The sequence below is a fragment of the Gigantopelta aegis genome, chromosome 9 (assembly GCF_016097555.1).
Source record: "Gigantopelta aegis isolate Gae_Host chromosome 9, Gae_host_genome, whole genome shotgun sequence".
Classification (NCBI taxonomy): domain Eukaryota; kingdom Metazoa; phylum Mollusca; class Gastropoda; order Neomphalida; family Peltospiridae; genus Gigantopelta; species Gigantopelta aegis.
In genome coordinates this window covers 62,144,281-62,216,369 of record NC_054707.1, presented here as the reverse complement: position 1 = coordinate 62,216,369, position 72,089 = coordinate 62,144,281, and the positions used below count along the sequence as shown (strand labels likewise).

General features: G+C 35.7%; 1 protein-coding gene across 2 annotated transcripts; it reads left to right on the top strand.

Annotated features, from left to right (window-relative positions):
• Positions 1–28,535: 28,535 nt before the first annotated feature.
• LOC121381953 (pituitary tumor-transforming gene 1 protein-interacting protein-like) lies at positions 28,536–56,863 on the top strand. 2 transcript variants are annotated; one of them, XM_041511385.1, is made up of 7 exons: positions 28,536–29,308; positions 30,942–30,997; positions 34,768–34,876; positions 35,799–35,910; positions 42,553–42,665; positions 50,900–50,914; positions 53,673–56,863. In XM_041511385.1, the coding sequence occupies exons 1-7, from the start codon at positions 29,134–29,136 to the stop codon at positions 53,714–53,716; spliced, it is 624 nt and encodes a 207-aa protein (XP_041367319.1). In that variant the 5' UTR covers positions 28,536–29,133; the 3' UTR covers positions 53,717–56,863. The 2 variants fall into 2 exon arrangements, with proteins under 2 accessions (XP_041367319.1, XP_041367320.1); XM_041511386.1 differs by lacking the exon at positions 50,900–50,914 and having other exon boundaries at positions 28,630–29,308.
• The last annotated feature ends 15,226 nt before the right edge of the window (positions 56,864–72,089 follow it).

The window sequence follows — 72,089 nt, the reverse complement described above, 5'->3', positions numbered from 1 at the left end:
CTTTGGCAGCTGTCAGCTGACCTCGGTGACCTGGGTTAATAGGTTTGGCAGCTGTCGAGCAGGGGGGTCAGAAAACGGAAATTGACCCCTGGCTTATGGAGGGGTGATTATGTAGCTGTCGGGGGTCCTTTGATGCACAGGAAACAGATGGGGCGGAAGTCGTTAATGACTCAAAGAAGGGATTAGACAGATTACTTGTATATATATACATGGGTTTCTCATGACGTCACGCGATTACCCATAATTCATCAGTCGGCCATGTTGTAGGGCATGCTATTGTTATTGACCGTTGTAGCGTATAATCTGAGGCTGATGGTAAAGAATCGAAATTTTATCACATTGTTATATACTAATTGCCTGCAATCATGGTTAATACATGTGTAGTGTTTGGCTGTACAAATCGTTCCAGTAGTGGAGATCCTAATCGACGTTATTATGACATACCAAAGATCATTAACCACCAAGGAAGTCAAACTGAGAAGCTTTCCAGCGAGAGGATTCTGTGGCTAGTAAGAATAAATCGAGCAGACTTTAACCCGGACCCCAAGAAACGTCATTTTAAAGTGTGTAAATAAATTTATTTGTTGATAAATAATTATCAGGGGCATGTACAGAAAGTTAGGAAGCGAGGTTGAGAAAATATTTTTAAAAATAATAAAATTATGACATTGGAAAAGGGGGGTGATGGTAGCCAGTTACACAAGAAGAAATTATGAAGTGAAAACAAATTGGTGAGCAGGGGTTAAACAAAACGTTTTCTATAGGTCTACTACATTAGTTTAATGTGTAATATAAAATAGCTGGGACAGTCATGCTTAATTATTAACACAGTAGCATAAATTAATACTTTAAAAAATTAACGGTGATATATTGAACTGGAATGGTCTTACCAGTTTCCATAAAATATACAGGTTTGGAATTTCATGACTGGACTACAGCAGTTGCTGTACTGCCTTCATTATTTTATGTAACATACTTAAGTTTCATCCCTTCAGAAATGGCGTTAACATACATTGTATGCATTCATTTAAAGTGGACCATTTTAATATTACCTGTTCGAAATGTAGTTTCTATACAACACGGCATACACAGCATACGTGTACATGTATATAGTAACGGGTAGTTTCGTACGTGTTACTTTCGTCTGGATATTTTGTACATTGTAAAAATAAAACTCTTAAAGTCACGGACCCTAGTTTTAACCAATGGAAATGGATAAGTTTAGTTAATCTACAAATCCATAATACATCTGTATAAAGTTTTGGTAAGAATGAATAAGAGTAAAATGAAAGTGTGTGACGTTGAAACGGGAAAATATGCTATAAAAATAGACTTCAGACAGTCTCTATAATTTTAGCTTCTCAGAGGTACGTACCTTTTTAAAAATTATAAAAAATAGACTTTGTTATTGTAAACACTGCGGTCAGTAGAAATACTTAAGACATTCTGAAATGAGTATGTAAACAATAGATTATAAGTGACGTTTCATTTCAACTATCGAAAACGTGTTGCAGTGTTTAAAAACTAGGGAATGTAACTTTAAAAGTGTAGCTTGTCTTGAAATGTTTGTGGTTATAATTATTTTAGAAAGTGTTTTGTATATACCAAATGATTTAGTAACATTTAAATCTTTTTATATCGTAATGAAATATTCGATTTTCGTATTTACATTTATATACATTATATACAATTTATTTACAGGAAAAAAAAATGCAGATCTCTTCGATGGGACCAATCCAGACTGGGCTCCTTCCCTGCATATGAGGCCAGTATCTGAAATCCCGGCTACTTCAGATCCAGATCAGAACTCTGCCAAAAAGCGATACGATCGAGTAAAAGGCCGAAAGGCGAAAGAAATGAAATACAAAGCTGCCAAAGCACTTTTGGATCTTCAAGAGGAAATTCCAAGTGTTGAGCCATTTCAGACAAGTGCAGAAACTGTAGAGGTTGACGTAGAAAATACCTGCAGCTTTACTGTCGAAGGGCCACTTGAGCCATATTCCAGTGTGTCTGTGGGAAACGAACCAGAAATCGTAGGAATGATGCGCATGGAGTTGCAGAGATTAACAACAGAAAATATAGAAATAAAAAAACCCCTAAAAGATGCTACATTTTCTCCGGATGCATTAAAAGATGAAGAAGAAAAAGTGAGACATTATACAGGACTGTGTTTTGAAACATTAATGGCTTTGTTTGAATATATTTCACCAAATATTTCTGAAACTTCAAAAACTGCTCTAACTAAATTTGAGAAACTGATGTTGGTTTTGATGAAATTGAGGCTAAATTTAAGTCATCAGGACTGGGTTATCGTTTCAAAATTTCAGAGAGTTGCGTTTCCAAGACATTTCGTGATGTCATACACATAATGTTTGTTCGGATGAAATGTTTCATATTTTGGCCAGATCGAGAAGAACTTCAACTATCGATGCCCATAGAATTTAGGAAGCATTTTGGTACCAAAGTGTCAGTAATTATAGACTGTTTTGAGGTATTTATAGAGAGGTCATCAAATATACTGGCTCGATCAGAGACGTGGTCCAACTACAAGCACCACAACACTGTCAAATATTTGATTGGAATCACCCAAGGAGCCATGTCATTTTTATCGAAAGGATGGGGTGGTAGAGTATCAGACAAACATGTAACCGAACACTGTGGACTTGTCAAAACTACTACCTGGTGACATTGTGTTGGCAGACCGTGGCTTCGATATCAAAGAAAGTGTTGGACTTAACTGCGCTGAAGTAAAAATTCCAGCTTTTACCAAGGCGAAGAAACAGTTATCACCACTAGAATTGGAAGCCACCAGAAAAATAGCACATACCAGAGTTCATGTGGAGACAGTCATTGGACTTGTTCATAACAAGTATGCAATTTTGCAACGTACCATTCCAATTGACTATTTGCATTCCAGTAATGAGGTAGTGCCAACAATTGACCAAATAACAACAGTTTGTTGCGCATTAACAAATCTGTGTGAATCGGTAGTTCCATTTGACTGAATGTAACAAAGAAGTGAAATCACAGCAACATAACTATTAATGTGCTCTCTCAAAAATTGTAATCTACACATAACAATGAATTGTGCTGCATTTTGAAATAGGTTACAAAAAAAAAAAAAAAAAAAAACACCGTTGTTGTCTGCCAGGCAACCTGATGAGTTCTCACAGGGCGAAACGGTTATTAATGCACATATGTTGACCTGACACACAGTTTAACATTAGTATTTAACATATGCCATATCAGAACAATCGGCATTAAAATAAATGTAACATTGATTCCATCACAGATTTTTAGTATCATTAAAAATGTTTTACGTTTTCTGCCAGTATTTTAGTTTTTACAGTTTTGTCTAAGCAGGTTGTATGCCTGGAAATAGGTGACAGTCAAGGACATTTTAATTTTGGAAGATTTGGCAAAAAAAATTAAAAAATTCAAGTAATTTTATTAATATGTGAAAATCAACATTTTTATTTAAAACTGATTACATGCATTGCATAACTGCAAACATTGGGCTGAATTTTATGATAAAAAAGCATATTTAAAAAAGTGTAACTAACATATTCTTTATTGTCTTGCATAAACTGACTTTTACATTTTGACCTGCAGAACAAAAATAATTATTTCCAGGCCCGAGCTTGTTGTGAGGCTCTTCTCTTTTTCTGACACACTGTGATGTAGCTCAGTGAAAGAGTATTCCACCTCACTAACTTTTCCTTTACAAATTGTGCACCATCAATGAAAGATTGTTATTATAATCAGGGACGTACTAGTGTTTTCCCTAGAAATTTACCAAAGCATGGTAGACTCGACAATTTTTGTCATTTTCACCATTTTCAGGGCACATATTTTTTCATTTTGAAAAAAAACAAAACGATAAATAACGAAAACTAAGTTTAATTATTGCTGTTTAGTAGTAAACTTGCAATTTTCTGGTTGCTTTATAAAGGTCACTGAAATTAATTATTGAAAAAGATATGTTTCATCTCAGGACAGCATGGCACTGACTGGGGGCAAAATGGTGCTTCAATATTAAGGCATGGTGGGGCGCCATGTTAAGGAAAACACTAGTACCCTTGGGGGGGGGGGGGGGGATTGCCCCTGAGAAACTCACTATTTTTTATTCCATGTAACTTGCATGTCATACACACTGGTAATAGTCTAGAGTCTATAATCATTTTTTGATCAGGGTACAGCCCTGATAATACACTGTTTCACCTTGCGAAGGCTCATAAGGCCGCCTAGCAGACGACGACAGTGGGGTTTTTGGTGGGGTAATGAGGTTTTCTTTCGCGGTAATGTTCAGTGTTCACGTGCAAGTCATACATGTATTATTAATAAACACCAGTCGTGATATTAATTTATTTTGCCTTCTTTTTTCTTGTTTGTACTTTTTTACATTCTTTACAAAACCATTTTTCCTTTGGTACTCGTTTAATTCCAGTACACTTGAAATGTAACCATACATACGAACAGTTGTCATTGTCACAGCCAATCACATCATCCATGTACACTGTTTGGCAAATACAAATTAAGTTGTCAGTGACTGTGTTGTCAGTAGATGCAGTGCTACTGTCAATCTGGGTGAGGCAGCTTCTTATGTCCAATGGCAAGGATGGTCTGGAAAATAATTTTAATTTAATTTCAACTACAATGTCTCCACAGCAGTCACAAGATGCAATACCATCTGGAGTGGCACCCATAAATGGATACTTGGGATTTATCACCAATCCACTGTCTTGCCATCTGAAATTCTCATGGTCACCTATCATATTCTTTACATATTGCTCTTTTGCATCCTTCTCATCGTCACATCCCCATTTTGTCTGGTTAGCCGAAAATGATTTTGAAGAAGGGTAGCAAATTTCCTTTAGCAAACTTTTTGACGAGTTATCAATCGGCGTCCTGCATACAGCTTTGATTTTTGAACCAGTAATCCTGCCAGTTTACTGTTGGACTGTAATTGGGTATCTGTTTGACAGTTGAGTGCGTCTTCTTCGCTGACAGTAATTTCTCCAAAAATATTTTTCACACAGTGTTCAACTAAATCTTCCTTTGAAACTGAGGCATATGAGTCGACAGCACTTTGGGGTACTTCTTGTCCAGTGCTTTCGGTGGATAATGTTGAGCAAATCCTGGAATAAGTGACAAAAGTACTGACTTTTTCCCTGTATTACTAGGATTATTGAACAGTTTCGACAGTTCTTCCTCTGTTGGCTCACTAACTGCTGGGAGTTTTCTTTGTTTGAGAACAGGAGTGGGTTTTGACGTAGCAATTGACTTATCCAACTGTTTCTGTTTTGTTTTGGTGGATATAAAGTCTATTTCTTGTATAGTCTTATAATGCACCTTCGATACTGCTGATGGTAGTAACCAGTATGCCTTTTCTTCTGTGACAGTTTTACCGTTCTAATCTTCACAGCTGCTTCAATAGCAAATAAAAGAGCTCCTACATGTGAACAAACCTCACCAATACCTCCATACAGGTACAGTGTCCAGAGATAACACATCCATCGCGTTCTATAATTAGCCACGGTCGTAAACAAGCGTCATTCATCCTTTGGGAATGTTTTACTTTTCCTGTTACAACACTGTTATTGTTCACAAGTGTGTGCACAATATCCAAAACAAATCCGCTGACAAAATAATTGTACCCTTGCAGAGACTTGTAGGCCTTTAGCTCAGCTAATGTATACACGCTCTGTGTGCAAACTAGGTAGTTAACGATGTCTGGGTAACAAACTCCCGGCCATGTTGAAACATCCGTCGACCAGTCACTTGGCTTCCATTCTTCCAACTCGTATGGATCTTTGCCGTTCATTTCTTTTAATTTCTCTAAATATTTAACTCTAGCATTCGTACTAACTTGCTTGGACGTCATACTGAATATTCGTCTGGAAATCGCATAAAAATACTTTCTTTTCTGGCGTTCGAAAATAATTAGCTTGCCCTACAAGATGGCGGACCGGAAATAGGAATTGTGGGTAAATAGTCATGATGGAAAGGTATGTATACCGTGTACTAACCCAAATCGTTTCCCATTGGCTAGCTAATATCTGCAATGCAGTAACAATACCTCAAACGATACGCACGTACAAGATATTCTTCCTGATCATCAGTACTCCCTTGCTTTAGTGAAATGTACATATTATTACACACAGTAAAATAAAGATAGACTTGCCTCTTGTCTAAACAAACACTTAACCATAAACATTAAAATATGTACTTGTCAACCTTGACTTGTGACAATGGCAAACACGACTGTTGGTAAAACATTTTCCCAGTTTTTTCCTTTGATCACGAACGGTGTGAGTCGTTCGGCTAGGGTACGATGAGATCTTTCACATGCCGCCCAAACAATGGTGAGTGAATGCTGGAATGAACTATTAAGAAATATCAAGTAATCGGCACACTTCAGTAGTGCATTTTCCCATAGATTCAGAACCTTGATCACTGATCAACAAGTCGCACAAACCAAACTGAGTAAACAATAAAAACAGGCAGTGTAATACAGTTAAAATGCTACAGTTAGAAATTGGTAAAACAAACAAGTATTTGCTAAACATATCAACTGCGGTGAACAAATATTTATTTCCTTTTGAGGAAACTGGCATTGGTCCAAATAGGTCAACTTGCCTCACATCAAATGGAGCTGATGGTGTTCAATAGCATGTAATACGAGATTTAGTGTGCAGTTTTGTCATTTTCCTAATCTGGCACTCATGACACGATTTAACATGTTCAGTGAATATAGTGGCAAGTTGTGGAAAATATTATTGAGATCGAACAAGATCAGTGGTGTTCTGAATCCCACCATGACCTCTCATAGGTGAATCGAATGAATCGAATGAATGAATGAATGTTTAACGACACCCCAGCACGAAAAATACATCGGCTATTGGGTGTCAAACTATGGTAATGCAAACAAATAAGGTGATGATCAGCATCAGTATAACAATTCAAGATTTAAATAAAAACAGTGTAAAGAACTGTGCAAAAATACAAATATCACAGATAGATACTGACTTTTACTCAAAATTTCAATGTGTGCTGTATTGGCCATTCTCAAAGAGAATGTTACACCCCTGCACCATGGTGGGGTTACAGCACGCGAAGGGGTAGGCGAATCGTGGCACATGCTTAAAATAGCTTTATCATACTTTGAGGCAATACGAGCTGATAATGACTTAATTGTTGAGATCGCTTTGATTTTTGAGTTTGTGAATGAAAAAGCACCCCATCCACAAATAATATGTAATTGCATGCTTCCAACAGTACTCGTCTAGCTTCCTTGTGAGATGACTGAAGTGTTATCCAGGTAATTATATAGAATATTGTATTGTGTATGAGAATTTTGTAATTCGATAAGAGTTGCTTCTAAATTTTAATGTATACTGATGGAAAGAAATAAAAGGATCACAGAGATAGCAACAAGAAATAATGAATGCATCAAAAATCAATTGATATTGTCAGAAGTTGACTGCGAACATATAGGCAACACTACAGACATTCAATCCCACATTACAACTTAGTATGAAATACAGACATTACTACGCTAGTAGTGAATTATATACGGTCTACAATTTGATGTGTTCCCTTATTTCTTTCCATCCGTATATGAAAAATATTTAGCTGCTGTAACTGGTCCAACATAGAATCATCTACCATATCACCAGATCCTGAAGAAACATCATTTCTGTCCAAATTACCCACTTTAGTATTAGACTGGTTCTCGGTATCACCTGAATAAACATCAACAACAATACCACAAACCTTTCAGGAATACCAACCATGTCCTGTTTGAAATATTGTTTTTAACATGTGAGGACAACTTATTGTCTTTTGCACTATTAACAGATTTGTATTTGTGAACCTTGATAGACTGCAACCTTGGTTGATGTGGTCCATAAACAGTATTAGCATCGTATCCATGAGCATCATCATTTGCCCATGATCCATACATTTTAATACACTGAACAGACAAACAAACAGTCTATATCACTAGTACTAGAGTTTCTAAGCAAATCCTGAATGTTCTTACCAGTTGGAAGACGTATGTCACCAGTCTTCTCTGCAACATATGGAAAGAAGGGGTCTTCCTCATTAGGACTGGAATAAGACGCCTTAATATTAGCAGGGTTTCTGCCAGAGGGTAAAATGGGTATGGTGCCATACCCTAATTTTTATTTTTTAAAGTTAACATTTTGACAAAATTAATGACTCTTATCATTATTGTATGATTTTCTTAAGCCTAACCATAAATGCAACCCATTTTCTTTGTGGAGGAGGCCCCCCATAGCCCCAGTTGACTGTGGTTGCATTCAATTCCATAGCGCCATACCAAAAAAAAAAGAATTTCTGGCAGAAACCCTGATTAGAGTGACATCAACTTAATGCATCTGCAACGACCATCTGCGAAGCTGGTTTGTGCTTTAAGTCAAATGTGAATTGCTGAAGTATTGCAAGCCAACGTTCATAAATTGCTCCTTTCATTTTCTTTTGGATAACTGTTTCAAAGCCTGGTGAACACTCAGCGAAAAAAAAAAAAAACGGTTTATATGTAAATAATCAGCACATTCCAGTATTGCGGAAACTATGCCTAATAGTTCCAGCTTGGTTGGTCCATATGATTACTGTTATTGAGAGATTTGGAGCCAAAGCAAATGATTTTAAGATTCTCGTGTTAAGTATAATTGTCATCTGAATATTCACTTGGGTGTAACTGATACAACATATATCCAGTTCCCTTGGATGAGGTATCTACAGAAAGATGAAAAGGAATGTCTTATTGTGGAAAAGGCAACACATTTGAATTTGCTAACAGTCGCTTCAGTTCACAAAAAGCAAATTCTTGATCATAGGTCCAAATTATTTTATGGTTTTGTTTCAACAATCGAATCAATCGTCAAATAACTGAACTAAAATTAGGAATAAATTTTCTAAACCATTTCAGCATCCCAATGACTCCTCGTAACACTAGTGTTTCACAGTGTTGAAAACTTCTGAATCACCTGTACACGATCCGGTGGGGGGATACCATTTTTAGATAATATTGACTTAAATAAATACAAGACTGTTTCGCAAATAAACATTTCTTTGGACCTAATTTCAACCTAGCTTTCCTTAGCCTAGCGAACACTTCTTCAAGATCAACTAAATGTTTCTGAAATGTATCAGAGTAAATTAATATGTCATTAAGGTAACATTAACATGATCGGAATTTTAATCCATGTAACACTTTATCCATTAAAAGCTTAAACGTATTTGGAGCTGTTGACAGTCCCATTGGCAACCGCAGAAATGTGTAGATTCCAAAACGTGTGTTGAAAGCAGTATGTCTGGATGATTCCGGGTGTATGCCCATCTGAAAAAACTTGAGCTTAAATCAATACATGTAATGAAGTTTGGTTCACATGCTCTGAATGACTCGGTTAAGTCTTGTAAATTAGGAATAGTATAGCGAAATTCTTGCGTCTATGAATTCAAATGTCTAAAATCACAAGAAAACTGATATTCTGCTAAACTAGTATCTGGTATGGGGCTGCTTACTAGGTTTGTCTTTTCAACGTTTTGACACCATAACTATTGGGCTAGTAATGGAATAGATTGAAACAATGACAAAGAAACAACATTAATAGAACTGCCAGTGTCAACAAGTGCAGCAACATCAAAAGAGCCAAATCGTATAGGAATATACATAAACTTGTGACTTTTGTCACCGGAATTAAAACTACTGGTATCATTTATATAACATTCACCCTCCCTGTCACTAAATGATTCACAAGAGTTTTGGGGTTGCACTTCTTGCATCGGTGAACACAATACATGTATGTTATTTTGAAGTGTGGCACCAAAATTCAATGTCCCGAGAATTGGTGCCTCCTGATTCCCGGGTTGCTCTAAATTCCCGAAAACGTAAAACACGACATGGCAGTGTGTCCATATTGCGAGTACAGTTGACATTGGACTGTAGGACAAGGTACGCCTTGCCTGTTCCACAAACAAGATGTTCTAAGGTGACCTGTACCACCACAGAAAAAACAGTGAAAGTTCACCACTGGATGGTGTGAAGTTGGTTTCAGGTCTGCCGAGTGAGAATGACTGTTTAGTCATTTTGGAAACTATCTCAGTTCGTCGACCGACTTGTTCTTCTAGTTTAGAAAAACGTCCAGGGCTTGGACAAGTTGGAGTAGAGGTCAGTGGGTACAAGGATAAAACTGACTGCGGATGCGGTCTATATCCATAAACCTCCTCCATTTTGGCAGATGACAAGGCGGTGTCATAGTCAGTCGGGTGGCTAGCACGAATAAAGAAAGTAAGTTGATCGGGTAATGAAGAAATAAACTTATATAAAACATCGGTATTGGATTTACCAATCAGGCGTCCCGTTTCTAAAAGTTTGCTATGAAAGTACTCAAGAGGCTCTGATAAAAAAAACAAAAAAAAGTTTCATTTTGTTAAATGTTTCTGTTTCTAAGATTTGCGTGGTTCTGGATATTTCTAAACTTATGTACTATAAATAAAATGCCTCACTTAACGACTTGCAAGAACTTTTAATTTGAGGTGTTTAGTTATAGATCCGTACCGACTCAGCGTGGGCCCTTGAAGAAAGAGGTGAAAAGCTGGCACACGGCGATCACTTAATTCATCAGACAATTACATGTAGTCATAAAGTGTAACATAAGATTCAAATTTTGAAATAAAACGTAAGGCATGTCCGTTTATAATCCAGAAAATTTTCTACAATTAATAATTTTCCCCACATCCATTGTGCGGCGATATGTCTTACCACTGAAGGAATGTTTTTTTTAAAAAGAAAAATTACCATCTCTGGAAAACCACCAGACACATCTCCATAATAAGAAACATCTAGGAATTCTTCGTCGACTGCTATCACCATCGGGTGTCGAATTCAACATTTAAAAAAACAATACTAAAGTCCGAACCAAATTGTTAACAACTACAATAAACTGCTCTCCTACCTTTATTTTTCGTTAGATTTTACTCACATTTTGACTAGACAAAAATCTTGAAAAAACATTACAATGACAGAGATTCCACATACTAGATGCATCATAACTATGTCACCTACATCGACTTCGCTGAGATCGCATTGGGCAAAAAGCATGTAATTTTGTACCAGCTGCCATTTTGACTTTTTATGGAATACTCTCTAAGAGGGGTGAAAGTATATGACTTACTTCATCTAACAATGTCATAACATGTTACGATATAAAAGCAAACGAGGTGACGTCATATTAATTTTTAAAAATTTGTTTCATTGAAAAATACCACTAGAGAACATTGATTTTATATTAATTATGCCACATACTTTGGAGGTTTTTACCCCTCTTGAAGAGTATTCCAAAAAAAAGAAAAATGGCAGACGGCCGAAAACTGTATGTATTTTGTCCTATGCGATCTCAGTGAAGTCGATACTGGTGACATCGTTACAGTCTCATATGTGGAATCTGTGTTACTGTAATGTTTTTTTCTCAACTTGTGTCTGGACAAAATTTGGGGGAAATGTAATTGTAATTAAAGGTAGGAGAGTAATTTATTGACATTGTATTTGTTAACAATTTGGTTCGGACTTTAAGGTCGTCAACAGTCACTTTTCGCACCCTTGTTTTAGCTTCGTACACAGTAAATAAAACATATCCAATGATACTTTTTTGATATGATATATTTGACAAAAAGTACTTTTTATTTCATTCATCTTTTGAAACTTAAAATTAATATTTTGTCCAGAATTATGAAAAATAACAAAATACCAACCTGTAAACAACGTTGTCCGCTTGTTATAGAAATTTGACAGGGGTCAAGGTTAGTAGACCAGTTTTTATTTTAATGTGGCGAAGCATTGTAACAATATAGCTAATTTTGAATTTGAATGACGTCAGTATTCCAATGACGTCATTTTGAATCGCCTTAGGTCTCACTACACAGATGTCATCTGCCATTGAAACCCATGTTAAATTGCTCAAATTCAAATGAAGATTGCCAATAGAACGGGTTCTCGTTGTCACTAACAACATACACCATTGCGAACATACATTATAAAAGCATTTATTTTCACTCCAAAATTGAGAACATTTCCGTCTCAGTTGTTTGCTATATGACCGCATATGGCTGTAGTACCGGTCTGAACAGGTGGTTCATTAACCGATTCACTCCGGCTGTCACTTGCGCTGTATACCCATGTCCCAAAAGGTCGATGCACAATATTACAAAATGACATGGGCAAAATACAGCCAGAAGGCTTACCATTAAACATACATATTGTTTTAATTCTTCACCATTTCCTAGAAGTGAATATGTTAACCATAACGTGTGTCACAACTAGGAACTATACTGGACCGTGATCAATGAACTCTCACCCGGAAGTCATCTGTGTAGTGAGACCTTACAATAACCACACGCTGGGTACATGACGTTTCCGTTTTAAGAATGCTGGAAAAATTCCAATGCAAACTTGCTATTGAAACTTTTTTGAACATTACTAATGGATCTGAATGTGTTTGAAGAAAATCTTGTTAAAAAATTGTACCTTTTACGAAATATGGATTTCAAGTGAAATTACGGTTAGATATGCTATATTTATTGTGTTCAAACCCAAAACAAGGGTGCGAAAAGTGACTGTCGTCGACCTTAGTTAAATATTATATATATTCTTCTCCAAGTTTTGCATCTCCACCATGTAAATTGTTATGTCACTCAAAATAAAAACAAAAGAACGGTGCTCTCCTTTTTTGGTTTAATCAATAGCACGTAGGCCTAATCATTGTTGCGAGTCCAGTTAATCACAGATTAAACAATTGCACAAATGTCATGTCACCCAAAACAAAAACAAATGTACGTAAGGGTTCCAAAAAAACACACGTTTTTCTCCTTGACGTCAAATTTCGGCAAAGTGGTTAAAAACTATGGTCGACGACAGTCACTCTTCGCACCCTTGTTTTGGCTTTGTACACAATAAATAGGCCTATAACATATCCAACGGTAATGTTTTGATATGATATATTTGACCAAATGTATTTTTTCTTTCTTTCATCTTTTTAAACTTAAACTTTTGTTTCTTTCATCTTTTTTAAAATTAAACTTAATATTTTGTCCAAAATTATGAAATATAAAAACATACTTACCTGTAAGTGTAACCAGCGACGTTGTCTGCTCGTTATTGAATTTCGACTGTATTGTATTAATAGTAATACAGCTAATTTTAAATTTGAATGACGTCAGTATTCCAATGACGTCACTTTGCATCTTACAATGAATGAATGAATGATTGAATCACTAAATGAATAATTTAAAGACACCCCAGCACAAAAATACACATCGGCTATTGGCTGTAAAATAATTATGTAAAAACCACAGTGTAAGGATCTCGGGGGGGGGGGGGGGGGGGGGGGTAAGTAAGTACATTTTAAAACTGTATAGAAGTCAGTGTTTTAAAAACTTTACAATTAATTCTGGATGGAATTTAAGATTCCAAAACATTTCTGTATACAAATTTGTCTGCTTGTTATAAAAAATTGACAGGGGTCAAGGTTAGTAGACCAGTTTTTATTTTAATGTGACGAAGCAATATAATAATATAGCTAATTTTTAATTCCAATGACGTCAGTATTCCAATGACGTCACTTTGCATCTTCTTACAGTAACCATAAGGTCTCACTACACAGATCACTTCCAGGTGAGAGTTCATTGATCACGGTCCACTATAGTTCCTAATTGTGACACAAGTTATGGTTCACATATTCACTTCTAGGAAATGGTGAAGAATTAAAACAATATGTATGTTTAATGGTTAGCCTTCTGGCTGTATTTTGCCCATGCTAATTTGTATTATTGTGCATGGACCTTTTGGGACATGGATGTATAGCGCAAGAGACAGCCGGAGTGAATCGGTTAATGAACCACCTATTCGGACCGGTACTACAGCCAGGTGCGGTTCTATAGCAAAAACCTGAGACGGAAATGTTCTCAATTTTGGAGTGAAAATAAATGCTTATATAATATCTGTTATATGTTCAGGTTTTTACATACCGTGCATGGGCGGATCCAGGAAATATTTTTAGGGGGGGGGGGACCAAAACAGAAGGGCACATTGACTCGTCAAAAGGGCACCTTACTACAAGTTTTGATATTTACAATTAATATGAATTCCTACAGTTCTACGTCATAATATACTAGCAATAATGAAGTAAATTGGCGTCACTCGCGTTAGAACCTCAATGGGGCCCCATTGAGACTCAATAACACAGACACATATCTGCAAGCTTGCGCATGTACACGAAAATCTTGATTTCATTCATCTACAAAATAATTATTGTTTACTTAAAAAAAAAAAAATTCTACAAACAAAAAGGGCACTTGGACATTTTGAGGGCACTTGAACAATTTTTGGGGGGGGGGGGGGGACGCGTCCCCCTGGTCCCCCCCCCCCCCTTGGATCCGCCCATGCCGTGGCGAAGTTGCATGCATCGCCATAGAACTGATATCTGTCCCATAGTAATTACTATATGATATTTGAAATATCTTTAAAATGAATACATAAACTACATAGAAAATAAGACAAATTTCATACATGGCTTCAGTTTACTCGATTGTCAAAAACATTTTCATTGGTCGGCTGGTCACAAGTACAGCCAATAGACAAACGTCTTAGTAATAGCACGAAACAGTCGATAATACAAAGTTCAGGTTGCAATGGAGAATGCAGAATTATAAACTCTGTTTAATAAACTAGGGATTTAAAAATATAGAACAGTTAAAATATTTAAAAGAAATGGTTGCTTCCAAAAAAAAAATGATAGCGAATTTGGAAAAAAAAATTCCGGATATTTGGCATTAATTCCGGAATTCCGGATATGGGTTAAAAATTCCGGATTTTTCAGAAAATTCCGGAAAGTTGGTCACCCTGCGCGTGGTAGGTCTAGGATCGATCCCAGTCGGTGCCTCATTGGGATATTTCTCATTTGCGTATGTGCACCACGACAGGAATAGCAAAGGTCGTGGTATGTGCTACTAATAAGAAAATGTAGTGGGTTTCCTCTCTAAGACTATATATCAAAATTACCAAACGTTTGACATTCAGTAGCCAATGTTTTTGTTCTGCTCTATATAAAGATAAAACAAAATATAACCTGCGCCACCCCAATAGAGGCTCTGCATACATCCCCAACCCTCCAGATATCGTGCCAATTCCACAGGCCCAATGGGCCATATATATTTATTTATCCCGCAATCACTGTATTCACTGGCAAGATATGATGACTAGATAAATCTCTATATTTTTGGTAGGTCACGTGACATAACCCCGACTCGACTCGAGTATTTCAGACTAGATTTTCAATAAACATACTATTTAAATCATTTGATTTAGTACAGTAAATTCAAATAACTTTAAGTTTTGAGATAACAATACCAAACTTGTATATATATTTATGAATTAGAGTTTAGAAACGCGTTTTCAATGTAACGAATGTAGCCAGTGTCTTACAAAGAATGACGTCATGTATCTTGTATGAAAGTAAAAAGGTTTGTTTTATTTAACGACGCCACTAGAGCACATTGATTTTTAATCTTATCATCGGCTATTGGACGTCAAACATATGGTCATTCTGACACTGTTTTTAGAGGAAACCCGCTGTCGCCACATAGGCTACTCTTTTTTACGACAGGCAGCAAGGGATCTTTTATTTGCGCTTCCCACAGGCAGGATAGCACAAACCATGGCCTTTGTTGAACCAGTTATGGATCACTGGTCGGTGCAAGTGGTTTACACCTACCCATTGAGCCTTGCGGAGCACTCACTCATGGTTTGGAGTCGGTATCTGGATTAAAAATCCCATGCCTCGACTGGGATCCGAACCAAGTACCTACCAGCCTGTAGACCGTTGGCCTAACCACGATGCCACCGAGGCTGGTAAACACAATAGAGTTCAATGGAAATATAGTAGATTTGTTGAGGCTTTTGAGGACGCTTAATTCAAAATTGCATACACATGTAGACCGATGGCCTGCCACGACGCCACCGAGGCCGGTATATCTTGTATGACGTCATACTGCAAAAGCCATGCTAGGTTGACGATACTCGATTTGCGTACACAAAAATGGATTAAATAATGATTTTCCGAAAATTCCTGTAGCATTGCAGCATAAAAGAAATAACTGGTTACTGTCTTTAAGATATCGGCTTTATCCTGCTCATGTCGAATGGCGAATGCAGCGAGGCTCTGCCGAGCTGCATTCGCCATTCTAACCTTCGCAGGATAAAGCCGATATCTTAAGACAGTAACCAGTTATTCCCTATTGCTATGTGCTACGGGTCTGTATCTTTAATCTCTTCCGACCTCGGTGGCGTCGTGGCAGGCCATCGGTCTACAGGCTGGTAGGTACTGGGTTCGGATCCCAGTCGAGGCATGGGATTTTTAATCCAGATACCGACTCCAAACCCTGAGTGAGTACTCCGCAAGGCTCAATGGGTAGGTGTAAACCACTTGCACCGACCAGTGATCCATAACTGGTTCAACAAAGGCCATGGTTTGTGCTATCCTGCCTGTGGGAAGCGCAAATAAAAGATCCCTTGCTGCCTGTCGTAAAAAGAGTAGCCTATGTGGCGACAGCGGGTTTACTTTATAGAAGAAAAACAATTTAGAAACAAAATAGCCATACTGGCAGTATTTATGAATACAAATGAGATAGTTGGGCTTTCGTGGGGGGGGGGGGGGGGCGTTAAGTACGTAACTCCCCTCCTCCTGACTTATATGCATGCTTTAAACTGAATACTGTTTATAATTGTTTTCGTATCCAACTCAAGATTATAGCCAGTCACCCAAAACAAAGACAAAGAAAAGATAATTATATGTTATTGTTCTCAAAACACTGGCGTGTGACTGTCTTTCAGACTTTCACAACTGGAAAAAAGCTCTTTCAGTTTCATAAATTCATTGCAACGTGATCCGAGACTTTTGTATGTTTCTCTGCTAGGGGCGGAGGGATGTATCATGTCGGTGCTAATATTATATCAGTAGACATAGCATCAATAAATTATAATTCCCCCGCTGAATATGTTTAAAATGAAATCTGTAAACTTTGATTGTTTTTACTAATAATGATTGTATATATGTGAAAAACAATATGTCATCCTCATCAACGCACCCACTTCAATAAAATGAACTCAACCACGTGACTTAGATTTTACAACATTATCTGATACGACAAGAACCGGCCTCGGTGGCGTCGTGGCAGGCCATCGGTCTACAGGCTGGTAGGTACTGGGTTCGGATCCCATGGGATTTTTAATCCAGATACCGACTCCAAACCCTGAGTGAGTGCTCCGCAAGGCTCAATGGGTAGGTGTAAACCACTTGCACCGACCAGTGATCCATAACTGGTTCAACAAAGGCCATGGTTTGTGCTATCCTGCCTGTGGGAAGCGCAAATAAAAGATCCCTTGCTGCCAATCGGAAGAGTAGCCCATGTAGTGGCGACAGCGGGTTTCCTCTCAAAATCTGTGTGGTCCTTAACCATGTCTGACGCCATATAACCGTAAATAAAATGTGTTGAGTGCGTCGTTAAATAAAACATTTCTTTCTTTCTTTCTGATACGACAAAACGCTAGAAACGTGACAAATAAACGGTACACCTTGTTGTAGCTAGTAATAAAACATTCACTGATTCAGTATCAACAATGCAACATATTTTTTTCTCCAAATCGAAAATTCTTTTGCCAATTTTTATTATTTTTCGTAATTTGCGACTTTGACGAACAACTGGGCGAACCCTGCAAATGTCCAATATCGCACGTGTGTTGCGAACAACAAACTCGTCATCTACCATGTTTTTGTTACTGGCAACGTTGTGATATTCTAGATAATTCCGTTAGTTTTTCAAAGATTTGTTAATCGAACACAAACAATCATTAACATTGGATGCGTTTTAAATAATATCTCGAAATTATGTATTTTGTTTCATGACACTGATAATTTATTTCTCGGAAATTTCCGTAAAGTTATCGTCCACGGAAAGTCTCGAAGTATACCGGTACAGTAAACAACGTACCGGTACCGAACCACGACAAAAAAAATACCGGTATACCGGTAATACCGCACACCTTTAGGAAAAATTCAGTTTGTCAAGAGTAGACAGTTCGTCACTCGTCTTTGCTAACACTTGATGTCAACACAGACAGGTAATACGTCCATACCAGTTAATACTCGATAGTTTGTAAAATATACATTTTGTAATAAACTGATTCTTATTTTTTTTTTAATTTACATTCGAAATTATTTACAATTGTTCTGAATGGACTACATTAGGGCACACAAATGTTGCATACCTTTCGTTTTTGTGCTAAACATTCATTCATTCAGGCATACCTTTTGGAAATCGAATATAATAATTGAAAAACATTTTAACAACAGGGGGCATAAAGTCTTACAAAAGAAATGATTGTGCATGTCTTTTTCAAAGGACTACCAAGAGCATAAATGAAACGCTGCTTGTTCTCTTTGTTTGATAAAAAAATAAAAAAAATAAATAAATAAATAATCTTTTGTAGATCAGCGAATCATATTGGGCACAAAATGAATAGCATTCCCTTTCCGTCCCTTGGCACGCCTTAAATGGGTCATGTCTTTTGTTGATGGTCCTGACATGTATCCGCCAGTTTTGGGATAGTGATAGGTAATAAATTGAACGCAGGAATCAATGCTGCTATTAAAGGTATTTTCTTGACTCCATGAAGTAAGGAGCTTCATTAATTACTAACTGTACGCCATTTGGTACTGACGGCTGGGAGAGTCACTAGTGGCAAGAACAAGTTTCCAAAGCTCATCTGCTAGTGCTGATTTGTTGTATGTCATCAGAGATGGTACTATTGGCTGCTGTTATGAAGATTTGACCTTCCCTGGCTTTGGGAATTTCAAGACCGACTGTATTTGCCATGTTAATGTTGACAGTTGATAGTCCGGTGACACTAGCAGCAATGTTTCTAAGTGTAGGATCATCAGCAAATGGATTTCTTTTCCACAGGTAGGAGGTAATCACGATCATAACTTCTGTGTCCTTTGTCGTTTGTGAATCCCAACTCTATGTTCTGATCGCTCGTAAGTCGCCGAGTTCCAGTGACTTCTTGTTTATATCAGCATATGCTGGCATGGAAAGCGCCAACTTTGCAAGTTGCGACTCGATTATCCCTGTCCCTCTAATAAGCCATGTGCTGTTTTCACACCTCGCATTAAGGTCTGCTCAATAGTAAAGTCTGATGAAATGCAAGCCCAGTATCTGTTGCTACGTCTCACAAATTGGTGTCCATCCATGAAGCTTTTGAAGACAACGGGGTTGGTTTTGTCAAATTTGTTCATCTGCTGCATGTATAGTTAGGCGATTTTTTTTATATAAGTTGTGTCCAGCTACAGCAAGGTATGGAAGCATCTTATGTACAGCTGACAGTTTAAGGAGCCAGTTTCCAGTTACCTCAGCCTTCAGAAAGCATTTCCTTATATCAACCATAGACACAGGGCGCAAAGCAGCACTTTATATTTACTCGCCAACTGGCTAGTGAATGAAAAAAAATACTAGCCAACTAGAGATTGTTACTCGCCAGACAACATATGAAGTAAATGTATTAGTATGGATAATTATAATAACATAATTAAAGAACTTTAAACACCAACCTCATCCTATTTTGTTTTACTTTTCTTTGTAAACCGTTTTTTAATTGGGTTACGCGATTCCGACAAGTATACCGACGGCTACAGTTACCGAAACTAGGACGTATTTTATTTATTTATTTATTTTTGTTCACGATATGCTATCGTTACCAACAACTTTCTCGGACGTTTTTTTTAAATTTATTTAGCATATTCCCGCCATGTAACATTTAGCTTAACTTTAGGTGCAAACAAATTGGCTGCGACGCAATTGGTCCAATGCTTTGTGAAAACTCATTTACAATAATAGTCTAAGCCGCATGCAATCTAATTAAAATTAGCTCCACTATTACATGTGGATCTAACAGCAGCGAGTCGTAGCTCATGTCGACCAATCAAAACCTTACTTGCAGAATCATGCTAGTAATTTAAGAATTGAACGTGAATTTTTTTTAGTTTCATGCTAGTATGAAACGCAAAACCGCTTTACACACTGTATGAATGACGTAACTCAAAAATGTTCACGTTCAATTCTTATAATTCCAAACACATAACCATGTCATTGCTGTAAAGCTCGGTGAAATAAAAAGTGAACTCTATTATCCATCTATTTACTATTTTATTAACACGAAATTCATACTCAACATTAGCGGAATCCCTATGGAAGTTCGGCTTTTTCCGTCAATAGCCGAATACGAGAATGACAATGTTACAATCATTAATACAATTCATATTAATTTTTTGCATTAAATGTCAGTACCAACTAGAAACATTTTGAATTCACTATAAACATATAACGCAAGTAATTTCAATAACTTTTAACCTGTAATACAAATGTCTGAAGCGACCTATTTTGTATGGTATAATTTATATGTGAAGCGGTTGGTGTATGAATATTTAACTACGAACTGTGTATGGGCGCCATTTTTTGATTACTGTCCAGATTTACCAATTACGACGTTGAAATTACAGTTATAAAATTTTGCGTGCGTGAAAATTCCATGTGTTGATATATTTGACATGGAGAAAGTGGTTTCAATGTTTCCGGAAATGGATGAAACAGGCGTGTCGCGAGTTTCTGTGTTTACTGGCCTTGTAATTGTGGAAGTGGCGACAACACAGGATGGTTTTGGCGTGTGTGTGACTTCAAGTGGCGCGACACAAATATTCGTGAGATTTAACGTGTTTAAATTAAAATCTCAAAAAAATTGTATAGGAACATCTGATATGTTACGATGTCTAACGCTGACACTTGGAAGTTTGACAGCAGACGATTACTGTTTGATGTCTAAAAATAGAATCTCAAGGAAATTCCTCGGGGATTCCTTTGTTGACATAATTCATAAAGTAGTTCCGGCTATAAGCCAAAAATAGCGCTAAACTGAGATTCATGGTGATATGAATGTCAGTTTTTATCATCACGTGATACGAATTTGACCAATCCAAGGGTTTATAACAAATGCATTTTTAGAGATTGGAATTATTTGAAAATAATTCGAAAATATTCCGAATTATTCTGAGGGTATACGATATTTTTCATGTGAATTACGAATGCCTTATTTAGACCAGTAGAACTAATTTTAATCAGATTGCTAACAACACTGCGGAGTCTCCAATGTCCAGGTAACATTTCGTCTGTAAATAATAATTTAAATATTGACCAATCACACTTCGCCTTTTATAACATTATTTGGGAGCATACAAATTCTAAAAATATCGGGCGAGTCTATTTTAGTGGCCGCAGTACAGCGACGGAACCATACCAATACGTACGGGATGGGTTATCAGTCTTCAATTTTACATTAAAAATTATTTATTTATTTATATTAAAAAAACCCCACCTAAATCAGTCTTCAGTTTTACATTACAAATTATTTATTTTATAAAATAAAACATGTTTTAAGGCATTCGTAATTCACACGAAACATGTAGTATACCCTCAGGATAATTCGGAATGTTTTCAAATTATTTTTAAGTCACTGGCATGATTCTGCAAGTAAGGTTTTGATTGGTGGACATGAGCTACAACTGGCTGCTGTTAGATCCACATGTAATAGTGAAGCTAATTTTAATTAGATTGAGCCGCATGACGCTTCCATTTTCACAATACTTGAGGTTTGTTTGATGGCTATGAATGCAACCGACTATGTTTTAAGAAAATATTGTAATGTATTTTTTTTTACAATTTACCAAAGATAGATCTGAAGTGAAACTACGATAATGTATATGATATTTATTGTGTAGTAAGCTAAAACGACAGTGCCGGAATGCCCCTTCCTCGACCTTAATAAATAATAATAAAATACATAATAATTATATATTTTGAAATCGTCTGCAGTGGGTGTACAATCCCAAAGACATGAAAACAAGTAAATCATGCAAAACATTACGAAATACGGAGCACTTACCAGTATTTTCACAAAAACTGCTCAAAATCAAAGAAGCCCGCTCTCAAATCTTCATTGGAATCAGGACAGCTTCCGGTAAAACAAACTGGAAATTGTATGGTGGTCGCATTGTGTCACATTTGCAAAATTTTTTTTTTAAAGGGACATACCCTAGTTTTAAAAAACTACAGCATATTTTTCACTGTTAGAACCGTTTATCATCACTGAAATCAAACATTACTTACTTATATGTTATTGTTTAGATTATCCATTTCCGTAGAACTGAGGTGCTTCTGGTCATCCTGTTGTTTTTTATATCACAAAATGCATTTATCATATTTTTAAAAGTATCTGTTATTGGTTCGAGTTGTAGTCTATTTTTGTACGATATTTTCTGGTTTTAACGTCACAGACTCTTCTTTCACTCTGTTGTAACTTTATCCAAATGTGTTGCAGGTTTGTACATTAACTAAACTTAGTGTCCATTTTTACGAGTTGAAATTAGGGTATGCGCCTTTAAATCAAAATTTTACGATTATGCAGAGGCTGTGATAATTCTAACTCATGATAGGCACTAATCAATGGTCAGTTTATCATATCCATACACATATGTTTGTGTACTTTTTACTTTTACCCTATTCAAGGGGTTCAACCTAAACCGTATGACACATGCTTGAACTTCGTATACCATTACCAAAATGGCGGATAAAGCTCGCTTCGCTACACGACGGTGAGTACATTTTGTCTTACAGCTACATGTTGGATGCCTTTCTGTTTAAAACAATATTGCGATACGGCTCTAGAATGATTACTCTATCCATCTATTTACGTAATTCTCAATTCTGTTCAACCGAAAAAAAGCTATTGAAGACAAACCTCGTTGTTTTGACGGTCAGAACAAACATGATCAAAAACAATTGTGTTATTTTACCGAAACAAGTTATATTTAAATACTTTGAAAGTGTCATGATGAAAGCTTGTACACCCTGGGAGCTAAATTAAGCAAATACGTTTTGGAAAGCCATTTTATAATTGTTCATCCAAGACATTTCTTATAGTTTAGACACATCTTCGTCTGCTCCCCCAGGTTTAAGCCAAGATTTCGTTTACTTCAAAAAATTATATTTGAATTTGTACCCCTAAAATATCGTGATTATATTTTGTTTCAGTAATGGGGAGATCCAAAAAGAGGCCAGTAAGTTAGACCTTTACCAATCACGAAAGAGGAAAGTTGTTTCCCGTCTTGACACCTAGGAGATCCAGTTCTGGCAAAAGGTTGTATAATCGTCGTACCTCAGACTTTACAAATTGCACAAATAAATGTGTTTCATCAGTGCATTTAAGAAAGCATCTTCCATATTAACACCCATTGATGTAAATCCTACATCCAATGAGGGATTTCCAATACCACCATAGCAGAGATCATTACAAAAGAAAGGAGATTTAAGAAGAGGTCATTCACATCTCAGAGTGTAAATGATGATAATCATACATTTCAAGTGTTAGATGAACCGTCCCTTGATGCAGACATGTATACTGATGATATAACAGAAACAATATCACTCTTCAGAATCAGTGTTCAAAATGGCCTTTTTCCACACAAAAACCCAACTCGCCCAAGTATTGTTCGAAACCTGTGAATGCTGATATATAATTGGTTTTGATTTGATTACATATATTGAAAGGCGGCCAGAATAGTCTATTTATCCTATAACTGACACTATGTGATACCACTGGCAGCAGTAATGAAACAGGTTATCACACTCCATGTGAGAAACATCTCAGAGGCTTGGGATTGGATAAAAACGCATTGTGATGCAGTATTTTTTAATGTGACGTCACCATTGTAATTCCTATTTTTTCTCTGATCAGCTTGGAAAATTAATTATTTTTTTAGTAGAATGGCAACAGAAATGTAATATAGGCCCTAAATCCCCTTATTTATGAAATAAGTTTCTCAGTTCATGAATGTTGACTATCTTACTTATATCACTCACGTTAGTTAATTTTCAAAACGTCACCTAAGACTAAAGCCCACGTCTTAATTAACGAGGGTGAAATAAATACAATAATCAACCGTCACTCGTTGTGGAGGTTTTATGTACACAATACAACTACGTCATATTGTCATTAAATTGTGTCCGAACACATCTGAAAACACCCAGATGTAGGTCAAGGGTCAGTCACGGTCACTTTGACCTATTCGAGATACACGGCATGTATCCACATACTAGGATTGCTGTTTCAGGTGTCCAGTGGAGAATTAATAACAAACTAATACTAAACTGCATTATAATGTCCATTTATTAAACAATATATAAAAACTAGATAATTCATTCCAATGAATCTGGAAACGCGGTGTCCTTGGAGATGACTCCCTAGTTGAAAACATTCGTCCACAGTCAGTGCACTGGTGCCCGCCTAGTCTGCCGTGATGGACAATCACGTCTGCGGTCAGCAGACCTTCCACAGTATTGTTGGCCGCAGTCTTCACAAACTGTTCTGAAAAACAAAATTTGGAACATACGATTAGGTGTCCTAAACCCGGGAGAGCAGACGAAGATATGCCTTAACTGTAAGAAAATTATTGGATGGAAAATTATAAAATGACTTTCCAAAACGTGTTTGCTTAATTTAGCTTTCAGGGTATACAAACTTTCATCATGACACTTTTTAAGTATAAAAATATAACTCGTTTCCTTAAAATAACACAAAAAACTTTTGGCCGACAAAACAACGAGGTTTTTCTTCAATAGCTTTTTTGTGGTTGAACAAAATCGAGAATTACATAAACATATGGATAGAGAAATCATTTTAGAGCCGTGTTGCAATATTATTTTAATCAGAAAGGCATCCATCATGTAGCTGTAAGACAAAATGTACTCACCGTCGTGTAGCGAAGCGAGCTTCATCCGCCATAAAAATGGTAATGGTATACTGAGCTCAAGCATGTGTCATACGGTTTAGGTTGGACCCCTTGCTATTGTTTCTGTAGTCTTGGCTAATAACAATAAACTGGTTACATATTTTCCTTTTAAAAACACTGGAACGCGATTTTGGATTTTTTGTAAAATTATTTATTGATTTTTTTTTTTTTTTAACATTACTAATACACTTGAATGTGCTTGAAAAAAATGTATAATTTACGAAATGTGGATTTCAAATGAAATTACGGTGAGAAATGCGAAAAGTGACTCGTCGACCTGGGCCCGTGCTTATAAAACTAGACTTTAATACGTAATGCTATTACTTTATTAAAGTCTAGACTTTAAGTTTATAACCACGGGCCCTGTGGACAAAAAATCTCCACTATTAATTTTGTTTATTTATTTATTACATTACGTTTTTCCTGAGGATCCGCGGAGTGATTGTGTGTGTGTAGGAGTGTGGGTGGGTGGAGGCTAATAGAATCTATCACCGTTGTGAGGTATAGATAAGGGTATTCCAGCCCGAGACACAAAAACATTTTGTCCCGAGAGTTGGAATTGCCGTATCTTACCTCACAACGGTGACTGATTCTCTTTTTTCGCCTATTTAATTACTGTAATGTTCAAAACATTAATTTTGTAAGCTCTACGTATGGTTTGTTTATTGTTGAACGATTCGTAAACTTTTCACCTACAAACAATGAATCGCATTTAATCATATGCTGGAAAATATAGTCCAACTTATGCAACGACATATAAAAATGCAACAACTTAACAATAAATATAAAGTTGAAAATATTAATTTGTTTAAATAAGAATTGTTTCTCATTTTTTTAGGAATTTATCGATGTATAAAAGATAAATTCCTAAAAAATGAGAAACAATCCTTATAATTACAAACAGTACAAGAAGTGTACCTTAAAACACTCAAAAATAATTTCTTTCGTTCTTACCGTCAACCATGTTCTGTAAATAAGCGTAGGAATACATGTATACATACTATTGGATGTTTTGGGGGGTTTTTTTAACAGAATAAAAACAAATAAAAAATATATTGTAAAAAAATTTTTTTATATATAACATGAATATCTCATCCAGTTTCCCTTATTTTTTTAATCGAGAAAACAGGTCACTTCCTTGTTCTATTTTTAAAACGATGACCGAACTGGGTCATTGGGCTTCTCGCCCATCCAGCTAAAAATAGTTCCAATCGATCTTGGTCTTCCGTGATGACGTATTTTTATGAGGTTTATGGAAGGATAACACTTGGGTTTTTAGTGACGTCAGCCAATCAGAATACAGTAAATCGTATAAATTCGGAAAGTTTGTAATTATATAAGAATTGTTTCTCATTTTTTCGGAATTTATCGATGTATAAAAGTCACAAATGGTATAAAATCGCGTAGCGTAGCGAAGCGATTTTATACTACATTTGTGACTTTTATACATCGATAAATTCCTAAAAAAAATGAGAAACAATTCTTATAATTACAAACTGTACAAGAAGTGTACCTTAAAACACTCAAAAATAATTTCTTTCGTTCTTACCGTCAACCATGTTCTGTAAATAAGCGTAGGAATACATGTATACATACTATTGGAAATTGTCCGCTAAAAATAAAAATAAATATTGAATCAACAAAAACAGTGTATATGTCGTACCGTCATACAATTTCGATCGACATATGTTTTCGATACTTTGTTTGTAACTGCATGTATCGCGAGATTATGCGAGATATTACGTCACTATCAGCCTAAACATAAACAACGAAGTGTCTTTTACCTCACAATATTAAAAATGCTTCAAGTCAAGCTGCCAACTTTATGTTTTAATTATAATACCATAAATAGTGTGCATGTTATCAGTTTTTCGTAATGCAATATTTTGGTACTAATGAAATGCCTCACATAGCGAAATCCAGGTATCACAAATCCCTGCAAAGTTATCGTCTGCAACACTGACATCTGACTTGCCAAAGTTCGAAGATATACCACGTGATCATTACACTGAACAATAAAATTTATGGAAGGCTGGTTGGGTTACCCCTTATGTTATTCACAGCAAAGATCTTTTCGGTAATTTCTGGTGGGGACATGTTTACATGTGCATTTACATTTACTACAAATAAAGGTGGTTTGGTGGAATTAGATTTTTTGAAAATATATAGTTCTGTATCTCTGTCAGAGTACTTACGGTGACAGTCTGATTTTAGGTGTCGTTGATACGTATAACAAGAGGAGTAGACATTAACCTATGACGAAAACATAATGTAAATATGTTTTAAATGAACACTATCTATTGGTCTGAAGATTATTCAATATTTTTTACAAGTTACAAACATATGATTTTATTTTCAAAAGACGATTTTGATGTAAATTATTGCACGGAGTATAGATCCTTCACTGCCATAAAAAGGACAAAAATAGACAGCCAATGAAACTATCGAAAACATGACGTTTGTGAAAATATAGCGGAAACACCTGTACAACTTAGCAGTTAGTGTTTTTGGAGGAAAATTTGGTGTTCATGGGAAATTATCACTGTTTTTTACAATAAACTAATGTGACTTGAGAAAGGTAAAGTAGTATTGTATGTACGAAGTATTGTTTTTATTATATTTTAATTTTTTGCTTAACGTATCGAAAACATGACGCCAGGATATCTTTATTATAACTTCTTTTTAAAAAATGAAACAATTTCATGTGCAGATTTGTCTTGTTTTTTTCTATCGCAAAGTGACCTTGATATTAACTTTTGTTTACGTGTAGTGACTGTTGGTTTTGTGCGGTTATTTCGATCGTGGTCTTCCGTGATGACGTATTTTTATGAGGTTTATGGAAGGATAACACTTGGTTTTTTAGTGACGTCAGCCAATCAGAATACAGTAAATCGTATAAATTCGGAAAATTTGTAATTATATATTTTTAAAACAATTATACAACGTGAAATGACACAGAATTTTGAAAACTGAGTTATGACGTCAATCGTCGTAAAAACATGAGTTATGACGTCACGCGTATGTAGAAATCGTCTAGCCCTCGTGTCAGACAGATTTGTATTACCCATATGGGCAGTGAGATGCGGGTGAATATATTTTCTATATTTTCCTAGCTTGGGAAAGATAGAACTTAGAAGCTATCTTTCCCCGCTGACGTCATGACGTTAGTTTGGTGACGTCATCGGTTTCCTGGACTGTCATCTCTCGATCGTTGATGACATTTTACAAAACATTTAGCTCAACCAGTGTTTAGTTTTTGTTGAAATCGTTTAAGCAATTTGTTCTTTTTAACAATTAAACATGCTCTAAACTAATTTCTTTGTAGTCCATTCACTTCCCACTAGAAACGTCAGTTCATTACAAATGTGATCTCTCTTGACAGTCTTGTTTACATTTGATTTGTGTACCTAAAGATAGCTTTTGACGTCATTGCTTTTTATTGGTGACGTCATCAGTTTCCTCAAACTTTCACGTCTTGTATATTATATAGTTTGTGTCATGTAAGAAGTTTAAACTTTACGTTTCTAAACTATTTACATTATGGGTAATAAATACAATAACCCACTCGATACTCGGAATTACGGATTATCTGTCTCTCGTGAAATTAATGTTAGTCACTCGCTATAAAGCTCGTGACTGACAACATTAATTTCACTCGGGACAGATAATTCGTAATTCCTCGTAACTCGTAAGTTATTGTCCTAGGGTCAGACATATTTTTCTAGCACTGTGCAAAAGCTGGATAACCCTGTCCAGTGGGCAAAGAAAGTGTTCTCTGACCCGAGGAATGAACATTTGAACGCTCGAAGGGTCTGAAGCTGTTGTGCACAGGTCGGGGTCGTACACACCCAAAAGGAAATTTGAATTTCAGATGTTCAAATACGGCATTTTTAGTATTCTAAACAAAATAACAGGTAAAAACGTGGTGTGGCATGGCCCCGCCTTCCCCCTCTTTCGCGACCCATGTTCGTCTTTTGTGTTTCTCAACGTTCTCGTTTTTTCTACGGATTATACCGAACATTTCCGAATGATAATAATCACATGATCGTGACGTTTTACTCAATATTTGTGAGGTTTATTACATAGATTTTCCATGAAAGAAAGTAGTCGGATTTTTTTAGTTTTTGTTAGTATTGGCTTTTAATATTTATTTAAAATGAGGGCTAATACTGTGTGTTTTTTCTTGATTTTGTGTCAACTGTATACCTTGTCAAAATCAACGGGAACGACTACTACGACTTCGTCGACTGTAACTTCCAAAAGTACAGCAACCAGAACTACACCCAGTCCCACCCCAATAACACGGTCTACAACTATTTCTCCGACTGAAGGTAACAAATATGTTTATAAGTTGCCATTATTAATTTATTTATCAATAATGTTTTATATACTTTTGTAATCGTCGGGAGCAGGGGAAGTGGAGGTTTTGACAGCTGAACTGAAATTTATTCTCGTTTACCGAAAAACGTAGGCTACTAGTACTACGAACATGAAATGGCTGTGCCTCTGTTACTCATCTTACTGTGCCTCAGATATGTTGTAGGGGAGGGCTAGAGAGGACTGTAATACTTCGGCAATCGTTGACGACCAAATGGTAGCCAGCTATTTTGCCGGTAAGACTTTCCTTTGGCACGGGCTGAACATAGCCCAGTGGTAAAGTGTTCACTCGATGCACAGTCAGTCTGGGATCGATCATCGTCGGTGGACCCATTGGGCTATTTCTCATTCCAGCCAGTGCACCATGACTGGCATATCAAAGGTCGTTGTATGTACTACCCTGTCTGGGATGATGCATATAAAAGATCCCTTGCTGTTAATCGAGGAAACCCGCTGTCGCCACTACATGGGCTACTCTTTCCGATTAGCAGCAAGGGATCTTTTATTTGCGCTTCCCACAGGCAGGATAGCACAAACCATGGCCTTTGTTGAACCAGTTATGGATCACTGGTCGGTGCAAGTGGTTTACGCCTACCCACTGAGCCTTGCGGAGCACTCACTCAGGGTTTGGAGTCGGTATCTGGATTAAAAATCCCATGCCTCAACTGGGATCCGAACCCAGTACCTACCAGCCTGTAGACCAATGGCCTAACCACGATGCCACTGAGGCTGGTAAACACAATAGAGTTCAATGGAAATATAGTAGATTTGTTGAGGCTTTTGAGGACGCTTAATTCAAAATTGCATACACATGTATGGATAATCATGTTAAATAAGGGACGGTCCATAAATGTCAATGGTTTTCATAATCCTAACAATGTTAGGATTGGGTTTGACCCCCTCCCCTAATCCTAACATAAAAACATTGATATACGGTGTACTACAAGATGACTTTTATTAACAGATTATATGTGTTGGCTTTACATATTTACTGGTAGATATAAAACATTAACCCTAAGGGACGGTCCATATTTTGAGGCTACTTGGGATGGCCTAGTTGACGTGTGACCAAGGAGTTTTCTGTGGACATCCAGCTTGTATTAAAACACCTTTCCACAAACAGTGCATTTATGCACTTTTAACATTGATGCAGTGCGCTGATTGGATATAGCGCTAGTTGTAGTATTATAGTATCGTTACCATTGGTTGTTGCAAAGTCCATTCAACAATTTGTGCGCGGGAATAGAACGTTGCGGTAATTTATGCGTATTCTATTTCAGACTCACCGTGGTCAACAATGTATTGATGCAGTAGATGACAATTGTAGAGAGTGCCGCCGCAAAAACTAGCCCCCAAAATACCGATGTTATGGCCTGAAAAGCAATCAGAACATGGCGTTTTCCCCTCCCCCTTGTTTCGAATTGTAAGAAACACTGACCTTCGATGGACTGATGTTTTACCTGAAAAGCAGTCCGAACATGGCTTTTACCCCCTCCCCCCCTTCCGAACATTGTTCGGATTGTGAAGCACATCGATATTTATGGACCGTCCCTAATTGCTTCAATTTGTTTTCTTTTGTTTTTTCAGAATGTTCAGCACATAACAAATCCTGTGATGACTGTCTTAATAAGGGTGGTGTTAAAGTAAGCTTTACCATTGTTTTTGTTTTACAATTTAATAATTGCAAAGGCAATTTTAGACTTAGGGCTTGTTTAAGCTCAGGGCAGAAGAGCGCTGATTAAGGCAAGATGGTGTTCGACTGTTGAGGCATGGTGACACACTGTATGCTAAAACAAGCTAGGGAAAACGCTGAACAGGGTGACTGACAGGTTAAATTACACTTAACGCATTTAAATATATAGTCTCAGTGACACATGTTGATTTAACTTTCAGTGGTGTAGGAAGGTGCCAGCAAAGGTGTGGAGGGGGGCACACTTTTATACTATTATAAAGCAAATATAAACCAAAATATCTGAAAAGTGAGGACACATACCGCCCTTACCCCCCCCCCCCCCCCCCCCCCCACTTCCTATGCCAGTGACATAATTTTTTTAAAACAAGTGGGAGCACATTACAATTTAAAATTTTCAACTTGAAGTTAATTGTGAAAAGATTATGTCATTTGTAATTATTTGTACAAATATAGGTCAAAATATGGCACTTGAAGCCATGTTTTTTAGTTATTTGTACAATTTCTGTTTCTTAGAAATGATAAAAGTACAAGATTCAGTGCTATATGTACATATGTACATGTAGGTAAGCAAGCTTACATGTAATTAATAGAGTAAAATTTGGTACGTTTAAGGGCTATACAAGAGTAATTTAAAAAACAAAACAAAAAAAACATTACCATACTAAGGCATTCTATTAAAAAAATTGTGTTGTCCCATAATGCAATACATTGGTTGATTCACTTGAAGATAGATGGATAGTACCTTTAAAGGGACATTCCTGAGTTTGATGCATTTTAAGATGTTTCTGACTAATAAAATATTTCTACAATTAAACTTACATATTAAACATATTTTCTTGTTTAGAATATCAGTGTCTATATATTCAATGTGTTTCTGGTCGTCTTAATATTTGTAAGAAGCCAAAACTGGATTTTGTCTTCAAATAATTTTGTACGTACGAAATAAAATGAAATTTAACCAAGTACAAATATTAGAACGATCAGAAACATGTTTAATATACAGCCACAAATATTTTATGCAGAAAAATATATTTGATATTCAATTACAATTGTTAAAAAGTCTCTGTTAGTCGATAACATCTTAAAAATTGCAGCAAACTCAGGAATGTCCCTTTTAATATGAATTGTTAACTACGAGCTATATGATTTAAATCTATTTTACTGAATATAATACATAGTATTCCTAGTAACAAATAGAAAATGATATTTCTATGTTTGCTTTTAAGTAAACATCACAGAGCATCTTATAAAATACAGGCTTTTGGAATTAGTTTTTTTTTAAATAGCTAGCCGGGCTAGTAAAGAAAAAAATCACTAACCTGCATGTATCGCTAGCCCGAGATATTTCCTCAAATCTTATTACCACTTTCATTTACCACGTATAAAAACCATTCGTCAGCACAATTTTACTTTTCAACTAAAACAAAAAGGAGGAAAATAACTGTAATTAGAAATAAAATGTTCTAGACATTAAGCCAAGTCATAGCCATCAGGGATTTCCGAACTTGACCTCATTTTCACAATGGGAGCGAGACGTAGCCCAGTGGTAAAGTGCTCGCTTGATGCGTGGTTGGTTTGGGATCGATCCCCATCAGTGGGCCCATTGGACTATTTCTCGCTGCAGCCAGTGCACCACGGCTGGTACATCAGTGGCCGTGGTATGTACTATCCTGTCTATGGGATGGTGCATATAAATGATCCCTTGCTGCTAATCAAAAAGAGGAGTCCATGAAGTGGCGACAGCGGGTTTCCTCCCTCAATATCTGTGTGGTCCTTAACCATATGTCTGACGCCATATAACTGTAAATAAAATGTGTTGAGTGCATCGTTAAATAAACCATTTCCTTCCTTCCTTCGTTTTCACAGTAATAGCAAAATTAAAATTGTGATGACTTTGCATTACAGATGACACCAAGTAGTGTACGAAATGTTTTATGAATTCAGAAGTCAATATCACAGAACTCAAAATTGTGAGTCGCCCAACAGGCTAGTGAGTTTCGATATGGATTCGCCCGGTAGGTGGGTTTTTTTACCGTTTCGGGCGAGTGATCCAGTGCAATTCTGCAGCCCTTAAAATACACTAAACAAGGATGATATTATGATTAGTCCACTACCCGTCCAGGCAGAGGGAAATACAGGTTTCAGCTCTCCATCCAATGATCCATCCTGCCTGACCCACATAGTTTCCCAGACATTTTTTTCCACAATGCCTCAAGATATTGATCTGACATTTTGTGTATATCTTTAATATATATTGCTACAGATCAAGTTTGACTTTCATGGTGATTTACAGATTTTTGATGGAGTTATGCTTTTTTTATTTTTTTTATGTATAATTCTTTTATTTTTTTTGCAAGGCCTCAAGATATTGAGCTAAAAAAATGTGTATAGCTTTATTATTTAAGCTGAGCATAGTTTATAATAACAGACAACATAGGATGTACAGTCATACATGTATGTATGTATCATGGTAGTCAAGTCATTTACATGTATTTGTGGGCATTTAGAATTACAGTATTGTATATAATATGTTGGTAGTAGCATTGTCATGATCATCATTGTAAGCAGGTATTATGTTTACCCCGTATTACAATGGTTTCATTTAAGTGGATCCACTTAAAACAAATAAATAACTTATAACATATTAATAACATTTAATAGGATAAGTACAGTTCTTAGACTAGCGGGAACTATTTCAGTGCATTTATACAAGTACATGATATGAGCATGCATAATTCGGTTCTAAAATGAAATACTTAAATATATATTTTTAAAACTACTTCTGTCTCTGTTGTTTGTCATTATAAATGTACTATTACAGATAAGTTTAAATTTCATGGTTATATACCTATTTTTGGCCCAGTTATGGCCCTTGAACTTAGATACAAAATACTTGGGGGCCCGGTAGGGGACGTATATTGTTTTAGGTAGCACTATACCAGTTAATTTCTGGCTGGGGCGAAGTTCGAGGTGCACCGAACTTTTGATAGAGAAGTTAACACCACAAGTCCTGTGATTGGTTATAAATGTTAGTGTGTTGGTTGTAAAAAAAAATTAGTTTCATCTGGGCTAAAAATGTATGCAATTTTATTTGATGTAGTACCACCATGTCAAGTAGCCTTGTGCTTGGAACATGTGTGGGGTACCTGTAAAAAAAAGTACTCAAATTTTGTGCGAAACTAGGGGTGTCGTAGAAACATCTGGTTATCCCAAAAATGAGCCATGAAAGGTACCATTTTCTGCAGTTAATACTTTGAGGTAGGGGTTGTAGTACTGATATTTATGGATCATAGTTTGGTTGATATATTGCATATAGTGTTTTTAAACACAAACGTAAACATGGTCGCCTATGGGATTTTATTTGGTATAGTCGTACCTTTAGTAGTACTTCTCAGAATACTTTCATTTCTTTCATATGTGACATCATTCTTGTACATTGTTTGTAAGTACACTACATAGCTGTACACTTGGGAATATGTGTTTTTTAAGAATCATGCAGTAAACATGATTTTATATAGATATTTTGAGATTCCGTTCCAACCCAAAATTATGCTAAATTCGCAGCCTGGTATTTGACAACATTGCAACTCGGATTTTTTTTATTTTTTTATCTGGTTTTACTTTATTTTGTTATAAAAGTTAACCTTTAATATTCATAAAGTTATTACCATAAAGCTTTGGGCATTATTTTGAATGTGATACTATTAATTTGTTTTACAGTGCTTCTACTGTGAAGGCGAAAAATCTTGCAAACCTTATCCCAAGGAACATTGGTTGCCGTGGACTTTGTCTTGTGACCTGGCTGATGTTCGATGGGCTGTTTGTTGGCGTAAGTAGTCCAACAAAAATAGAGCAATAAATTAAATTTTCAGTGTACGATAGTAGAATTTTACTAGTCAGCACAGATCATGATATTGTCTCCCCTTTATTACTTGGATAATGGCGACGGCATCAACTTTTGGGTTGAAGTTTAACATTAAAGTTTTGTGTTTAGATAATTAGATAAAAGTCCTGGGTGAATGAAAATTTGTCTGTAGTTGAACTGAAAATTGTATGGTAAGCAAGACATTTAATTCCACAGAATTCTGGTTTTACTTATTGTCCATCTGAATACGTTTCAGACTTTCAGTCTAAGATTGAACTGGAGTTTCCATCAGTTGATCTGACATTCCTGTATCAAGTGAAATATACAGGTCCTTACCTAGCTTAAGATAATTTGGAGGTGGGGAAGGCAAGGGATAGTGAAAAAGAATCAGGACGGTAATTATAGCGTTGTCTTCTTATAGACAAAAGGGGCACACTTTGTTTCTTTTTGTTTCCTTCTTGTGAGAGGAGGACAATTTATAAACCAAACCAAACCAAAGTGACTTTTATATACATGTCTGTAATGTTGTGGCGCAGCTTTATTTAAAATTGGAAAACACATATGTAACTTCCATCTGGCTGGCCATATTCTCAAGATGCTCGGGGGCACCTGCTTTTATCTGACTTATGCTGTTATGGTAGTAGTTTCTAAGTGAAAACATTTTCTATAATACCGCTATTGAATTTGACATGACCTACATTACAGTGTCTCAATGGGGATATATCTCTCTTACTAACGACCGTTAGCTGTTGGCACCTGTCTTGGACAGACAGCACAGATAGTTGAGGCTTGTGCCCATGACAGCATGCTTGAATGTCTGAACCATAAGTGGATACATACATGTACAGTGTATAACTTAAGATAATTAAATTAAATTAAATTGCAGTGAATTTCAAGGCGATGCTGATTTCTGTTGGAGTGATTGGTGGTTCTATTGTCTTGGCCATCACATTCTGCTGTATCTACTGCTGCTGTTGCCGTGGGCACAACAAAGCCAAGTAAGTATTGGGTGATTTGTTATCACTGCAGTAACCACCGTCAGACCTATTTTTCCTATATTTCCTATATATTTTTTATAGGATCCTATAAAACTCCTATATTGAGATTCATTTCCTATATTTTATTCGATTGTTTGCCAAAATGCTGATGAATAAAATATGTTACCGAGTTACATTAGCAGTGAAAGGCAGCCAGCCTGTCAGAAATTCAGAAGATGCTTTGAATGTGCACCAACTTTAAAATTATCCTGGATATCGGCATGGACTGCTGGCAAGCCTTGGTATATATTTGTTCAAGATTGAAAATTAACATGAAAATCATGGTCGCCAGCAGGGCCAGTTGAAGAAAAATGTGACTGGCCCTTCTCAAATTCAACTAGCCCTCCAATTTAACTGCACAGCCAGAATCAAAACTAGAATGTTCTTTGTTGAATAATAACCATGTATATAGTCTGTTTGCGTCAAAAGGAAACCGATGAATTGGCATGTAACTTCAGAATGAGTAAAGTTAAATTTCATATTAGAAACATATTAAATTAAGTTTTAAACAGACCTGTCAACCTTTAGGCAAGAGAAAGCAGAAGGTGTGTGTTGAAAAAGCAGGAGATTTTTTTAATTAACAGTTTAACCCAAAATCGCAAGATTTAAAAAAAATATATATTACAATAAGTTATATGAACACTACATAATGTCATATACTTGTTAACCTTAGATCTTGGCATTTAAAAAAAAAAAAAAATTAATTAAAAATATATATTATTATTAAAGGGACACGCCCTAGTTAACCATTACGCCATTGTTTTTCTCTATTAAACCCATTTTCTGACATATAAAATTGCACTTTACTTACATTTTATTATTTAGAATATACATTTCCATTCACCTGAAGTGTTTTTTGGTAATCCTGGTGTTTGTAATACCACAAAATGCATTTTTCATATTTCTTAAAAACGCATATGCATCTGAGAAAAAAACGTTGAGCAGACACGGTCTAATCTATTTTTAGAGGGGATCTTCCCGTTTCAACGTCACAGACGTTGGTATACCATGTGACCATTATCATTTTGGTTCGGTTTGTTTTCTCGTGAATGGTTCGCACAATCAACATCCGATTTATTGTCGTTTGCTTGTCGTTCATTTGTGAGGTTTTTCTTCGCAGTTCGTGAACATTTTCATTAACAATAAAGTTCAGACAAGTAAGTATCTCAATACAAAACGTTACAAACCCTTAAAACAAATAATTTTGCTACGTCTTACGATATCTGGAGAGGGGATACAACCTTGGGGGGTGGGAAGGGGGGGCACAAGCTATATTGTTACCTTTATTTACATAGAGTAGGACAAAAAAATCCTTACATTTTCGTCGTTGCTAATAACAATAGGTTAGCCACTAGTACCCGGTGCCAAATAGCAAATGTAGGCTAATTGCAGTTTATATATAAAATTTATTATTTCAAACACTGTAGTATAGTCAACATGGTCAGTGACAGACTATCATTGTCGCCTTATTCCGATTCAAATATCATGATTGCTGCAGTAGCCACTTCCTCAACAAAAGCACCCATGTTGGTAAAGTAACTTCCTGTTCCAAACTCATTCCTTTCGCTGTTCAAGACAGAACAGTTGGAACATGCCCAGGAGAGGTGAAAGGAATGCACCCCAAGTCTGTGTGCACTCTGGGAAATTTGTCGTGACATAGGTATTACTGTGGTATTACTGTGCTTCAAGCGACATGTATTAGTGACATCAGAATACTAAATTTCAAAATTATTTCAAGTAATTGGGTCTCGGGGATTCTCATGGTATTTATCGATATAAAACCTGCTTTTTCACTCTATTTTATAAAAACATGATCTAAGTGTGTTACAGTTTTGTAGATTAACCAAAATTAGAATTAATTTTCGCGGGCTAAAACTAGGGCGTGCGATATCCAAAAATGTTAAGAACACGAATAACAAATTTAAAAATTAATTAGTACATTTACGGTATTACACTTAAACAGCCTTATAGGTTATGTTACATCATCATTTGTGGTTAGTGTAGCTAAGTACCTAAGACAAATTAAATAAATCTTATAAATTAATATTCAGTTTTTACTATTATGAGGAACATTGTTAGTACAAGATAAAATTTGATTTTGTCCCAGCATAATATAAGCTAATTACATATGACTAATTTGTACCATAACATTGAATATTGTCAAAAAGTGGGTCTACTAAATAATTATGGCGTATCCAGTCTATTAAACCAACAACGTGTCTGCAATACGTTTTGAGCTATATTTTTTTAAAGCTTCAGGCCAAAATCGCAGAAGCTGAGGCCAAGTCTAGTCAGTCTTGCATTGTCAAAAGTGGGGTGTTTTGTCACATTCGATTCAGTTTCAGTGCACTTATTTTTCACCTGGAACCATACTCGCCAGACCCTAAAATCGATGGTCGCCCAACGGACTACCTTTGTAAAATTCATAGTCGCCCTTAACCAATAAAGGTCGCCATGGGCGACCGGGCAACTGCTAATTTTTAACCCTGTTTGTTTAGGTAGTAGGTGGTATCTTGTGTACATATGCAAGGTAAGAACATATTATTAGTAATGTAAATGTCTTTTGCAACCGTATAAAATGCCTATAATCGTGATAATCGGTCCAAATTTTCCTATAAAACTCCTATATTTGACCTCAAAATTCCTATAAAACTCCTATATTTTGGTATGCAAATTCCTATATTTCCTATATTTTAATGTGTAAAAGTGGCTGGGAGGCCTGCACCGTGTATCTTTGCTTGAAAGTCAATCTCTATTCTTAAGTCAACTTCCTAATTTTAAACCCAGAAATGTTTTTAAAAAGATTTATTGACCCATTCATATAATGTCAAGTATTTCTTATTTTCAGCAAATAATAATTATTATTATAGTAATAAATTCTTTATTTAGTGAGGGTAACTCAGTTTGCAAAAGTTAATCGTCCCTGAGGCCCTCTACAAACAATACAGACTTGCAATACGTATACCGGTATATAGCAACACATAGAAAATGATTTAAGTTTAACAAATATTGCTGGAGTCCATGTTTAAAAACAGCAGTATTTGGCGAAGATTGGATAGCTTTTGGTAATTTATTTCAAAGTACTGGTCAAGAGTAACTGAAAGCATTTTTAGATGAAGACACTTTAGGTCTTGGAATAAATAAATCTCCATCCTCTACATTTCTATGCTGTGCAGATTGCTGCAGTGTTTTGTTCTCTGCTCCATTTGTTTTGTTGTGGACTATTTTTCTTTTTTTTTTTCAAGATGTGTTTTTAACTTTATGTTAAAAATAAAATATACTTTGTGAACTGAAAACAGATTAAAAGTTAACATTAAAACAGTAACTGCACCGTTATTACTAAATATATGAATCTCATCGCCATTGGGCATGATCATATACATGTACATGTACATATAAATTACCAGCATTAAGCGAGTTCCAACTACATGTAGATCATTGAACTGTTGACTGTTCATAGCACAAGCATTGCAAGTGTGTGTGTGTGTGTGTGTGTGTGTGTGTGTGTGTATAAATATATATGTATGTGTGTGTGTGTGTGATCTATTATACCAGTATTAAAGGTGCTATCTCAATGACAGCTCAATGACAGCTATTGCAAATCATTTTTTAATTAAATTTTGCTTTAAAATTTAAAGACTACACCTTCAACTATATGCCACAAATGATTATAATGAAATAGTTTTATCTACTAGTAGAAAATGCTTTTTCATTGGAGAATCGCTATCATATAACTATGATATAGCACGTTTAAGTGGTTGCAAGATTGTGTAAATTTCTAATATACTTATATTGAATTTATATTCACTAAATATGCTGGTCATAATTACTCATTTATGCTACAGTTCAAAATACTCGGTTATCTTGCAGTTTTAAATTAAAAGTTTGTTTATGGGTAAATGAAATTAACACATGTCGATCAAAATTTGTTATAGTATGTTCCAATAAAGTTTGCAAAGCACATGTTTACTGACATCTTTCTTTGAATTTCAAGAGTAAACACCATCTTGTACATCAATGAGAGTCCAAACAAGTAAATATTAAATTAGGTAGAGTATCATTAACTAGATATTTATAAAATATTTACATGTCAGTTTAATATGAAAGAAATAATCAACAAAAATAATTTTTATTATATTTTCAACACTACTTTAGCCAGTGCCTAGTCTGCCTACTGTTTCATGCACGTAAGCGGGATCGACCGCGTAGATTGTAGGCCCCATGCATGTGGTTGGGTTAAAGAGCATCCTTTTTATGGATGCCTCAATACCTCGGAGCTCATCATGGTTAGTGTTTCAATTTGCGGGCAATTCGGTGCCACAGGTTCAAGTCCCAGCAACGGCATGGGACAATTTGTGAGGCCAGAAAGGATTTATTTATCCCCTGCGCCAATGTGTTAATATCTGTGTATGTAACAGTCAACCTTGACATACATACAATATATAGATATTCATACATCCAGGGCTCACCTTGGATCAAAAATACCTGTAGCCAAAATATTAGCCAAATGGAATTTTCATTAGCCATATTGAAAATGCTTTAGCCAAATTTGTTTTATGCAGTACTGTATAAGAGTATTTATATATGAATATGAAAATGTATCTTTTTCAGCTAATTGTGTACAAACTGGAATAAATAGGAATAACAAAACCTTAATGGGGGTAGGGGCAGTTAATATATTACTTCAAGTTTTTTCAGCAGCAGTGGGGTTGGGATGGGGTTAAGCAATATCTTCAGAGTCTGAAGCCAGTACCCCATACACCCACATTCACTTCTAAGGCCTATGACATTAAATTAACAAACATACAGAAATATGGGGTGGGTGGATGTTTATGGATGGTGGTGTTTTTTCTTTCTTCCTTTTTGTCCCAAATAAAAATTTGAGAGCTTTTTTTTTTTTTTATATATATATATATATAGAACTCATTATTTCTTTAAATAACAATCTTTGTTAGTAGTTTGAATAACGTTTTTTTTTTTTTTTTTTTTAAGTGACCCATCAATTCCCCACACCAAACGATTTCATAATTTGTGCCATGTTGTTGCTGTTGATTTCAGCGTCGTGTTAAATGCTTGTTGTGATTTCTGCTTACAAAATACCTCAGCTAAGAATGCCGACTTCACCACAGTATACTCCATTTATTCAAAAAAAAAAAAAAAAAAAAAAAAAAAAAATCCTTTAATAAAATAAAAATGTACAGTCTTTTTAAAATCCAGCTAACTTATTAAATGTCACCTCACAGTCTTACAAATTTATATCTAAAATGATCTAACAAATATGATTACTGTAAACTTATTTTATTCAGTGTCCATTTAACTGCAATTTGTATAATTTAAATACTGCATGTTCATTTCCGACGATCGCGATCTGCATGCGTGCTCTCGACCATGGGTACGAACTAACAAAGACAAAGGAATAAACAAAAACTGCGAATAACTATTGTTTTTCTACAAATTTACATCAAGATTTATTTTTGCGTAATCGTATTGTTTAATGTCCGCAACGATGTCTCTTGACACGCGGGTGTCAGCTGACTCTGAAGTGTGACGTATATTCGCACTGAGAGCTGTCCTCAGTTCAGCCAACGAACGTTCTTCCTAACGTTCGCGAACTATTTGATTGGTGTTCGTCGTGTCCATTTGGTTTAACGTGAAGCACACAAACCAGTCTAACGAACGTTTTGTTTTTGCTCGGTCTGGCTGAACTCAGACCTTGAGATGGCCTACATGTCTTTTGGCACTGAACTGGCATGTGTAATTCAAATTGACACGCATTGTCGGTCTGTTTTTATTACTTTGGTTCAAAGATTTTACAAAGTAAAAATAACAAGTTACAGATCTTCCAGACATTGCTGTCATACATGTTGAATGCTTGCCGTTAAAAATTAATAACCGTGATTATTAAAATAAGCAAACATTATAAGGCCTACGCTGTATTCTGCATGACACCGTTTCTCGTTACCGGTTCGGTCGCGAGATCGCTATTACGCTAATTGAATATTTAGTAGTATTATTATGTTTGAGATGTCGGATAGATTATGTAACTGTTTGTTCACATCAGAAGACAGAAAATGGCTTAGCCAAAATTTTAGCCACTTGCAAATTTTAATAGCCATTTTTTGTAACAATTAGCCAATGGCTAATTTGGCTACCGACAGCGCGAGCCCTGACATCAATACACACATGTACTAGCCAGTGCCAGGTCTGCCCACTGTTTCATGCACGTAAGCGGGATTGACCACGTAGATTGTAGGCCCCATGCATGTGGTTGGGTTAAAGAGCATCCTTTTTATGGATGCCTCAGTAGCTCAGAGTGCATCGTGGTTAGTGTTGCAATTTGCTGGCGATTCGGTGCCACAGCTTCAAGTCCAAGCAATGGCATTGGACAATTTGTTAGGCCAGAAAGGATTTAATTATCCCCTGTGCCAGTGTGTTAATATCTATGTATGTAACAGTCACCTCGACATACATACACTATATAGATATTCATACATACATGTACTAATAATTAGGGCTTCAGATTAGACGTGGCTTTATATTTTGTCAAATGTGTTTTGTCATCTTTTTAGTGCTGTTAATTAAATTTATGTCTTGTCTGTGCAGGTATGTAAAGGATGAACTTAAGATGGAAAGGGAGAAGACGGAACGAAAACATCGCTCAGATGATCGAAGAGCCGAACGACAGGAGAGGCTGAATGAGATTCGACGAAAATACGGTAAGTGTTTTGTCATCATTCTCATGTTAGCAGTTTGATTAAAAAATATATATATTGTGTTATAAAAAAAGTAAAAATTATTACTTAGTTTAGGATAATAATTCCTTCTTTAACAGTAGTAGAGCACGTTTTGTGAAACTTTTTTATTTAAAGGGGCTAACCTGAGTTTTCAACTCCAGCTAGACTTTCTGTTTGTTCCCGCCAACAAAGTAAACACATACCCTATCCTGCATTTTCCTGTTTTTTTAAACAGTATGATCCATTCTGATCAGCAGCCTATTTTGCCTTGTAGTTGAAATTTCAAAACTAGAGTTACTGTAGAAACCAAATCGGTTGCCATTGAAAAATACCACAGATGTTATCAGACCTGTCAACCTTTAGTCAAGAGAAAGCAGGAGGTGTGTGTTCAAAAAGCAGGAGATTTTTTAAATTCACACAGTTTAACCCAAAATCGCAAGATTTAAAAAAAACAGTATTACAATAAGTTATATGAATACTATATAATGTCATATATATTTGTTAACCTTAGATCTTGGCATTAAAAAAAAATAATAATAATAATAAAAAAAAAAATCTTTTTTAAAGTTTAAATATTATTATGATTTAATACATATTTAAAAAAAAAAAAAAAAAATGTTATGGATCCAAAATGTTAAGAACATGAGCAAGAAATAAAAAAATTAATTAGTACATTTACGGTATTACACTTACAGCCTTACAGGTTGCGTTACATTATCATTTGTGGTTAGTGTACCTAAGTAGGCTACCAAAGACAAGTTTATATAAATTGTATTAATTAATATTCAATTTTTACTATAATGAGGAACGGTGGCGTGGTACTTGTTTAAAATCATAATGATGCAATAAACATTGTATTTTCATTAATCATAAGTAAAACCTCATTACAGACATCGTGTGAAATATACCCGAATTATACCCTTTTCTGTGAGTAACTTTATGTCAATGTCAAACACAACATTTTTTAATTGTACAATAATAATTTCTTGAAGTGTACCCTTATAACCAACATTTTACTGCACAAACATACAAAATTAACTGACACAAGTATGTTTATACAGTTAATTGGTCTTTTTGTTGTCTTGCTGTGACATGTGATTTTAACATGCATCATCACGATCGTGTGTATCGCTGTCAACTCGGGAGTCTGGCAGTTCAGATTCGTCATAGTTGCATTATGTAATCCAGTGGGAAGACATTTTACAATTCAGAGGTGTTATTAGAACTAAATTGGATAGTTTTATATATGGCAACACTGAATGTCAGTACACAGCCTGTTGAATTAGTGGTAACACGCTTCGTAGTCATTACGATGACAACAAACATTATAATAACACGTAATTTTATAAACTCCATGAGCTTTTTGAACAATATAAATAGGCTATCCCACAATTCTCACTTTGGCAAAGGTTAAACAGTCAGGACAATTCCGTTTGTTACATTTTCAGAAACCAAAAGTAGTCGACATTTTCCGAATGAGAAAAAAAGGCAGTTACTTCCCTTATGTTATTTTGACAAAAGAAGATCGATTTTTTTTTATGCTTACAAAAATGTCATTTAAAAGGAGAAATTGTCCTCCCGCACAGGTGAAAGGAGATTTTATCAAATACCGGGAGACTCCCGCGGAATCCGGGAGGGTTGACGGGTCTGTGTTACTAATACTAACGAGTTATGCTGACTATATGTACTGATGGAAAGAAATAAAGGATCACACAGATAGCAACAAGAAATAATGACTGCATTAAAAATCAATTCATATTGTCAGAAGTTGATTGGGAACATATAGGCATCACATTCAACACTACAGACATTGAATCCCACATTACAACTTGATATGAAATATAGACATACTATTATTACTATGCTAGTTTTAAATTTGGTCTACAATTTGATGTGTTCCCTTATTTCTTTCCATCAGTATAGCTTATTTTGAGGGCTGCTTATTGTCAGGATATAAATCATTATGAAATGTGGCCTGAATTCGACTGAACTGAGCAGAAAGCCATCTGCTAAACTGGTTTATGGGCTTCACATTAAACCAAATAGTTCAATAGTGAACTTGGGGATGCAGGCCTGCACAAATTGTGCAAATGACCGTTTCGTTTGTGCATCGGTTATGCCACTTTATTTGGCATAACCGATTTACTGTTCGTGTAAAATTTACTGAATGATTAGTTCCAGCAACGGACCAACATTTTTATTGCGAGTACAAACATTAGATTTGTTCGCGACGCAGTGCTCTTTCACAGCAGTTGCAAAACGAAGTACTAGTAGCCGTTGGAACTGGCAGAGTAGGAGTTGGGGGTTTATCGAGAGCTACAGACACTCAGTAATGGGGGCACGCTGTGGGGAGGGGGTGCTCTATGGGCCGGAGTCTGTTACCATAGAAGTGTGCAATGTAGTCCACTTGTAATGCATATAGTTGGTGAAATTGTTGTCCCAGGAATAGAACAAGTATGACTCAGTGGTTTTCCGTTTTAAAAAAAAACTAACTATTTTCCGTTTCATGTTTTTGTAAATTCCGTTTCATTTCCATTTCAGACTACAATATGTAATTAACAATTGAACTAACACAAGTTGTGACAAATTGAAGGGACCGAAAATTGACTGGCGTCGTCATGTGTCGCTATTTGTCATTTAATCAAAGTAGCATAAGCCTACATATTAGTAGAGAAAAATGACATCAGGAGCAAAGGCTACAATTATAATAACTACATAAAGCATGATTGTTCAACAATTAAGTGCACTGCTTTATTCAACAGGGCTTAGGTTTCACAAAACGTAAACATTTATTTTATCATCTCTTTGACAGTCTAATGTTGTCTGAAAATTGATGTATGCGCATGACATAGCGGAAATAAAGTAACATTGCAACGTTAAGCCATCCGGGTTTTTTTTTGGTTTTTTGCTAAACGTTTGCATACATATTTTGACTGGTGGTTCCCGAAATGGTCATTCGGTTTAATGTGTAGCGTAAAAATATGTCTTCCAAGACAAGCGTTAGCGACAAACCGCTGGCTAAACTTACTCCTGGAAAGAAAACCCTGTCCCATCTGCGCAGGCGCAACAGACTAAGCAGGAAAGAAGCCCAAAGTTCAGCCAGCAAACGTTTCGCTAAAGTTCGCGTTTGTATTTGAATGGTTGCCAGTGTGACCATTTGGTTTACCGTGAAGCGTATAATCCAGTCTAGCGTTTACTAATAGAATTGCGCACGGGGCAATCGTCAGTTTTACAGCGTGTGGCAATAGTTAATAGTGTTGGGGTTTTTTAACTTTGCGGAAAATCATAATTCCATTTCCAAATGTAAATTCCGTTTCACAATGGGAATTCCGTCCGTTTTCCGCGATCGCGATCCATTAACAATAAAGTTCAGACAAGTAAGTAAATACAAAACTTTACAAACACCTAAAACCATTAAGTTTACTATAGTCCATCCCATACTTCTACAATTTAAGTGTTGGTTTTTTTGTGTTGTTGGGGGTTTTTTTTGGGGGGGGGGGGGGGGGGTTGTTTGTTTGTTAAAAAATCAAAACAAAATATATTTTAAAAACAAAGGCAATGAGCAGTAATGGACACTGTATTCGTGGGAAACTTAAGTTTTCGTGAAGAAATTAACCCATAGAAGCCGAGCTATACATTCAGACAAGAACCAAAAAAATATGAACTGGAGTCTGAGCAATTGTGGTGAGAATAGACATCAGAAATGAGGGTAGTAAACGTCGCATGCGACGCGCGACAGCTTGTTTTGCAACCACTGTTTCATAGCACGTAACATAACCAGTCAAGTTTGTATAAATATCTTGCAAAGTAGGTGCATTCCCATTGGTTGTTAGAAGGTGTTATAGCCAAATTTAATCAATCAAACATGGCGATATTGTGATGATCATTATAATCTCGAACTGGATCAGCAACCAGGATAAACCAGAGTCACAGTGACCCTATTATTAACTGTAATTCCAAATTGGATAGTGACAGTGACGACAACGACAGTGATAATGTCAGTGACAGTGGCAGTTTTAGTATCCACTGTTCCTCAGATGAGGATGGCATCGAGTCTCCCACTCAGGACTGAATGTCATTACATATATACACATAAAAGACTAATATTAATAAATTAGCCCATGTCTTTGAATAAGCCCTCCTCCGTTTTGATACTAGCATTTAAGAAATTAGGCCCTTATTTGTAAATAAGCCTACCCCAACTTCGCCACCTTTTCACAGTAATTTACTGAATAACACGAAAAGGCAAGTTTGCTCAGAGTTCATTTAAAACTCATACCTCCTGCAGACAATTAAACACAAATGTAACACAATCTTTTACCACCAGTGAGATTTAGCAGTCTAAGGGTAACAGTGTGTAACATTGTTTTCAATTTCATGTCTGCAGTATTTCTTTGAAGTACCCAAGCCCAAGTCTGAACTAAAACCAATGTCTATTTTTTAAAACCACACTGCTGTTAATGCTAATTAGGCAAATACCTTATTCTGTAAGAGTGTAAGCTGGCTGTCCATGTCACAAACTTGTATACACTCTTGAGTTTGTTATTAATTGCTGTTCTTGTAAGTCTTCTCAGCATTAAGTTTTGGATGTAAATAAACAGCACTAGTAAGTAATTGTAACATAGAAGGTGTGTTTCTTATAATAAGATACTAGTAACAAAACAATTAAATAAATAAATAAATAATTATTATTTATTAATAACAAATGGAACCCTAATTAATAGATGTGTTACTGAACATTTTTTTGTTGTTTTCTTCCTGGTTCATTTAATTATTATTATTTATTTATTTATTATTTCTTTTTTTTCTTTTTTTAAAATAAAACTGGCCCCTTGTCTGGGAATAGGCCCACCCTGTGCTAAGCTCACAAGTTGTCTTGGCGCCCTGGGCTTATTTCCGGTCAAATATGGTACATGTACTTTAACAATTTATTGAAGGCAGGGTGTACCCTCCAGGGGTGGGGGAACAGTTGCCCCCCTGAGAATCTCACCTTCTTCTTTTTTGACTCCAGAAAATAGCATACACATCTCGGGGTTTAATTTGTATAGTGTTTCATTCATTGTTTATAAAATGTAGTGCGCGTCACGTGCCCCCACCCCACCCCCCACCCACTCGGATTTTGATCAGGGTACACCCTGGAAGGTGTTCTCATCTCTCAAATGATGTCTGACTTATAAATGGATATAAACAAAGGATTAAGGAAAGAGGGTTCCATTGTAGAGGAAGTTGTGTTCGTCAATATACAGTCGGAAAGCACAGACAGCACAAACAGAATGAAAATACCCTACCTGTACAAATCACATGCTTGTATTATATATATTCTTTATTACTAAATGAGACAAATAATAATGTTTATTTGTAGTTTTATTATTCTTGAAAATAATTATCAGAATCTGAAATATAAAGCATAGATAATACTGTATAAGAATATTTTGAGGCTACCAGAATAGAATGCTGAGCTACCACAAGTTAGGTACCTGGTAGCCCTGATAATTATTATAAAATTAATGGTAAGAGATTGCCTTGCAGTGAATTCTTATTTATTCACATAGTTATGCACAAATGATGATGTGTTTTATATAATAGGCCAAGCCTGACATTCACTATATTTTGGTAATTTTTTACAATAGTCCTAATCATTATTATTTTTAAATCTCTCAAACATTTGTATACATATACTTTTTACTAACCATTGCCACTCTCTTGTTTCTCAAAATTAATTTGTTTTTTTTGTTGTGTTTTTTTAATTATAATAAAAAAAAAAAAAAAAAAAAAGGTTATGCAAACCAAAATAGGTTATGCAAAATCTTTTGGCATAACCCCTTTTCAGGTTATGCAAATTTTTAATTTGCACAGGCCTGGGATGATTTCATCATGTCTGCTTATGTTACGCCCATGGCTTGATGCCTGCATATCAGATACCTATTTTCTTTAATATTTTAGCTTGTTTCATCTTAAGTATACAATTTCCTTAAGTGTCTTTTTAAAAGTAAAGATGATATAATACAAAAACATGGGTTTTCGGGATAAAATTCTCAGGTCACATCTCAACAACTAGGACAAAGTCTGTGTCATAAGAGGCTGTGTTTTAATAGTTTTAGACAAATTGAGTCCTAAAAACTTATCCATAAAAATAGGGTGTATTTATATAATTAATCTTAATCTGTCGGGCATTTATTTTTCATAAATGTTGCTAATATTGATAGGTTTGTTAATTTAAAAATTACAAGTCCTAAAAATATTCAGCATATAAAGTTTCCTTAAAAATTGGTGTTAAAAGTAAGAGTTTTTTTACCCCGAATATTCTGATACTAAATTAATAAGATGCATTTCAACGTTTCAGGCATAAATCAGGAGTAGTAAAGTAGGTAACTTGATCCCCCTGTATCATATGCCCTTCCTAAATTACTATATGTCCTACCCTTTGCACATCGACCTTCATTATGCTGTAGCTTTGTTTACACTAAATCAGACACACTATTGATGATGACAAAGTTCTTTTTGTTATTACCAATGCAACCAGTATATGATTTATATGAACCCATCCAAACTGTACCCATTTGAAAAGTGTGGCACCTTACATTTTATTTATCTGAATAAAAGATGGGGTATTGGGAGGATATTTGAGATATTAAATTAATGTTTTTGCAGAAAATTAAAGCAGTAGACCCTAGTTTTTAAATACTATTAATGTACGGTAGTGATACCAAGGCCCCCAAGCCTGGCATTACCAGGGTTTTTTTCTGGGGATAATAAACTTTGGGAAAAAAACATCCCACTATTTTTCACTATTAAAGCCGTTTTTTATATTTTAAAGTAGAAGTACTGGTTCAGGTCATTCTAGTTTTTGTAATACTCCAAAATGCATTTTTCATAATTCTAAAAATGCTTGTTCGTCTGAGAAGTAATAGTTTTCGAGATAAGTTCTAGTTATTTTTAGACAGTATTTCCCAGTTTTAACATCACAGACTTTAGTTTGACTATGTTATAACTTTATCTAAATGTGTTGCAGGTTTGTAGTTTAAATAAACTTAGTGTCTGAAACTAGTGTCTGCATCTTTAAATTGCAGTTACATTGTTTTAATTTGTACACTACATGTTTCAGTCTCTAGTGTCACAGCTATGCTTTTACTCAATAAATATTTGATACATAGTGCTCCTCAAACTATGACATAGAAGTCATACAGATAACATAGAAATGGAACTTGTACTTCAAACTTGAAGTCATTGGAATTGAAGGGGGAGGTGGGTATGTTTTGTCTTTCACTTTTATTAATGGGTGCAGAAATGGAAAATATTTCACTAGTCCCCAGACCGGAACTAACTAAAATTTACTAGCCTGCCATAATTTCTACTATTTCGCCAGTCTATAGAACAATATATTAGTGTGTAATAATATCATAATAAACACTGTCTAATATTCTAATAAAAACAAAAATGTTCACCGTTCTTTCATATAGATTTACAAAATTCAAAATTCCAAAAAAATATATATCGTTGGTCAGAAAAAGACAGATCATCATTCAGGCTGGTAGTTGTATTTTTCAAGTCGTCCATGAGAATTTTTAATCGCATTTGGCAAACGGTTGAGTACTTTCTGCACCCCAGATTAATTAACAATATTTTCAATGCAGTATAAACTGGAGTTTCTCCAAACTTTTTCAAAGCTGGCAGTGACGCAAAGCCCACAGCAGTGGGGGGTCTGAGCCCCAGCAATGAGGCATGGGGGGGGGGGGATGGTCAGGGTAACGGGGATTCCATGGATAAATTGTTTTTAATGCATACTTGTAGCAGGGATTTCCTGATGTCTGTGAGACAAATTGGGTGTACTTATATGTGGAAAAAACTTGAGATTTGAATGGAAATATGAAATTCTGTGATTGTGGTGGGATTATATTCAGCATGGTGCCAACCTGATTGTGTAGTTGGAGAACACTGAAACTGAATTAGATTCCATGGTTAGAACAAGTTACATGAATACATTTAACAATGGTTCATGGTATCATTCAGTGGCCTTAAAAACATCCAAATTTTCAAAAATTAAATTGCGCACATTCTCCCAATCCCATCAGACATAATGATCCTGCTAAAAAAAAATCCAGGATAAATACCTGGGGTTTTGCGGGGTTTTTTAATTCTTTGAATTTGAATGTTTGGTACTGGTTAAGAATTACACTTCTGATCTTGTATTACTTGCTTTTCCTTTGCTGGCACAGGAATTGACTTTAAAGGTGAGAATACATGTACTAATGCAAATGTGTGTTGTCTTATTTAAATTACAAGGGTTATTTTTGTAATGTTTCAGTATTGGATTTTTTTCATTCAACATTTGTTGAATACATTATGTTTGTGTGTGCACAGAGTTGTACAGGTTATAGAATAATATCAGCCACGTTTATCTGCATTACGTCGTATAATTTGGTTCTTTTTTCACATAAAATTTAGTTTTATATGGAAGAGATGGTAAGAGAAATCTGTGAAAAAAAAATTCTGAAATGTACACAAAGAAAAATGTTAATCACACTCTGAGATAATGAATCATAGGTCACAAGTAACTGCGACTGTAATGTCAATGAATATGACAAGAATAATGTTACATAAAAAGAATGTGTCCAGCAAATGCACCATGGGATGTTTTTCCAAAATGCAGTATAATAATGCATAAAATTTGTCTTGCACTGTTTGGTCATTCTCTGTGAGGGGCAGGATTTAGTTCAGTCAGATGAGTGATCACTTGAGGTGCTTGCATCACAGGATCGAACCACCTTGGTGAATCCATTCAACTGATTGGGTTTAAAAAAAAATATGTAGCAGGTTTCCTCTGATGGCTATGTGTCAGAAGACTATCGGGCATCAACTGGGCTACCATTACACAGTCATCAGTTTTGGTGAGAAAACAAACTAATGATGTGAAGGACCTACCATGGTCTGGATGACCTAGTGTGACATCACAGCATGAATACAGGGCCGTGTTTCGATTAGTTGGTACAACAACAGCCTTTTGCAATGAGTCCCATTCTGAAGCAACAATGGATGCCTATTTAATGACTCTCCTCCAGAACCTTAGGAACCACTTAAAAGCAGCAGGGCTTGTGTCCAGGAGGATGATCAAATGCCCTTTACTTGCAGGTCACATTCTGAGAATATGTTTGTAATGCTATTTAGCACAATGAACTTCATGAAAATTCATTGGTCGGGTGAAAGCAGATTCCTGCTCCATGTCATGGATGGTCGACTGAGAGTATTGAATCATGCAAATATGGCCTATACACCCAGGAACATCAGACCAACTGTCCTTTACAGGGGAGGCTTGGTCTTGGTCTGTGAGTGCACATTTTGGACATCATTAGGAATCATATACAGGCAATGGAGCCACCCACACAGAATCTGCACAAATTGAAAACAGCTTCGCATTGAGAGTGACTGCAGTTGTCCCTCCTACATGTCAAACATTTCACTGGAGGGATGAGACACAGGATGAAGGCCGTTATTCAGGCACAAGTGGAGGGTTTACTCTCTGCTAATGCTTTGAATTACAGATGTCATCAAGGGACTCAAAATTATATTTTTACTTAAAAATAGCCACCTTAAATTGTCTTATGAACTCTTCAGCTCCATACTTGAAAATGATGTTTTTGGTTTAAAATTGCCGCACCAGTGATTATGCAAATATCGTGATTAAAATGTAATACAATTGTTTATTTACTTATTGTCAAAGGGTTGTTACATATCACATTCATTTTTATTAACTCTGTTCATAAAATTTCATGGCAGCATTTTTTGTATTAGTCATTGTAAAATTCCTGGGGGTGGGTGTTGCTTAACTTTTTTCTTTGTGTATATATTTAAACTGGTACATGTTTTTTCCAGATACCAACCTCAGAAGACTGAAAGCTTTTTTTGTAGTGCTTTAGTTTTGGTCAGATGGTTAACATATTTCCATTATCTATAGAGTAATGTTGAATTATTCATATATTAATAATATTGGATAGTCTGATATTGTAGGTACCAAGGAGATAGTGATTAATATAAAAAAAAGGGTCATTGATATTCAAATTTTCTGTTACTTCATTTCATGAAAAAGTAAATTTGTTGGGTCAGCAATAATATGTGCTGTTCTATTCTCTAATTGATTTATTCATTTAAGTATAATTTTCCCCAAATTGTCAAGCAGTAATCAAATAATGATTGAATATAAACATTAAAATAAAATATTTTGATACTCCAGGAAAAATGGGTTTTTTTATGTATATATTTCAAGTCAGTGCTTTACACACACTTTGACCATTTGAAGTATATATTTACATGCCAAAAGGTTTATGATACTTGCTCTATTTGTGTTATTAACACATAATTCTATATATTTTTGGTTTATGTGATATTTTTTGGGGCAGTATTTTTTCTCTCATTTATTATGTTTTTACACCATACATCATATCTATTTTATAGATGGGCCTGAATTATGTATTATTGTATCTTCAACATCCAAGTCTATAAGTGACTCTTAGCAGCGTGCTCTGGTTGTGTGTTGTTAAACAAAACAAACTTTATTTAACTGTAGCAAACAAGGGAAGGGCATTTTGTTGGTAAAAAAGTGAAGGATGTTCTTTTATCAAACTTTGGTTGAGTTACTAGTTCAAACGGTTGAGATTTGATTACTGAACAAATGTTACTAGGGGTAATTAATAGCACTTAAATAAATATTTTGAGATACAATATCCTCTTTACAATATAACTGAGACTATTTGAAACAGATTTTCTTTAACAAAGTACTTTATATTATAATGATGATTGAAGATTTCCTCATAATGGACAATACTAACAAGAATTGTTTTCTGTTTGTATAGAGATTAAACTTGTCATGCAATATAGATGTACATGTACCATGTACCAGAATATTAGGAACATATTATTGTAATAAAAAAATTATAATTACAGTTAATCTACTTCACATGTACATCAGTTTGTATTTTCATTTTTATTTTTCAGGCCTTGTCAAAGATGAACCATCCTATGAACGAATGGATGCATAGATCAAGACTGATTGTGTTGTGAACTGCTAACACTGTACTTGAATACTGTAAATCAGAAAATGTTAGCGAATTTAGCGAGGTCATACAAGATGCAAATATTTCATGACGATAAACTTCCGAAAAACTTATGTCCGATTGTTTTGTCTGTGATTAACTGAACTCACAACAATTGTTACATGCTATTGACTAAACCACAGGGATCCACAGGGATAGCAAACAAAAATAGTTAGTTGGCATGCATATTACTGCAATTTTCTACTACATTTAAGTTGCCTATATGCTGCTTAACGTCATGATTCGTCAAAAACATTATTTCAGCTGATCCTACAACTTAAGCTTATTCTTTTTTTAGTTTCTGATACGATGACCTTGCTAAAGTTCTATGTCTCTTATATGTCATTTATGTGGATTTTGCTAAATTTTAAGATTGCTAATAGTATATGATTTACAGTAGTTAAGCTGTGTTTGATTAGAAGTATTGAGGAGTTAAAATGTATTCTTACTACCGTCTCGGCTGTTTGCTAGAAAGATGAAAAACATTTACCATAACTTTTGGAGTGGGTGGATTGGCACTTGATAAAATATTATGGAAATTGTTCCATTGGAGATTATAATTATTATAAAAATTAATTTGTAAAGTATTCTAGTAATCATTGGAGACTACAAAGCCATTTCAAAAATGATGTAGGTTTGGAAGGTGGGATAGAGTTGATGGTTTATCTAGGTTTTTTGTTTTTTTACTTTTCACTCCCCACATAATTAAAACAAATAACTGTGCTTCATTTGCATTAAGAACATTTCCAAAAGCCATAACAATTATAATTTTGATGCCTCCCACATGTTGATCATTTAATTTTGTGGAACAACGATTTTATTTTTCTCAAAGTTGTCTTTATTTTCAGTTTTAGAAACTTAGTGTGTTATTTTTAAAATATTTCTCAAAGTACGTATTTGTTTTTTCATTAACATTTTGTGCCATACTGCAACTCACATGTATGATTTACTACTTTGTAACATAATTTTAGTTTTTTGTATATTACACTAACATAAAAGGTTTATTTGAGCTAATTAGTTATTGCACTTCATCTTTTCTTTTCATTTTGATTTATTTGATATTAGATCATTTCTGATGTTTTTTGTCATATGAATTTCATAATTTGACAAGTGGTAAAAAAAGTTAATGTACAGGTATTAAAAGAAAAACCAAGGATATTGGTATCAACATGTATCTAAATTGTGTTTTGGTTTACATTGCTTTATAAGATTATCTGTATTAACTTTTTAGAAAAACTGCATTATCATATCTTTGTGACAGTTTCCAATAGAAACAAATGGTAAAGTATGTCAGTTCCCAATTACCAAAAGCATGCTTACCCCGATCTAAAGCAGTAGGAATAAAAAGGAAAACTACCAGTGTATTTGTAGGAAGTGATTTGGTTAACTGGAAGGGTGGAGGGGTTGCATTTTTCTGTTGGAAATCTGTTAGAAAGATATTTTTAAAGCATATTGTCTATGGCATATGTATATATGTAAGTATTCTAGCATCAGGCAAACCATTTTTTAACTTTCAAACAGTTCTTTGATTTAGATCAAACTAAAGTAAAATAACTTTTGACATGGTCAGCTGTGTTAATTAAAAGTGGAATCATTATGATAGAATGTTGTATTCATTTGAGTGAATACGCTGTTTCAGTATCCAATAATGTAGTAATATTTTTATATGGCATTACATTTATTTCAAAAAGAGATTAAATGTGTGTGTATATTTTTGTATTTGTCCATATATGTTTGATATATTTGTATATATGATCAATGGCAAATGAAAACTTTCAACCTGGCATTTCATAAAATTAGCAAAAGAAAGAACTATTTTTTGTCATTGTTTGGTTATATGTCTCAAAGATTTTTTAAGTAAATTGTTTTTTCCATGTTGAAAGATTTCTAATGCCACATGTTTATTGATGATTATCCACCTATGGACTTAACCTGTACAGATTGTTATTATTTTTTAATTTCCACTATACTTAGAGCACTAACATTTATCTGACTATTGAACCCTTGATCATTCAGACATTTGAATTAAGATTTGTAGATAGCTGTAACTTTAACTAAAATCTTAACCCTAACCATTTGGTCACTTAAAAGATGACATATTCAGTTGCATTTTTCTGTTGTATAAATAGAAATCTGTTACAAAGATGTTTTTAAAGCATATTGTCTATGGCATATATGTATATATAAGTATTCCAGCATCAGCCAGATTTTGTTTTATGGAAGAGTATTTATATGCTCAAATGTTTTGTTTTAAAACAAAAAATTATTTTGGTAAAGACATTAAAAAAAATTGTAGTGTTTTTTAGGAGCCGACGCGTTTGTGCACCATGTCATACCATGTGTCTTGTATTCCAGGTGCTTCTAATTTTGGGGGTTTGGTCTATGTTGCTCAATATAAAAGGAAAAGCCATTATTTTTTTAAAACATTAAAAATTTTATGCTTGCTGTATAGATAGATGTACTGGTACATATATAGATGCATACTTTGTCATTTGGTACAAAGCAGAGTAGATTTAGTTTTGACTGCTTAAAAGAAAAGAAAAAAGAATCCTTTCTTTGAAATGGACTTTTTAATAGGTATTATGATCAATTATAATTGTAATTAAGAGTTTCTTTATTGCATTCCATTTTCTGTTTAAATTTTCAATTAAAAATAATATTGAATACCTCGGGGTTATTTTATTTTATTTTGTTTTGATCTCCAAATATTCTAACTTCAACTTACTGTACATTTGTTACATGCATGTAACTCTTGGAATGCCTTGATACCAGTTATTGTGATTTCGTTATGTTAACAACAATATGCATGATAGTGCTACCAGGTGTAGTAGTGTCAAACTTGTTGATCCTAGCCAATTCTGTAACAACTGGTATTGTGATTTTGTTTAACAATCAAATTATTTTTGTTTTGGGTTTTTTCCATCTGAGATCACCTTAGAAGTCACAGTATTACAAGAACAGTGTATGTATTTCAAAATGTGTCATCATAGGAGTTATAAACCACACTTTTAATCTATTTTTGTGTATTACATGCCTATAACAACAGTGACTATTTGTTCCAAAATTATTTATGAAATATATCGATTCTTTTTATTAATGTGTTCTTTCAGTGCATAATTACATATTTTACAAATGACAATTAAACATAGAGAAAACACTCATTTAATAATGACTTCTATAAAAGAACAACATTTTGAGAAAACGACCAACCAACTTCTGGTGTAATGGTTAAGCAATGCGATTTCAGGCTGGTAGGTATTGGGTTTGCATCCTGGTACCAGCTGTTTTAAGAACTCATTGGTGAGGTGTAAGACCACTAAACCAACTTCTGTCTCAAAAAGAACTGGTAAGCCTTCGCTTGGACAGACAGCCCAAAATAGCAGAAGTGTGTGCCCTTGTCAGTATATGCCTGAACCTTAATTGGATATACATGCAAGGTCGAAGACCACTTCAACGGCTGAAATGATGTTATTAACAGTTACGTAATGCATGTCAGCTATCTGCTTTTTGTGGTTAGGAAATAGATGGAAGTTTTAGATCTGGGGAATATGATGGGTGATTGCTAATCTAGAAGCCATAGTCATGCAGTGCAGCCATGGCGACCACCGATGTGTGAACGGGTGCATTGTCCTAATGGAACAGTATATCTTACTTAACTGGTTAGCCATGGATATCGTCCCTTCCAAGTTAAGTCAAGAACTTTACATTAGCATTATAGATCATGTTACATGGAAATCCTGGATATTTGTGTAATTTGCAGACGTGTCATCGTCCAGAAATCTTTGGAATTGTGAAGAGTTCTAAATGTATTTCCTGCTTGCTGAAGTTCATAATATTCGAGACATTAAGCACATGACTATAATATGAAAGATTATTCTGGGTGATTGCCCTTCAGCAGTTTATATATACTCTTCAAAAAAAGAAACGCAAAAGGGTACAAATGGGTTATAACTCCGATTTTATGTTTCCTACCGGTTCATGCTTTGTGAATATAAGGTCATTGCATGTCCCAAACACATTCCCACGGTTATATTCGATAAAACGCAGCTACTGTACAATAAAGTTCCAAAATGTGAATATTCGCAAAAACGCAGCCACGTGCAAACCATGTTACCACTGCACGTGCGTTGTCTGCACGTGCAACATGAACACCGACAGTATAAAAGTGCAGGGTGTTCGCTTGCCTGGCCTCTGTATCTGGCCGACAGTTGACAATCCAGGACATGCCACGTCTCGGTGAACCGCAGAGAAACAATGCCATCGGCCGACTAGACGCAGGCGAATCCAGAACGGCCGTTGCCAGGGCATTCCATGTGTCCCCAAGCACCATCTCCAGACTGTGGGACCGTTACCAGCAACATGGATCAACACGTGACCTCCCTAGATCCGGTCGACCACGGGTCACTACCCCCGGGCAGGACCGCCACCTTCGGGAACGATTGACTACTGCCACCTCCACAGCCGCAGCAATACCAGGTTTGCGCAGGATATCCGACCAGACCGTACGGAACCGCCTACGTGAGGTAGGAATTCGTGCCAGACGTCCAGTTCGAGGTGTCATCTTAACACCACAACACCGTCGACTCCGACTGCAGTGGTGCCAGATTCATCGACAATGGCCTCAACTGCGATGGAGACAGGTGTGGTTCAGTGACGAGTCCCGATTTCTGCTCCGACGTCATGATGGAAGATGTCGCGTGTATAGGCGTCGTGGTGAACGTTATGCGGCAAACTGCGTGCAGGAAGTGGACAGATTCGGCGGGGGTAGTGTCATGGTGTGGGCAGCCATCTCACACACTGGCAGAACTGACCTGGTCCACGTGCAGGGCAACCTGAATGCACAGGGCTACATTGACCAGATCCTCCGGCCACACATCGTTCCAGTTATGGCCAACGCCAACGCAGTGTTCCAACATGACAACGCCAGGCCTCACACAGCACGTCTCACAACGGCTTTCCTACAGAACAACAACATTAATGTCCTTCCTTGGCCATCGATATCACCGGATTTGAACCCAATTGAGCATCTATGGGACGAGTTGGACCGACGTCTCCGACAGCGACAACCACAGCCCTAGACCCTGCCCGAGCTGGCAGCAGCCTTGCAGGCCGAGTGGGCCACCATCCCCCGGGACGTCATCCGTACTCTGGTTGCTTCAATGGGCAGGCGGTGCCAGGCAGTTGTCAACACACGCGGAGGCCACACCCGGTATTGACTCCAGATGACCTTGACCTTGGTGGTGTGTCCTATCACTTACTCACAATGGACTAGAGTGAATTGTGAACAATCCTGCAACATTTGGTAATTATCGGACTCACCATTCAATAACTAAATCAATTCTCCAAATGTTACGACAATGTGGTTTTGCGTTTCTTCTTTTGAAGAGTATATATTCTACCTCTGTCGTCGTTGAAGTGTGGAGAAATTGAAAATGCACCAAAAATACTTCCTTAAGGAGTTTTTTTGCATATTCATCACCACCATTCTATATTAGCTTTAAATACAGTAACATATGGACCATATTCAAATATGATCTATCACAGAACCAGCTTGGTGTAAAGGAAGTGTACAGACAAGAGTTCGAATGGTACCAATCATAATATATCTTGCGCTTTCGGATGATATACCATTGTGCTAAATTCAGTGATCGTATACCAACAAGAAGAGCTATTTATAGAAGACTAATCATTAATAGAAATATCAGTAGAACAAACACCACCATAAGAGTATTGCATGTATTTCAAAACATGCAGAATAATGATGAAAAAGATGTCCAACCATGTACGCTGTTTTGGAGATAACTCGGGGGGGGGGGGGGCCCATTGGAAGTGACTTCAGTACAGTTAAATTACACCAGACGTTCTCCCCAAATATTCTCTGTACTCTACATTATAAAGATCCATCACAGAAGACAAATTTTAATTTTACCGATATGCCGGTCAGATGATGAATATTGAAAAAGGAATTCTACCGATTGTAGTCCAGACTAGGAGTCCACGATTGCTGGTCTTATTTAGACATCTGTATAAGGCTTGATTTACTTACTACTCATTACATCATCTGACGTTCAGGAAAACAACGAAATATCTACACTTAAGTGTCCTATTATTTGCTGTGCCCCAACTATGGGTTCAGTTCCTTTAGATCGATTCGATTCATAGTTGATTGCCGACCTCATGCGAAATTGATTTTTTTTTTTTTTTTTTTTTTTTTTTTATTAGGTAAACTAAAAAGATTTGAACGAACGGGCACTAAAATTTAATAAATCTGTGTTTCAAAAAAATCATACTGAATTGAGGATTAGGTTGAACAGAAGCAAAACTAGGCGAGTCAATTACTCGCCGACAAGAGTGCGGTGAAGTATAAATCTAGCTCTAGCCCTGCATCTACTGTTCTCCGTTGTCTTTGGGCGTAGGCGTGGTGTAAAATCTATTTCTAAATTGTAATTTTTATCAAATTCCTTTTTGACATAGGCATTGTCTGAATCAAGCAGATAACCTTTGTCAAGTCAAAAGTTTGTGTTCCATTTAGAAAGGCCTGAATTTCTGTAGCAAAAGAATGATATCTTTAACTATTAAAAAAGACCAATCAATTATAACCTAGATACACACCAATGTATTAACATATGATCCATGAACATTATACTGGAAGACTGCTATCTACAAACGCCATCATGCGATCTACAAACGTCTCCAGCAGCACGCTCGTCACAAAATAATGCGCGTGTGTACACATACACGTAAACAAACAACGCAGATGGTACTATGTACCCGAAGGTTTTTATTATTTGTTGACTATTGTTTTCATTCTAGGTAGTTTACACACACAATGGTGCAATACCAAGAGTAGAATAAATAAGGAAAACAGAATTTCTCAGGTCTATTCAGCGTTTGATGAGAGACCTTATTGGATACGTGTCTGTAGAGAGTAATAGAAGTAACAATAAGAGAATAGTCGGAATACCATCTGAGCATGGTGTATTACCAGAGTGCAGTCTATGTGAAACCATTCTGAGAAAAATATAGGCACAAAATCGACACTAAGACTTATTTCATCACAATATCAACCGACTGAAAGGATGGAAATATTTGTTAACGGTATCTCAGCACCGTTATTAGTTTTAACATATGATCTAGTGAACGAGAAATCTAAGTGAAAGGTACTCTCAAAAAGAAAGTCTTGTTTTCCAAAAGAGAAGAAAAAGAAGATACGGTAATATGAGTTAATCTACTCGCCAGTAATACACCAAAACAAATCATAATCATAATCATTATAATAATTAAATGGGTACAAAAGAAGCCGCAACATATATGGCACTTCCAAATGTGGCATTAGCATATTCAACACCACTAGATTGATTCCAAAAGACTTTATGGTAAAGTCATGATGATATGCAGCCATGACATACTGCCGGGTATCTTGCCTACAAAGGAGAGCTGACCATGACCATCATATATAGATCCAATTCCCATCTGTAGCGTGCTAATACAGTTACAAAAATATATCTACGGTTTCTGTAAACAGACCGACATTAGCAGGCACACACGGATGTCCATAGAATAATACTTCGAACAAGCGACTAGTATTTTATAGAAATATTGGTCAAATTATTTAGAGGGTAAAGTATCTGTAAAATTGTATACATTTGGGTGATCGATGGAAATCGTCGATCTACGGGAGAGCGTACTATCACTGGCCAACATCCCACTCGACCTACCTTTAATTGCTTTCAGTACTAGAAAATTCCGGAAAGTTGGTGGGCCCATTGGGCCATTTCTCGTTCCAGCCAGTGCACCACGACTGGTATATCAAAGGCCGAGGTATGTGCTATCCTGTCTTTATGATGGTGCATATAAAAGATCCCTTGCTATTAATCGAATAGTATACCCCATGAAGTGGCGACAGCAGGTTTCCTTTCTCAATATCTGTGTGGTCCTTAACCATATGTCCGACGCCATATAACCGTAAATAAAATGTGTTGAATGTGTTACATAAAACATTTCCTTCTTCTTCTTTTTTTTTCTTTTTTTTAAATATTTTTGTTGTTGTTGTTGTTGCATTTATGTTACTATGGTGAAGTGTATAATTATTTACTTCCCTGGTACCTAGTATATTATCGCCCGTAGGGAGCATGCGTGATGTCATCCCGTGCATACGCTGACGTCACGAGGCTCCGCTTCCCGAATTGACCCCTCCGTATGACGAGTTAACCACGCCCCCCCCCCCCCCCCCCCCGTGACACGTGATGCAAGGTTAGACAAATATTCAATAATGGCTGCCAATTCGCATAGGTCGATAGCAAAATCAACTGATCTGCCGATTAAGTTTTCGTCTTAATGTATTTTGAAATATCGTTGTTTAATTAAAAAGCCGACAGGAAGAGACATTCAAGTGTTTCACTACAGGGTACATTTACAATGACAACGTGATTTAAATCAACGAAACCATTTTTACTTCAGTAAATCGAACTCGAAGCACAAGAACCCGGAAGTGACAAACGTCGAATGCAAGCAAAAGATGATTTAAAACATCCTATGCTAACTTTTCTTGTCAGGACTGATAAATTAAAATGTCTCGTTTGTTTCTTTTTCATCTTAATTTTTTTTGTTGTTGTTGTTGTTGTTGTTCAACTTTTATATTAATGGAATCCCGATATGCCGAGGAACAAGAGTATAGAAGGCGCGGCGACGACCCAGCCTCGACCTGTTTAAAACCGTGACATCTTTATTTTTGGTCGGGTTGCGTTAAATGTTTTTGTTTTTAAAAAAATGGGAAAAAAAAGGGTGGGGGCCGTGAGCAGTAACATTAAAATACAAGGCGTATGGGAATGCTATCAGTGTACCATAATTTTATGCACGAAAGGTTACAAACCTATAGCAGGATACAGTCGCCTGTGCAAAAATTATGCAGGCAGTGGTTTAGATTGTGGGATTGCAAAGTTTATGGGGGTGTATTCTTACATAGCTGCACTGCTTGAATCAACCGATATATGGCACTTGCCCTATTTATGAAACCAAAGCCATACATGCCCCAACCCCTCTATAAAATCAGGCTGTCCAGCACACCCTTTTGAAAAAGTTGGACACAATTAGGAATGAAAATATAGAAAATGTTGGACAAAAGTAGGAAAAGGTAGAACAAAAGTAGGACTGAAACAGTACATAGCGACATTATTCATGCTCATGTTGAAAAAACACCTTTTTATGTGGTGCTCAATTTGTACATGCATTTTGTGTTCTATCAGAAATAATGTAAATCTTATGTAACGGTCACGTTATACAGTTATTTCAAATTGCTGTACACTATATTAATCAATACACATATTTACTTCCATAGGAATGCTGATGCACAGTAAAACCGAGTTAACATGATAAATTTAAGTTTTCCATAATATATTTTAGATTCTGATGTCATACATACACACTACATTATAATCATGTTAATCATTGGAAAATATGTTGGCTTTAAGGGTGTACTTTTAATATGTTGAGATTATATGGTGCACAAATTGGGAGATATATCTTGCTGCCAAGAAAAATAAAAATAATTCTCATAACTGTTTACTTTTATAACAACACAAGGAATATGCACACTTTAACAGCAACTTGCAGCATTTTCAAACAAAAAAGTAAGAAAAACTAGGTATTTGGAAGAAAAAGTAGGAAAAATACCAAAAAGTATGAAAAAGTATGATCACTGGACAGCCTGTAAAATATTTGCCAATTAAGCCAGTACAATACAGTGATTAAATAAATAATAAACTCATGTGTTGTGGCAACAACTGTTGGAAATCAAACAAAGCTTCTCGCTCACACAACTCAATCTCACCCCCCCCCCCCCCCCCCATTAGTTATCCTACTGTCAACACAACATGTACTCACAAAGATTTATCTGTTCTAGAGGCTTAGGCAGATAAAAATTAGTACTAAATATTATAAGACAACCTATGCTTACAGAACAATAATAATTATACAAAATAAAAAATTAATTTAAAAAATGTATGTAAAATAAAATTAATAATAATAATAAAAATTTAAAAAAAAGAGCCAAAATTATATATTACACTAGTTTAACATGAAGCTAAACCACAGATTGCAGTTCGCATAATTTCTTTAATATTTATTATAAGAATACTTCCAAACATTTTCTTTTTTCTCAAAGAGAGGGTCTTTACATATTAATCCCCATGCAATCTGGTACAGGTAAATATATTTATTCAAAAATGTATCTTTCTGTGGCATCTATCTCCAAATCCTCGAAACTTGTACAGTCAACTGAGCAATTAAGGATTACCATTTGATGGGTGGTGTCAAACTGAATCCCACGTCTTGGAAGTCTGAATTACTCCTTCGCAGCAATATGTCAAACACAAAAAAACCTACAAAATATTGTATTAAATGAAATTGTTGAAAGTGTTTCATTTTCAGCAGCAATTTCACCCCCTGCCCCAGTTTTTCTTTCACATATCAGTTGAAACTGTTCTATTATTTCTATCATTATGTTCTCAATATTAAGATGCAATGTAATTTGTTTAATTGTTTGTCTTCAGAATCTCATTTTCGACATCTAATCAATGACTCCACATCCATTGGTCCAGTTGCTGAAATATATAAAAACAAACATGTTAAGTATTTCACATCCATTTGAAGAAGTACATTAGTCTGTAACTTAATTACATATAGTTGTATTAATTTAAAGTTTAATTTAATTTTAGGAAAACATTTTTTTAACAGGAAACAAAATCAGTGTGACTAAACAAAGTATAAATTAAAAATGTATAGCAGTAAATTAAGAAAAGTAGTAAACAATGTATTTAACTTTGATGATGTTATTTGATTTGTATTAGAAATTTGCACAAAGCTACATATATGATGACATGTGGAAGAAGAAAAATGCCTATGCTTTGCTAAAATTTGGGGTATAAAATAATGATGAAAAACAAAACTACTGTCTCCAAAAGAAAATCATATTTAGGGTAGGTAATAAAAACAAAGAGATGTAAGTGCCTCATCTAGGTGGTTATGGGTTTGAAATGTTTTGAAATTAGGGTTAGGACATTACATTTCAAGCAAATGACCATTTATAAACAGCAGTTCTTTTACTATCATTTATCTAAACATTAAAAAATATATCTATTAATTTGTAAGATTTTAGGGTATATAAGTTTAACCTCGGTAGCCTCTGGCAGAAACCATTAAGTTGAAAATTCTAAGAATAACAATAAAGGAATAAAATGTCTTACCAGTATTTATTATAAATTACCCAGATTGGTAATTGATCTGCTGTTAGGTGAGGAATTGTTTTAATATATATTATGGTAAAATTGGGTTGTTTTAATTGAGGGGTGGGGTGGAGGGGTATAATATCCGCCCGGTCCCCTCCATTATTATTTTTAGTTAGGGATGAGGGTTAGGGTTAGGGTTAGGCCCAGGGTTAAGGTTAGGGTTAGGGTTGGGGTTATGGCTGGGGTTAGGGCTAGGGTTGGGGTTAGGGTTGGAGTTAAGGTTAGGGTTAGGGTTAGGGGGGACCGGGCGGATATTTTTCCCTAGTCGTGATGCACTAGCTTAAATCAAATCAAACCGAGAAACCGTAACCAGCAAATCTGTTCTGATTGCAAAAAATCACTATCACTATCATTATTTTTATTTTTTTTGCTTCAAAATATTTCAGGGTCCCTACATAAAATTTGCCTAATTTATAACTTTCCAGACAATACTACCTTATACCCCTAAAGCTCACAACCATATAGGTTACTCCGACATTTTGAGCATGAATAATGTCGCTACATACTGTTTCACTCCTACTTTTGTTCTACGTTTTCCTACTTTTGTCCTACATTTTCTATATTTTCATTCCTAATTGTGTCCAACTTTTTCAAAAGGGTGTGATGGACAGCCTGATTTTATATAGAAGGGATGGGGCACCCAAACGTAAACAGCCCTAATATATCTTGTCAGAACGGAGACGGGCCAATATGTCTATACATAACTGGAGGGTCAAAGATGTGGTCCCCACCAACCCACCCTCTGGCTACGCCAGTTGTGAATTTTTTTTTTTTTTACGTGTATGGCTTTGGTTTCATAAATAGGGCAAGTGCCGTATATCGGTTGATTCAAGCAGTGCAGAATACACACCCATAAATATCGCAATCCCACAATCTAAACCACTGCCTGCATAATGTTGGCACAGGCGACTGTATCCTGCTATAGTTTTGTAACCTTTCGTGCATAAAATTTTGGTAGACTCATAGCATTCCCACACGCCTTGTATTTTAATGTTACTGCTCACGTCCCTCCCTTTTGTTTTTTTAAACAAAACATTTAACGCAACCCGACCAAAAATAAAAGACTCCACGGTTTTAAACGGGTCGAGGCCGGGTCGTCGCCGCGCATTCTATTCTCTTGTTCCTCGGCATATCGGGATTCCATTAATATAAAAGTCGAACAACAACAACAACAAAAATTAAGATGAAAAAGAAGAAGAAAAAAGAAACAAACAAGATATTTTAATTTATCAGTTCTGACAAAAAAACCGAGCATGGGATGTTTTAAATGTTCTTTTGGTTCGACGTTCACTTCCGGGTTCTTGTGCTTCGATAAAATTTACTGAAGTAAAACTGGTTTCGTCGATTTAAATCACGTTGTCATCGTAAGTGTACCCTGTAGTGAAATACTTGAATGTCTCCTCTTGTCGGCTTTTTATTTAAACAACGATATTTGTAACTAAATTAAGGCAAAAACATAATCGGCAGATCGGTTGATTTTGCTATCGACCTATGCGAATTGGCAGCCATTATTGAATGTTTGTCTAACCTTGCATCACGTGTCACGGGGGGCGTGGTTAACTCGTCATACGGAGGAGTCAATTAGGCGTGAAGAGATGACAACAGTGTTATATTTAGAACAAAGATGACTGCGTGCCACATGACTCAAGATATATTTTTAGAACTGATAAATATCTCGTGATGTATTTTTAGAACTGATGAAATCAAACTGTTCAGCTGGCCAGCCAGTCAAGACATTATACATACAGCTGACTTTACATGATTTCCCATGTAACTGAAAATGAATTTTATGACTGAAACGTATTTACATTTTTCAGTGTGTGAACGGAACTGTTTAGTTTTTATAATTTTCTGAAAGCTGTGCCTCTTTAGCGACGATCACTTACTTTTGGTTGGAGTTGGACGTTTTAGTGCGAGTAAGTTTGATCACATTTATCTTCTTTCTATGTATAAATACAAGATATTGATTATTGGTCTGACAAAAACAATCCATCCTAAATTACTAAATTAGCACAACCAAATTTTATACACATAAATGAAACAAGAATAGACAATATTATTGTAGTATTTTGTTCATCACTACTGGGTAAAAATCATTTTTTAAAAATCCATTTCATCTCCTTTTGAAAGCAGATTAATTGTGTAGACAGTTTCGAAATATTTCTGTCTAATTGAAGATTTATGCATGGCATTAGGTATACTGAAGTTGAAAAACATATTTAAAAATAATATATTTGCAATAAACAAGACTTTTACCAGTTTTTCGGCAAATCTGAGCAAGGGAGTAAGCATTTTACAGAAATATTGGTCAAACTATTTAGAGGGCAAAGTATCTGTAAAATTATATACATCTGGGTGATCGATGGAAACCGTCGATCTACGGGAGAGCGTACTATCACTGCCCAACATCCCACTCGACCAACCTTTAATTGCTTTCAGTACTAGAATAGAAATGTTTTATTTAACGACGCACTCAACACATTTTATTTACGGTTATATGGCGTCAACACATGTTGAGAGAGGAAACCCACGGTCTCTACTCGTGGGCTACTCTTTTTCGATTAGCAGCAAAGGATCTTTTATATGCACCATCCCACAGACAGGGTAGTACATACCACGACTTTGATATACCAGTCGTGTCAGTACTATAATTAAAACAGCAATACTATTAACGTTTTGGCAGAAAATATTTTAATGCTATTGCTTGGCCATTTATATTTTTTGAAATGTATATTGCACAGGTCATTGGATATGATCATAATATGAAATGTTAACAAACCTACAGTTTCCATTATACAGAATTACAAATTAGTGAGCCAATAAATTCGTTATTACCGTGTTCAAAAATAGAAAAATGGGAGGGCTGGAATGTTGGGGTCAGTAATAGGCAAATAAGGAACTGAAACGAAGACCTAGCGACTACTTTATATTTACTAGAAGTCTTCTTCTTCTTCTTCCCCTGCGTGTGCTGTAACCTCACCGTGGTGCAGGGGTGTAACATTCTCTTTGAGAATGGCCAATACAGAACAAGATTGAAGTTTTGAGTAAAATTCAGTATCCGTAAAATTCTGTGATATTTGTATTTGTATTTTTGCACAGTTCTTTACACTGTTTTTGTTTAAGTCTTGAATTTTTATATTGATGTTGATCATCACTTTATTTATTTGCATTACCATAGTTTGACACCCAATAGCCGATGTATTTTTCGTGCTGGGGTGTTGTTAAACATTCATTCATTCATTCATTCATTCTTCTTCTTCTTGGTGTAAACTACTTGCACCGACCAGTGATCCATAACTGGTTCAACAAAGGCCATGGTTTGTGCTATCCTGCCTGTGGGAAGCACAAATAAAAGATCCCTTGCTGCTAATCGGAAAGAGTAGCCCATGTAGTGGCGACAGCGGGTTTCCTCTCAAAATCTGTGTGGTCCTTAACCATATGTCTGACGCCATATAACCGTAAATAAAATGTGTTGAGTGCGTCGTTAAATAAAACATTTCATTCTTTCTTTCTTCTGTTTTTTTTTCTTTCTTTTTTTTAAAAACAAAAACAAAAGTCTGGTTCTTCAAATGTGTAATATGTCGGAGATGTTGTGTTTCCATACAATGGTAAACTGTATACTGAGATTCACTTACTCCACTCCGTCGGCAAGTGTGACGGAACATGCTCTTAATTTTGTTTCGCCTGTGGCGATTTTAATTGTGTTAGAGGGCCGTGAGCAGTTCATTGCACGTAGCCCAGATGGGCAACTTGTTACGTAATACTTCGCGCGATCGGGCATTCCAATATGCACTTAGTCCAGCTGTGGAGGCCATGTGGCGAGTAGTTACGTAATACCTCAGCGAGTGCGGTTTTTACAACCGTGATTTGGCGACGATGGCGTCAGTAAGTCTGACGATCAGAGAGGAATAATACCGCTTGGTCGCGTTGGGAATATCAGATGATAGGGGGAGGTACCGCTTTGTACCCCCAGGCAAATTCAGATTTTTTAATAAATAGCTAGTTTTTAGAGATATCGAGGAGAACGAAAAGGAAGCTTCCCGGGAACGTTAGTCCGTTTGGACTTTGGTAAATATCATTTCTGCTCTGTGTATAACCTTGATGTGATTGATGTGACTTTAAATATTTTGATACTGTATTATACCAATATTCTTTAGACAGTGTCTTCGGTCATCTGACGAAGTAAATCGTAGACTTTTTGTTCTAACATTATATGAGTATTTGGTAATATAAAGCTTAGCCAGTCATCCTAGAGGACCTAGGTAAACTGTATTAATTCTGTGTTACAAGATTACTGAAAGAGTAGTTAAGGGTTAATTAAAAATTAACCCGTTAGGAATAGAGCTGCTGTAATTCCTTTATTAATTAAGTTCCCCAAGAAGCGTTTCTCAATTATCACACATTACTGAACGAGTAGTAAGGGTTAATTAAAAATTAACCAGTTAGGAATGGTGTTGTAATTCCTTTATTAATTAACTTCTCCTGGAAGCGTTTCTCAATTATCACACGTGTGGGTGTGGTGTAACGGTGAAGTGATTCGCATATTGTGTAACTAGACACCTAGAGATTAACTAATTAAGTGATCAGTTCTGGGTTGTTATGATTGCTGTTATTAATTAACTACTACGGCTGTACATTTGTCAGCGTAGGATAATACAGATTCCAAAGTGTATTGTGTTTTGTTGTGTTTCTAGTGAGCTAAACGTGCTATAATAATATATACTTTATATAAGATCGTATCTCTGATCATACCTAGAGACGAGCCATACTAGGGTTTAACCGCCTGTTACAGAGAGATCTAATAGATATACAGTTAGGAGAGATATTTTGATAATCGTGTTTTATTCAGTTACGGGTATTATAGAATCCCCGTGACAGCAAGTATTGTGACTTTCTGTGGCGAGTTATATGTTTTATGGGAACCAGCCAGGGTTCACTTGGTATGTGAAAGCGATGACGTGTTCTGTAGGTGATCATTCACGTTATCTTAAAGCGGTAGAACAAGGATTGGCTATCATCACAACATTTGTGATTCACCTGGGAAAATTATCTTTTTTATTTTATTTTATTTTATATATTACATGTATTATTATTTATTTATGTGGGTTTTTTGTGTGGGTTTTTGTTTTTGTTTTTTTTGTTTGTGGGTGGTTGTGGGGATTTTTTTGGGAGGGGGGGGGGGGTGCATTTATATTATTATGTTGGACAGTGTGTTATTATTTACTTCCCTGGTATCTAATAGTATTGTCGGCCATGCGTGGTGTCATCCCGTGCATGCGTGGTGTCATCCCGTCCATCCGCTGAAGTCAACAGCAATTTAAACCTTACTTGCAAAATCATGCCAGTGGTTTGAAAAGAATTTGAAAACATTCGGGATTATGCCGAGGGTATACGAAATGATTTGGGTGAATTACAAAGTATGCCGGAAACTAATTGCAATATAAAATTTTATATAAAATTCGTTTCAAGACGAAAAAAAAAACCCGTGATGGTATAGCCATAAAATCTGTTTATACAATCCAGAGTTTATTACTGCACTTTTCCTCCTGTTTTTTTTTTTTTTTTTTTTGTTGAAATAGACCAACAAGTTCGCCTTTTGCATAAATAGACTCACCTGATATTTTTAGAATTTGTATGCTCCCAAATAACGCTATAAAAGGCGGAGTGTAATTGGTCGATATTTAAATTGTTATTTATAGATGAAATGTCACCTGGACATCGGAGTCCAGGCAAATGCTGCTAGATATACTGGTAGAGCCAGTCGAGCTAATTTTATTCAAATTGCGTCACGAGGCTCCGCCTCCCGATATTACGTGTGAAGAGATTACATCAGTGTTAAATTTAGACACAAAGACGACTGCGTGCCATATGACTCGTGATATATTTTTAGAACTGATGAAATCAAACGATTCAGCCAGTCAGTCAGACATACATACAGCTGACTTTACATGAATTCCCATGTAACTGAAATATAATTTTATGACTGAAATGTATTTACATTTTTCAGTGTGTGAACGAAACTGTTTTGTTTTTATAATTTTCTGAAAGCTGTGACTGTTTGGCAACGATCACTTACTTTCGGTTTCAGTTGGACGTTTTAGTGCTAGTAAGTATGACCTCATTTATCTTCTCTCCGGGTATAAATACAAAATATAAATTGTTGTTTTGGAAAAAGCAATCCATTCTTAATTAGCACAACCAAATTTTATCCATATAAATTTTTAAAAATAGACTGATTCTAACATTTTATCGCTACTGGGTAAAAATCATTTTAAAAATCCATTTAAACTCCTTTGAAAGCAGACTAATTATTGTGTAGACAGTTTCGAAATATTTCGGTTGTATTGAAGATGTATTAATGACATCTGGTATACTGAAGTTGAGAAACATGCCTAAAATAATCTGATTTGTATAGTCACTTGCTGGTATTAATACAAACAATTGTATAGTTATTGTGATCCAATCGCTTATTTTTGTTCTGTGTAAACGTCAGTCAGTTTTTGGTCATCTAAAGTAAACGTTAGTTTTTGGTCATCTAAACGAAGTTGGAAGGTGATATATAAAGGGACTAATCTGAGTGTATAGCCATTTTAACGTGTTTTCGGCAAATATAACCTTTAAAAAAGTATTAAAATTACAATTGTTTTACATTTTCTTGCTTAAAATATGGATATTTGTTAAATTTTTTGGCCATTTTTTATGGGGGTTTTATCGATCAGAATAGTATCTCAAAGATATGGATGCAGTATTCTGTTTCTTAGACATCTTTTTAAAAAGGTATTTCTCCTGAGAAACGTGGCATAGAAAATTGCTCATATTCAGAGTGTTATTGGCAAACTGGCAATGCTTCCAAGTTACCAATTATATCGGTATGCCGAAATCAGCATCACGTCGTGAAGACCGGTATTGTGTGAACATGGCATTACAACAAGGCACTGTCATTGTCTTAGAGACCAACTGAAGTTGCAAAAGGTACAGACAATCCGGAATCGCTTACGAGCCAACCTTTGATCAGGCAAGCAGTTAGACCACGT

What these genes read in the sequence shown, in the direction of transcription:
- LOC121381953 (XM_041511385.1), top strand. Translation starts at nt 29,134, where the DNA reads ATGAGGGCTAATACTGTGTGTTTTTTCTTGATTTTGTGTCAACTGTAT. An exon ending in TTAATAAGGGTGGTGTTAAA is followed by an intron (nt 30,998 to 34,767) that starts GTAAGCTTTACC and finishes TTTGTTTTACAG; the next exon opens with TGCTTCTACTGTGAAGGCGA. An exon ending in CGTGGGCACAACAAAGCCAA is followed by an intron (nt 35,911 to 42,552) that starts GTAAGTATTGGG and finishes TTGTCTGTGCAG; the next exon opens with GTATGTAAAGGATGAACTTA.